The sequence below is a fragment of the Typopeltis vanoorti genome, chromosome 8 (genome assembly GCF_054136105.1).
Source record: "Typopeltis vanoorti isolate ZY-2024b chromosome 8, IOZ_Tvanoo_1.0, whole genome shotgun sequence".
NCBI classification, from domain to species: domain Eukaryota; kingdom Metazoa; phylum Arthropoda; class Arachnida; order Uropygi; family Thelyphonidae; genus Typopeltis; species Typopeltis vanoorti.
The window spans coordinates 47,493,378-47,565,466 of NC_143556.1; positions in this window are offsets into that span (position 1 = coordinate 47,493,378).

Here is a 72,089-nt window from a genome sequence, read left to right on the forward strand (position 1 = left end):
CAGAACGTACAGTTTCCATCGAAATGTTGTGGATATGCATGTAATGCTGTTCTTGATTCTTGAGATCCACTAAGTTGGTTATGTGTCTACCATACACGACGTCTTTGAGATGTCCCCGCAGCCAAAAGTTCTCAAGGGTTGAGATCCGACAAGCGGGTTGTACGAAGATGGTGACTGATGATTCTGTCCTCGGTAAAGGCAACACTTCAACAGCAGCGGTGCCTCGATTCTGTTGAATCCAGGCACCGCTGCTGTTGAAGTGTTGGAATCACCTAATTAGCTAAGAGAGATGCAAAACATTAACAATGCAGGTAACGGACCGTCCGGATGGAATTTAGCTTTGTCAATCTAGAAAATGTTCGATTTCCACTCTTTGTCAAGTTCAGTCCGAGCAAACTGCAGGGCAAATGCTTCACATGCATCCCGATCAAGATTAAGCAATTGTTGAACGGGAGAAATCTTGTAAGGATAACTATCCGCAGAATTTGTCTTATGACTTAATGAACCGTGCTTACGGGTTTATATAAAGACCGTAGAATACGCAGTGCGCTGCTTCCTACGACCTTTGCCATTTTTCCTTCCTTCCTCTAACGCTGTGACTTCTTCCTCGAATCCCTGCCGTTCGATGGGCTTACCAGGAGTATCATAAGTAATTTACATGTATTACATTGCTATCTATCGCTCTAGCAGCATTCTTTAGAAGTGACGTTCGATTTTGCGCAATATAAAATTCCATTGCCACACATTTCATCAGCATCATCATCATGTTAACATCAACTCTCTCTCTTTCTCTCTCTCTCTCTCTCTCTGAATATTCTCTCTCCTGATATGGTTGTTTCTTTATTACGAAATTTCGGAGTACCTGGTGTGCATTGGTGTTATTTTATTTAAATTAAAATATTTCAGTAGTATTGTGGAACTCTAGCAGTTGAAAAACAGGGTTAAAATAAATCATGGCATCTTAAATCTTCTGTTAACAAGATTAAAATGATGGATGAAATTGAAAAAAAAAAAACAGTTTTCTGTAATAAGGTTTGGTGAAGGATTTAAGATTGTGTAAAGTATATTGTATTTCTACTGTTTTTAATTAATAATTAAAAGAAAATTGCAGCTTGGCATTTTTAACTAAATTTCAGTCTAAAATGTTCCTCTAAAAAAAAGTAAACACACACACTCTCTCTCTCTTTCTCTCTGGACCAGTGGAGGGTCGTACATAAGCACTGGAATACTGCAGCACCACCAAGGAAAAACGGAAAAAATTAATTTTTTTCTGTGTTTATAAATAATAAAATTCTTACAACATTATATAAATGCAAACACATGTAAAAGGTTAGAGCTATTGTTTTGACATTGATTGAATAGTAAATAATTGGAATTGTTCGATTAACGCTTTAGATTACGAAACAAATGCACTGCGATCTAACGCCGATATTCGTTTGCGCTTGTCATTGCACGTTACGTCATTCCCACAATGCTCAAACGGTAGTGTATCTTTAGTATGCTTACGCGAGTTATTTCCGTAAGATATGAAACGTTTATTATTGGTGCGTGTTCGTGGTGAACTATTTTTTGTAAATCTTATTTTATTTTGTTAAAATGACATCTAAGTATTTATTTATTATAGATACAAGGCTGAATTATGAAGAGTGTCACTGTTGAAAATATGATATATTTTTTTCAATTATCATTACACCAAACAAATGTACTGCGATCTAACGCCGATAATCGTTTGCGCTTGTCATTGCTACTGATACGAAACTGTTATTATTGGTGTTTGTTCGTGGTGAGGATGAAATATTTTTAATAAAGTAATTTTTTAATATGTAAATTTATTTATTAATAAATTCGTTACTGATTAAGAAAAAAATCACTAATTCACTAATCCCATTATTAAATAATCTGTACTCTTTCTACAATGTTTCGTATTAAACCAGGTTTACTGTATTTATCAGTAATCGTGCTTGAAATGAACGATTCGAAGCCTCCAACAACACATCCGGAATTACAACATAAAAAATAAAATCTTGATCCAAGCTCAGAAATATGTCGTCCTACTTCTACACTCTTCTGGACTAAAAGTTGCTTCCTGTTGGTAAAACGAATGCCTATGAAAAATAAAGCAAATTGGCTTATGAAATTTTGATAGATATTTATTTATATTTTTTTCAGAGCAAACCATTACATTAGTTTTATTTTCAGCTAAATTAGATGAAAAATACTTCTACATCAATATCAGTTAATGAAGCAGATCTCAGAATCACAGATATGTTCAGTTTTTTAATACTAAAATTAAGATATTTAAATCAATACTTTATGTTTGATTTTAAATACATTATGACATTGAATTTTTCCTTTAGGTTAACTAGTTTGAAATGTCAAGTCGTATTTGTGTATATATAGAGATATAATTAGTATGATTAAATTTTTACTTTTTGCCTACCTTAAAATTATTCGGTTTTTCGAAACTACTATCGACTTATTAATGAGAAAGTTTACTCGGTACAATAAGAAGTATTGATTAATATCTCCGAAATATTACAGAGAATTCTGATTTCAAAAGTTTACTTTTTTGTTGGAATTACTCAGTCTGATTTGTTTCAGACTGGGTAATTCCAACGAAACGCCCAGTCTGAAACAAATCGCCCAGATTTTTTCATTGTGTGTGTGTGTGTGTGTGTAGAAATGATAAATGAATGAGCACGGGTATCTTCAGCCTCATTTGACTTGGGCAGTCTGAAAATTCCATTTTATTGAACGTCTAGTACGTCATAATGACAATTCTACTACTTCATTAATGAAGAGGGATTTAGTTGTTCCTCGATAGTTTTGTAGCTATCCAGTAAAGAGTTCCTATCAAAGCTTCTCTGATTGCACCCTTCCAGAAAGAATTTCATCTGCTTCTTCCTTTTTTATGTGTTTATGACTCTGGAGTTTCTTTCTGATGGTCAGAAAGCGTAATGCAAGACTTGAATCCACATCACTAATGATATTGTTTTTATTGACTTTCTGTGTTCGGAAGACATCCTCTATTTCTGGCAAACAATATTGCAGAATTTTTTTGTTATGACAATCTAATCTTCTTTTCATAGCTTCAGGTTTTCATATTAGTGTTCATTAAATTAGAGTGAGTCTTAAGTCCAAGTAATGTACACAAGGATGTAAATTCAAAACAGGTTTTTATCGAGGAGTCTTTTCACATCCGAAACATTTCATATTAAGAATGAAATTAACTTCCTTGAAAGAATATATTTCGTTGAATAAAATTATTATATTGCACACTAAGGAAGTATGCATGACTTCAAATGTAATGTAATGTAGAAAAACTATAGGAGTTACAAGAATGCATTTATTATTAATATTTCAAACTGGAATCCGGATTGTAATGATACTTCTTTATGTTAGCTCTGTAATCTTGTCTATTTTTAGTCGACAAGGCTAGTTAATATACCGACAGATTCCTTCACTCTTGCCATATTTATAAGGTATTCTCAAATGGATATAGTTGGTCTTCTACAAAGGTGTTGTTGGAAACATTTAGCCTCCTGAATCCTAGGACTTTCAATAGTAAAGAAAAAAAATTGAGAATACGTGCAACTATTAGACATAGACACACTGGATTCCTGGATTTCTCCACTACATCAGCCAACTCGGACCATCTCTATTCTCTATAAAAAGATACAAATCGACGGCAGCTTGATTTACTCACAGGCATAGACTATAGAAAACTTTATACAATAAAGTATTCTATAGTGAATATGTGAAATAGCATATACTATTAGAATATTTTATATGTGAATTAGCATATATAAAATATATGCTAATTCACATAATGATGTGTATAATTTTGTTCCAGACAAACTTAGATATTTGTATTTAATACTAAATAAATTTTGATGGTTTTTATTTGGCTGTTGATAAGAATTTCTTAAAATAATGAGAAAAAATTCCTTTATCTAATTGTCTACTTTAAATTGTCTATTAATTACATGCATAGAAAATATTATTTTCTATGCATATATTTAAAACAGCTTTCCATATTAATTACTAAAATAAAGAGCCAAATGGCTTCAGTTCGGCGATGCAAAATTACATAAGCAAAGTGATATTAGATCCAGCATTATTTCAAAACCGAATGTAGAAACTATGAAAGTTTTGTAAAGTAAGTTGATCGAAGACTTTACGGGAATACTCCCCGGAATTCACTAGTTCTTTTAGCGGGGACTGCTTTAAAGACATAGGTGCAGCCTAAGCGTCTATACGTTCGCCTTTTATTAATCCATTTTGATAAGGCTTCACTAGCCTGACAGCTGTTTCGAACTGTTTAGATCTCTTCAGAGACCAGGCACTGTACGAGTAAAGGCCTCTTTAAAAATTAGGCGACCCCCCCCCCCCACATACACACACACACCACTCTAAATGAGTGACGAAAGGATCGTCCAACTCAGCAGGGAGTTCTACTCAGTAACAGACTTACCCCCACCACTGAGTAGAGTCGCTTATATTTCAGGGGAAAGCATTGACCGACATGGTCCCGATAGAGGTCATGCGGGACCCCCGGAGAACTCAAATTACCCCTTAAAGCAGAAGTATTAAGAGAACAGAAACTCTCGTGCAGTGTAAGGAAGTTGAAATGTCAGAGAAATGTATAATTGTGAAAATTAGAAATGTTTCGATAAATGGCTTTAATAAGCCATAAATATGCTATAAACAGTGACAAACTGCAGAAGCGTCCCCGGGGTTAGCCTAGTGGCCTTGCGCTTCGCAACCTAATGCCTGGAGAAGGAGTGTCCTAGCTTCGATTCCCGTCGACAACGCGAGGAGCTTAAGAATCTTTCTCAGCCATAGCCAAGTTAGTTGGTCTTGGGCGTGGACAGCAGGGTTTTTCCGCCAGTTTATCTGAGGTTTTTCATTCCGCAAGCAGGCAAACCGGTCTCGTGAACACACACACGGAATACAGCCAGGAATACAGACTCAGCCATAGGCCTGATTCGTCAGCCTGTGCCGGTTCCGGTGGCCGGATAAAATTTGGGGGGAATAGTTGGTGCCGTACCCCTCCCCCGTAAAAAGGGGACTCACGGCTACTGTACCATCATAAGCTAAGGACTGCACAGCTGTATTACAAGAGTTGAAAACTCATTTGCTGCAGCAAGAACACGAAAATAATTTTTCTTGTTCCTAAAAGTATATTTCGTGTTCTCAGAACACGAAATATACTACCTTTTATCAATAATCATTTCATTAAAACAGTGTTAGAAACTTAACATTGATTTGATACCAGAATGCCGCCATTAAAATATCTATGCATCTCTTCATGAAATGTTCCTAAGAATACTCAAACCATTTAAATGTAATTATGTTGGTAGGATCACAACCAGTTTTAGAAAATATTTCTTACTCTTTGCAGATCGCTATTCGTCTTTATTTTTTTCTGTTAGCGCATGGGCTTAACATATTACTATTATTATTAATATGTTACATCTCAAGGGAGTCCAAAGACTCATCGAGGGAGAGTGCCAACAGAATCGAGCGAACGAATGAACCCCTTCCAACTAATAACAGCGCTCAAACTTGCTTAACGTTTTGCCTGATCCGTTAGTAGCAGAGGATCCCAACCTTTGCTGGCTAAATATGTGACTCGTAATTGGGATATAAGGAGCAAGTAATGTTTAATATATAATACATGTTTGTTCTGTGAAAATGACTATTAGAGAAGTGAATCTGTTATAAATTATAGTTTAAGGCGTCTAATTAATCAAAAATTCTTTGTTTCTTTTCATAATATATTAAGAGCAGTTAATCAAAAACAGCACGTACATTGTCGTATGTGAATTCAAAGAGCAATGACGACCATCGTATTAACTGGATATTTGAATTAATTGCACATATCTACAATAAGAGAACTGTGTTCGCAAGCGCGCGCGCGCGCACGCACACACACACACACACACACACACACACACACAAATAGCTTTCCATTTTCCAAAAATTCGCAATGCCTTACCTTTAGCTGCTACTTTAAATGATATTACAAATACCATTGTGTAATGCGGATTTCCTATGGTATTTTCCCTATTTACTTCCTGAAAGAAGGCAATTAACATAATTATAGTATAACTCTTACTAGTTGGTTTCCGTCTCTGCCCACATCGAAAATCAGTCATTTTCTAGTAAATGGCATACTAATAGGCAACTTCGGTGTATTTCCTCGAAATCTATAAAAACGAGAGTTTCCTTAAAACTAGCTTGCATACACACTACCCTTACAAACACAGATTATTTTGGAACTTTCAGGTGGGCTATGTTCTGTTTTTTTTCCATTCTGAATCCTTTTTTTTTTTTTTGAAAAAAAACAAACAAACAAACCATTTGAGTTTTTTACGCAGTCTATAATTCTTTGCGTTCAGGAGAATGCCAACAAATTCTTGCTGTACAGTTGCCACAAGCAGTACTTCAAGACAAAGCATTATAACATTGTCTTGAATCGATGTGTTCTTTGGTCGCTTTGACTTCCGGAAAGGGGGAAACTCCAGCGTGTCCTTATGCGGCTATTGATGCACCTTATCGATTTCACAATTTCTCATGTATGGGAGTGACATTAAAAGATATGATAATAATAATAATAATAATAATAATAATTTATTTATTTGTTTCACAGTGTGTTTAAGTAATGAAGTCATGCAGGGGATCTTATGTACTTCTTCTCGATACCTTATAAATCTTTGAATGGGGTTGAGTTTAAAACATTTGAGAGGTGTCTTGTGAATCAAACCCGGTGGAGTCGTATGTTTTTTTGTAAGCTGAAGTTCTCTGACTCAGCAATATAAAATTCATTTGGAGAACACACGGCCATCACGGAATATAGCTGGTACATTTTTTTAAACACGATTGGCAATACGTAACATGTTCTTTTCCCTTATCAGCAACCGACCAGTTGATTGTCCTGCAAAGGGTCTATGAGAGGGACATTATTTATAAACGCGCTCGGTTCCTCCTCCAAAGCATGAGTGAACTTATTTGATGAGAGAAAAGTAATGCCTTTTAAATACACCCACAATGCTGCTTGAGCTTATTTTGATATTTTGTTGAGGTTTATTTCTCAGGTTTCATGATTAGCTCCCTTCACTCGCTCTCTGGAAGCTAACATATTGGTCATTAAAGTTAAAAAAAAAAACGTTAGGGCAATCTTGAGGGTTCGAGAAAAGTTTCATACTCTAAAATGTTATTTTCACAATTGATACGCTGAAGTATTTACGAACTTTCTTAGGTAGTAACATTTATCCACAGGAAGAAAAAAACTCATACTGAGGAGTTAATTTTGCAAATGGGTTCCATAATACAGGCATTTTGTTTTAATGTATCAGAAATAAAATATAATTAAAATTGCTCTATTATAGTTTTTATTTATTTTTAATAATCTCGTGCTGCTCAACTCAGTCACAATTAACATTTTTAGAACAAAATAATTCAGATTTCTTTGTGGAATGTTTTATCATGTCCCTGAGAGTGTGATGAGTCGAGAAATGATCTTTTTACGTATCTCAGTGAGATTTAGAGTGATCTTGTAGATGCTCAAGAGGTCTTGGAGAGAATGCTTCTCTCCACAAGAAAAAAGAGAACATAAGCTTCGCCTGCAGTGCGCAGGCAATAAGTGAAAATGGGGTAAAAAGAACTTTATTGATTTTTTGGGCCTCCGCAGAGCAATTGGAAGAACGATGGTACGTTGTGTCCTTCGATTGGTAAAGGCATAATCTTCTCGTCGTGAAAAGAAGATTCTTTATATGTTTTTTTTTTTTTCAATCGAAGGTAAGTCAGCCGATCTCATACGGTGGTAGCAGGATTTCTTTTACCGGAAACTCGGGGTTTTTTCATTCCGCATCCAGACAAATCGTGGTTGATGATGGTTGTGGTGGTGGTGGTTTTGGGCAGTGGATGTCGTTCGTGTTGATAATGGTAATAGCGGACAGCTACTTGGTGGATTTGTATTTGTATTTATTTGGTGGATTAAGTGGTGGAGATGGGAAGTTATAGAATAAGTTCTGTCCCTTGATGAGTCTTTGGACTCCTTGACGGCGTCACGTAATAATAATAATAATAATTTTTTTTTTATTGATCTGTTAAAATATTTACACATATAATAAACATCTTCAGTGACATTGCAAGTTATAGTTTTAGAGAATTCAGCATAAAGTGCTACATTTTCTACATTGGATTTCAATTAAAATTTTTAAAAATACGTTTTGCCTCTGTATTATGTATTTACAACACGTGTTCTTCTAATATTTACAATAAAGATTATACAGAATTTTTGAATATAGAATATACATAATAATAATAATAATAATAATAATAATAATAATAATAATAATAATAATAATAATAATAATAATAATAATAATAATAATAATAATAATAATAATAATAATAATAATAATTTATTTATTTATTTTATTTATTTATTCATTTATTTTTATGTGTCAGATAACTTGCATACATAGATGCTGTAATAATTATATATATATATATATATATATATATATATATATATATATATATATATATATATATATATATAACACATTACAATTGTGAATAACAGATACTTGCAACTTAATAATTTTCTTCCTCGAAGCTTACCAGATCTTATCTGAGGAAGATAATAGATGATAGATGGTGGTGGTTTCATGGTTATGTTCCTATACTGGTCACAAGCCAGGTGTTGATTTTACTGTTTGTTGGTGTGTGCTTGGAAGACTCAAACTGCTATTACAGTTTAACTTTTTTTTTGTGCAGATCAGGTTGGATTTAGACATAGCATATTGGTTTCTTTGTGTTCTTGTACTGATGGTTTTTTGAGAGGGGCTTTGTCATAGGTTTGTGTGTGTGCGTGTGTGTGGGGGGGGGAGAGAAACAGGAATTGCTCTAATTTTCATTCTCGCTATAATATTTATATAGCGCCTGTTTCAACTCTCTGTATGTTCCTAGGTTTCTGTTGTCGAATGGCAATTTGTTTATCATGTCAGGTACGTAGAAGTTTCGGGTAGCTTTGCTGTAGTGATTGTTGTATTTATATGTTATGTAGTTTGTTGATTGTGGTCTTGTTATTTGATATGTTGTTCTGGTTACTCTATATGTTGGGTTGTAGTAATGTATTAACGTGACTGTGTAGTGGCATAAGTGTTTCACCTTAAATAGTTTGTGTTTTGTCCGTGCTTCCTGCATAAGAGTGGGTTGTTCCCAGAATATCAGTTTTACCATTTTATCTTGCAACCATTGTAGCCTGTTAAGTCTATAGTCTGCGCAAAATGCGTATGATGTGATTGCATATCTTAAATTGTTTTCACATAATGCTTTATAGATTAGTATTTTTATGTGGGTTGGGGCAATGTCTTTTAATCTGTATAGTTTGCTTGCTATTATCCTAAGCTTGGCATGTAGGTAATTTGTATGGCTATTCCAACTTTGATCAGCATCGAAGTGAAGTCCGAGATAGCGTGTTGTTTTCACCTGTGTGATGGTTGTGATTTTAGGTTCTGCGCTTTGTGTATAGGAGGATGAATGTCGGATAGTGAGATATTTAGTGTCTATGGGTAGGCTTTGGGGTTTTTGAATACCATTAGCTTTGTTTTTCCAGGGTTTATATATATGCCGTTTTCAGTTAACCAGTTAGTGATTTGATTGATGTCGTGTTGCATATTTGTGTAAGCGATATTTGCATTGTTGTGAATGGATACTATGCCGTGTCGTCTGCGTACTGGAAGATTTTACTTTTTATGGGGCGTTGGCTTATGTCGTGTGTGTATATGTTAAATAGAATGGGGGATACGACCGCTCCTTGCGGTACTCCACAGGTTACATGTACCTCTTTGCTGTATACAGATCCTATACATGTGATATGCTTTCTGTTTTTCTTGTATGCTTTAAACCACTGGAGTAGACGACCTCCAATTCCGATATGGGATAGTTTCGTTAACAAGTTTTTGTGTGTTAGTGTGTCAAATGCTTTTGTTAGGTCAATGAATACGACTAGTGTTATTCTGTTTTTATCCAATGCAGCGTTTATTAGTTCTGTGAAATCTTCCAGGAGTGTTGCTGTTCCTTTATTTTTTTGAAAGCTATACTGTGTTTTGGGTATGATTTGAAATTTTTCACCGTATGTGGAGAGTTTCTGATGCACGATGCGCTCCATGATTTGGTTGATTACAGACGGCGTGGCGATGGGTCTGTTATTACTTATAATGTTTCTTTTTCCCTGTTTGTGTATGGGTGTAATAATTAATGCAGTCTTCAGTGTTTCAGGTATGTGTCCCGTTTCGAAGATTTTATTTAACTGTTTTTGTATAACTGGAAGTAGGTTGGTTGAGTGTTTCTTGATGTCTTTTGGTCTGATTCCGTCTATCCCCGGTCCTTTGTTAGGGTTAATTTGTTGAATTGCCAGTGTTAGTTTTTCTTTTTGTTACTGTGGGGAACCACATCGACTGGGTTGCTCGTGGTGACCTAGTGGAGAATGTTCGTTTGTGTGAGGAAGGGTTGTTTCTTGTAGCTTTTGGACAGGGTTCACGAAATGCTGATTAAAGTTGTTTGCCAACTGTTTGAGGGATTTGGGGTCGCAGGAAAAGCTGTGTTTTATTGTTTCTGAGGCAGTGGTTATTTGTATATTGCCCAGCATTTCATTAATCAGGTGCCAGGTTTCCTTTATGTCATTCTGAGCTGTTGTTAATTTGTTGCTGTAATAGTTTCTTTTTGCCGTTTTAATCTCTGTTGTTAGGAGATTCCGTTTTCTTTTGTATTCATATTTTAAAGCGATATTGTTCGGCGACTTCTTAAGTTGTTTCCATAGGGCATCTTTTCTTTGTATGTCTGTTAGTATGTTGTCTGTTATCCATGGATTTTGTTTCGTTTGGGGGCGTAGTTTTATTTTTGTTAATGCTTTGTATATATTAATAATAATAATAAATAAAACTTTTTCATGAATGTCTTATTATAGACAATTGGCAATTATTTATCGTTCATTGTTTTCCAAGAGTTTATAACGAAACAAATGAAGCGAAACTATCCCAAAATACGAAAAAGAAGCAGAAAAAAAAGACCTGTCCAGAAGATATATATTTACAGTCGTGTTAGTTTTCTTCACTTTAATGCCATAGTGATCAGAATAAAAAGCGAAAATATAATTATCTAAACTGGTAATTGCGTCTGACTGCTGTTCTATGATCACTGCAAGGATTCAAAGTAAATCCAGAAGGATCGTATGGTCATTAAGAAATCAGCTTCTAAGGCACCGATCTTCAACCTTTCAGACAGTGCGGACAACATTAAAAATTTCAATGAAGCAAGCGAGCCACTAAACTATACTGTGGTATTTAGAATTGTAGGATGCTTATCATGGATGCGGTTATCATGGATTAAGGTTATCATGGATGCGAGGTGCATATTAAAATTGTAATGCCATTGATATTACATTGAAATATATGATGGATACGAAGCGTATGAGGATGTGTATTTGATCCATAATGGCCGGTAAGGTGGTTAAACACTTCCTTATTATTTGGCACAGAATATCCACAGCAGCGATGAGACACTCTTTCATAAACTCGCCGTCCAAGAAGGCTTTAAATTTCAGCAATTTTTTTAGCTTTTACATAACTTACTTTTACACACGCTTCGCTCTTTTTCCTCTGCTTTTAAACGTGTTTTAAAAGGCATTTTAAAATCAATTTGGATTTTAAAATGCAAATTGATTTTAAAATTAATTTCAAAATCAATTTGCGTTTTAAAATTAATTTGGAGACGCTTGCATTTTAATTCAATTTGGAGAGGGTTCACTTTGTCCACATGAAGCTGCCCTTGATCGAAATTGGATATGCTTTGTCTCAGAGTGTCGATTTATATTGTATTCTTTTGATATTGACACTGCCTCATGAAAAATTAAACACACTGGCTTATCGTCGATCGGCACAAAAAGTACAAATTGGTCCACTCTTAATCAAAAAAAAAAACCGACATGAATCACTTGATTTACACGTTTAACTCGTAGACGCCATAGTGATGGAAGCTGAACCCAAAAAATGATCCAAAATGGCCTTGTAACGGTTATTATCCAATGAATATGTCTCACACTAATGAAAAAAGTCTGGCAATATAAAACCACAATAGGCTATGATGAACCTGCGTGCGCTTATACACGAATATCACACTGTACTAATCTGCGACGTTAGTACTAGTACTTAAGTACCGCTTGGCGCTGGTAGATGGCTAAAGAAGCATGTCTATTTAATATTTACTTTTATAAGATTTTATGTAAAGTATCAAATGCACAGCGTTCCTTGTGAATCTGGAAAGCATCTTACAATTTTGAATGCCACAGTATAGCTTAGTGGCCCGCCGGCTTCATTCAAATTATTTTTTATTCAATCGCATTTTTAATGTTAAGTAATTATGTTTTCAAAATGGCTGGCGGGCCATGACAAAGAGCTGCTCAGGCCATGCGTTGAAGACTCCTATTCTAAGGTAAAGGAAAATATATACTGTACAGAGGGTTTCAAAAAGAATGTCCCGATTTGAAAATTGAATATCTCTGCAACCACGAAACACAAATGAATGCGACGTGTACCATGTAAACGGCATTGGCCCAGAGTTTTATATGACTAACGCTAAATGCCACTATTAGCACCCAAATGGTTGCTACGCTTGTGAAACTTTAGGCCTTACTTCATACTTGGTAATTTATTTTGTAACTGTACCACATTTTCATTATTAAATATAATTATTTGAAATTGGGTCATTCTATATACAGGGTGTTCGGGATAAATTTGACAGTTTCGTAAGGAAAAAGAAAATCTTCTTTGTATCTATTAAATTTAATGAATTGACAAAAAACATTACAGGCAGAGTTAATTACAATACTATCAACAAGATTTACTCAAAATAACCACCATTAGCATCGATCACAGCTTCAATTCTGCTTCGGAACATCGAACAAGCTGATGCTACAGTCTCCCTGGGAAGGGCCGCAAAAACTGTTTTAATTTTATCCATTAACTGGGCTTTTGTATTACTGGAAGTGCGATTGGTGTCTTTTTCAACTGCGCCCCATACAAAATAATCCATGGGGTTAAGGTCTGGGGAGTTTGGAGGCCAAACATTTGGACTGGTGAAGTCGTAGAAATTTTCAGACAACCATTTTTGACTTTTCCCAGAGGTGTGGCAAGGGGCCGAATCCTGCTGCCATACATACGGCCTACCATTGGCTACCCTTGTTATCCAGGGCTTGACTACAGTTAGCAACTCCACGAACAAAGCCCGAATTCCAATGCCAGGGTTCTTCAACACCTGTTCCTGCAGATTTGCGAGGAATTCTGCTGTACGAACGCAATCAGATCGTCTGCTAGGGATATTTCTTCTTGCTACATCCTCGTAGTCACCATTGCAATTCTCTAGTTCATGCCTGATTGTTTTTACTGTATTCAGGGAGCTTTGGGCAGCAGTCGTAATATCCTTATTTTGATGGCGGGCACGAATCATCATGATACAAGTTATTCTCTTCCATGATTCAGGTGGGTTCCAGCTATCCATCATTTCTGACATCTTGTATATGAATGAAGAAGGGTCCAAACTTTTAAATGAAGAGAAGTGTGTGTTAATACATGTAACTTACGGAAAAATATAATTAATTATAAATATGTCAAATTTATCCCGAACACCCTGTATATATAGAATTTATATTTATAAATATTATATATATATATATGTGTGTGTGTGTGTGTGTGTGTGTGTGTGTGTGTGTGTGTGTGTGTGTGTGTGTGTGTGTGTGTGTGTGTGTGTGTGTGTGTGTGTGTGTGTGTGTGTGTGTGTGTGTGTGTGTGCGTGTGTGTGTGTGTGTGTGTCACCTTAAGATGCATGAAAAAGCTGCCCAGATTAATAAAAAAGAAAAGAAAAGTGGGGGAAAAAAGCGATAAATGTTTACTTCGATCACGTCAATATTTCATGGAGAGAAACCGAATGCAAACAAAGGAATAATAACACGTTTTCTTTATCCGGTAGGAAGGCGGTTTCAGTATGCTTACTAAAAATAAAGTAATCCTTTCTTCCATGTGAAAGCACATCGCAAGATTTTATGGTATAGAGAATGTTGATGATCAATCCTAAGTGCCCTCAATGGAAGCAGAAATCAGCAGCAAGCATTTTGGAAAGCTTCAACACAAGACGCTTTGAAGCCCTACAAGGCGTTATCTAAGTTCACAATATGGTTTATATTACCCATAGAAGTGTGTCTACATTTTTTTTTCTAGTCAAGTGCAGAGGATGATATTTTTGATAATTTCTCAGGTTTTATGTAATTAAAATTAAAATTGATTAATGATTCAGAAAATGAGTTATAATAAAATTTTTCAGTCCGGTGTAAATGCAGCTGTAATTCTTCAAAATTTATAGGAAAACATGTGAATGTGACATGCATTAAATACAAATTCGATGTGTACATTACATGCATAAACAAAATTATATTAATATTTTTGGATACTATTTTCATAAAGACATACATAGTAAGGTTTATAGGAATGAGGTGATTGATTTCCCAAAGATGGTCGCTGAAAACAAAATATTCTCATCAAAGAGCAGAAAAGAAACTCATACGCTGATTCCCGAAAGGGCCTACTTCAAATATCCATCGAGACCGAGATTATGTCTACCTCTTATTCTCGTCTCCAACTATATCTTTTATTGCTTGTTATAATAAACCTCCCGTTATAAACGCTGAGCCAAATATTTTGCCTTCTCTTTTTATGAGTAAGACTGAGCCATGAACTCACCATCTTTTACTCTTATTAGTCTTTTGCTTGTCATACTTTTTTTGTGTGTCAAGGGTCGAAGTTCATTTCCAGTATTTCCAAATACTTGACCAGTCTCAAACAAAGGCAGCTGATTTGTCCTACTAGGAAACTCGGCTATTTTTTAAGTCAAAACAATCAATCTGGCCAAGTAATTTACATATATAATCACTGGCCTTGCAATTTTAGTTGCTTCAGCCGTAAGTACTTATCTGGTATTTTCGACTAAAGGTGATTAAGGTTTCATGATGTGAATGGTATTAACTTAAACCGCGGCTTAGAACACACGCCTCTACAATCAGAAATACTTAGTGCAAGAAAGGCAGCGGGAACCACCTTGTTTCATAATCATCCCCTGGTAAACATAAGGTTGATATATATAGATAGATGGTATACTATTTTAGTAATTGTTTCTATTGTATTTTATCTTTTATTTGTAAATGACATTCAATTATTTGTTCTCTAGATGAGAAAATCATATTATTACCACTCACCATGAGTAGCTAGAAAGCATTTTAATCTTAATTAGTTTTGCAAGTTGGAATTCATACAAAATCTATCCTTCTTTCAAAATCTTTCGAGCCTAGAGCAGCGTTTTCTCCTTAAGTGTAAAAATATTTCTGAGTTTTGATTGTGCAGTTCTGAAAATCTCACAAGCAGTAACGTCTGTTCTATTTATCTCCTTATAAGTCTTATGCTATTCATTTCTGTGTAGAACCGCTGACACTGTAATTTTACTTTGAAGAATTTTAGTTATTCCGGAGAGAAAAAAAGAATTAAATACAGCTAATTAAGTAGAACATCAAATAAGTTACGCGTGGATAGAAAGTGTTTGCAGAGTAATTCCTTGTCAAATGCAAGTAATTAATATCACAAATTTAAATAACAAGTGTGCAGTGAGAAATTATTCACTAGTCTTTAAATTGAAAGAAATAATAAATGTTGCAATAAGATACATTTTCTTATTTCTAAGGTAACAGAAACGTTAAAATATAAGAAGTCTGCATCTACAAAAATTCCAGATGAAGCTTTCTCCGGCCATTTTACACAACTTTTTCATAGTACCTAACGTAATTAAATAAACATGGTTCTCGTACCCAACTCTGTGACTATGAAAGCACGTGATTTTTCAAATTTGAGACGCAACAGTTTAATGATCTTAATCATTCCTCAATAATTTCAAACATTAGGTTCCAATATCAACTTAATCGGTAAAATATTAATCATTCTGATTGCCACAGGCAGAAGTTGTATCAACATTTAGTGACTGCAATAGGCAAACTATAAAACGTCATTCCATAAGAATTCTTTTGAACCAGAAAAGAGAAAACATGATAAAATAGCGTTCCGAAAAACTCGTATTTCGGAGCGCTATCCCATCCTATCCATGGGTGAGACGAATAAATGTCATCATCATCATCATACGTATCAAGGATTTAGGCCTAGCATGGCCTGTTCCGGCCTTAGAAGTCATCGTTGAATCGTTTAAGAGGACGTCCTGGTTTTCTTTTTCCTAATGGCTTGTACTTCAAGGCTTGTTTTGGTAATCTTTCTGTTTTCATTCTTTGAACGTGTTCCATCCATTTATGTTTATATTTTTTAATTTTTTCAATTACTGGTTCTTGGTTTAATTCTTTCATAATTTCTTCGTTTCTTTTGTGATCAAATAGGGTATACTTTGCAGTTTTTCTCATAAACTTCATTTCTGCTGTTGTTAATCTTTGTTTGTCTTTTTGTTTTATTGTCCAGATTTCGCTTCCATACATTAAGACCGGTAGGGCTAATGTATTGTATACTTTTAGCCTGGTTTGTTTTTGAACTAGGTTTGGTTTAAATATAGAGTTAATTACTCCTGTTATTTTTAAATATTTTGCAATTTTTATGTTTATATCTTTTTCATTTTCATAAGTGATCATACATCCTAGGTAGTTAAATGAATTCACCTGTTCTAAGATCTTGTTATCTAATACTATTTTAGTTCTTGCTGGATCTTGTCCTTTAAAGGCCATAGTTTTTGATTTTCCCGTTGATATTATCATACCATAATCCTTGGATATCTCATTTAGATTTAAAATAGCTTTTTGTAAGTTATCTTCAGAATTTGTAATTATTATTTGGTCGTCTGCAAAGAGGAGAGTGTTAAGTTAACTGTAGGTGAAAGTTTAATTCCTTGATGTAAATTTTTACTCCATTTTATTATTATTTCATTTAAGTAGATATTAAAAAGAGTTGCTGAGAGGGAACATCCCTGTCGGACCCCTTGGTTTATCTGTCTCCTATATGATAGCTCGTGATTTAATCTTATTTGTATTTGATTATTTTCATATATACTTGTGACAGCTGTTAGGATATTATTTGGTATTTGTCTTTCTTTTAATATGTTAAATAATATGTTTCTTTTAACTTTGTCAAATGCTTTTTCAAAGTCAATAAATGGAATATGTGTTTCTAAATTATATTCTCTTCTTTTCTCTATTATTAATTTTAGGCAGAAGGCTGGGTCTATACATGATCGTCCTTTTCTAAATCCATTTTGTACCTCTAGAATAAAGTTTTAGGAATATTTCATTAGTTTGTTATTTAAGATTCTTCTATATATTTTGTAACATGAATTTAGTATACTGATACCTCTATAGTTTTTAGGTTCATCTCTATTACCTTTCTTAAAGATAGGAATCACAATGCTTTTTTCCATTCTATTGGGGGGATACCAGTTGAGTAAATTTTATTTAAAAATAATAGGAGTCTTCCTTTGAATCTTGTTCCTGCGTATTTATATAGTTCTGAACCTAGCTTATCTTCTCCAGGTGATTTTCCGTTTCTTCGAATAAATGTATAGTTAAAAATATGAGAACCGTTTAAGAAACGCAGCTCAGAGTTGGTCTTTTTCATGCCACCTAAGATAAGCAAACATTAATCACGATAAATATTATTTAATTTTAGTTTTAGTTCAAACGTATTAGATTCAATTAAGTTCAGATTAAATGAAATTAATATCATCTTTTATAATTTCTGAATAATCTTAAGTCTAGTGTTTAATAAATTCTGTTTATTAAAGGAATAGAATGGTTATACATTTTCAGTATTGAATTACTAACTCTTTCATTGTAGTTCTGAGAGCAAGAATTAATAAGCATAGCAAAATACCTCATATAAATTATTATACAACACTTCAGTTTCATTTGTTATGCTCATTTTTTCGCACATCTTTGATGCTGAACTAATGTAGTTGATATATTCATTTACAATAAAAACAAAAAGAATCTAAAGATTAAGATAACGAAAACAAATGTTACGATCTAAAACAGTAATTAATATTCCAGTTGGAAATATGCAAATAACATTAATTTCCTTCCATTCATAAATCTCCTCAAATAATTTGATAATCGTCCCAAATTGGATGGTAGAAAGTCCAAATGAACAGCTGATTCTTTTTTATGTGGACCTTTTAAGATTCGCTTCTGCCTGTCCACTTATAGCAAACCATCCTTCGCATTTGTATAGTCAGACGAGATATTCCTGTATTTACTTTCAAGTTTAATTTGTTCTGTTCAAAATACAGAGCTTATGCCGAATTAATTAGCAATGTAGATAAAGGTTTGAAGTGGCAGTTGAAGAGAAATAATTTTAATTTTAGTTTCACTCGGGTAATATTACTCTTATCTTCCGTAGAACTTTCTATGTTTGAAAAAAATTGAAGCATCTTGGTGACAGTGATCTTCACAAGAAGTGCCATTGAGAGAAGTCAATCCGTTTTAACAACAAAAAAAATGAACCCGAGATAAACCAACTTATCTCTCCGATAGGAACCTAACCAACTGTAACAAACTCTATCAATATTGGATTTGCCCCGTTGCTCATTAACACATTAGCACAGTGCAAAGGAGTAAAAAACGTAATCTCACTTTTTTCATGTATTTTGTTTTTACGTTATTACACACCACTAAAAGTTCTTCAACAACAAAAATCGTCTTATGGGAATCTAAAAGGCCATGTAATGTAAAACATCTGAACAGAAACTAAGTTTCTGAATAAAGTTAAACATAAAAAAGATCTGAATGTAATCCAGTGAAGTTATCCCAGTGAAGATCGAATTACGAAACTACCCTGCGTTTAATGATTTAAACCTAACGAGAAAGTGTTTTTTTTTTTTCCACCGAACTGCGATCTATATATACGAAATGTGGCTATTTAATAACGAGACTGGTTCCAAAAATGTGGCTTATTATTACAATTGTACAACTTAATCGTTATCGCCTTCAACATACTCCATCCTCTATCTATACACCGTTGCATACGAATTTTCCATTGTTGGAAGCAGTGCTGCAAGTCATCGGTGTTATCTACTTCAGTAGTGCTGCCGTTTTCTCCTTTACCTCATCCACTGACTGAAACTGGGTGCCCTTCAATGCGGATTGATAGGACCAACAGTCCTATCCTGGGGTATAGAGTAACTTATTGTCCTATTAAAAAATTATGAAAAACCATTTATGAATTTAGTCAACAAATTTGATTTAACTGCACAGAAGAAATTAAACGAGTTCGTATACATTTCCAGAATGCCTAAACAAAAATCTGAAACAATTTGTATCTTCTATTCAAGGATTGAAACGTAGTAGAAACAATTCAACTAGTTTAGAGGGTTTAGGCATTAAATGCAGTTGGTTTTCCACTGCCTGGAATCGCAGTGGGAAACATTATATTTTCGTTTTCTTATAGTTTACAATAAATTACATTCTTGTTTTAGAGCTATCTTGGTACCTTTACCCAAGCGTTACAAACACTCACGTGAAATATCTTCAGGACTAGTGTATGTAGAGGCTGTTGACGCACATTAACTGCCTCAGTATCATATAATGCGGAAACATTACAGCAGTAGTGTTCAACCTTTTTCACTACGCTAGCTACTTTCTATAAAAAGTTATTCGGCGATCTGCTCATATATATATATATATATATATATATATAAGTTATTCAGCGATCTATTCTCTTATATAGATCACGTTCCCCCAACCTGATATCTGATTACGCACAAATAAAGAAATAAAAATAAACAAATAAAACAAAATACACAACTACAAACTTTATTTATGTATTTAAAAATTTATTTATCACTTTTAATTATTTCAATACAACAAATATTTTAATATAACAAAAACAAACAAACAAACAAATATATTGGAATAAAATATTTATTTCTCTGTTTTGGAAAACCAAAGTTAGAAAAAACAACAGATTGATTACAAACTCACAAGTTACAGGAAATGCTGGTTGATTAAAAAAAAAGTTAATGTGAAATTTGGTATTGTTTGGACCTCGCCATATTTTCATAGTCAAGTTGATATGAAGAAGTGGCCAATCGCAGACAATCATACAAATGATCATTTGTAATTTGGTTTCTTAATTGATTTTTTATGACGGTCATATTTGCAAAAGCGGATTCTGACAAGTATGTCGATCCGAAACACGACAGAATTTTTCGCGCCATATCAGTTAATACTGGGAATTTTTCATGTGCATACTTCCAAATGACTTCATTGTTTATTGATTTTAAATATAAACTATTCTGAATGTTTATTCTCTCAAGTTCTATTTCAGCTTGGTTTATATCAAACAGCCCACTAATTTTATTTGAAATTTCTGTGATGTTCAAATTTTCTTGAAATGGATTATTGAAAAAAGATACAATCATTTCAATTTTATTAAAATGTTTAAATCTTGAATTTATTTCTTCCTCAACTAATTCTATTTCAGAATAAATTCTTTTAAATCATAGAAAAGCATTTCTTGATTTTGTTCAAAAAATTTTAATAAATATGGGAGATGTCTACATTCACGGTCATTTATATCTTTCTATAATAAAAGTAAGTATTGTTGGAAATTTTTATTGAATTTCACATATCAATTGAATGTTTATCTCTAGCTTGTAACTCTAAGTTTAAATTGCTTAATTTCGTACAGAAATCTACTAAAAATGATAAGTGTAACAACCATCGTTTATCACTCAATTGTGGATAAATATCTCCTTTTTCATGAAGAAAATTTTTATATCGTTAATTAATACAAGAAATCTTTCTAAAAATTGACTTCTGCTGAGCCAGCGAACATTATTGTACAACAGAAGTTCCCTGTCATCATCTGCCTGTAATTTAAATAACCGCCGTTGCAGGGCTTTTCCTTGAACAGAATTTATAATTTTAAATGTAATATCCAAAACAACTTTTGTGTTTAATCTTTTACTATACAGTACTTGTTGGTGAATAATACAGTTGTACGTTAAAAAAATCTGGATATTTGTCATCGTTTTTACATAATGAAATGAAGCCTGATTTATTACCTATCATTGCAGGAGCATCATCAGTTAGTAATAGACACAAGTTTAAAAAGCTGAAGTTTGTGTTGTTTCACAAATTCATCAATTGCCGAAAAAATGTATTCTCCACTAGACCTTCCCAATAATGGTATAATTTTCGAAAGTTCTTCTTTACTTGAGCAATCTTGAAATACAATGCGAATAAATACCATTAACTGAGCAATATCAGTGAAATCGTTTGATTCATCAAATTGTAATGAAAACGCAACACAGTGGTGAATGTCTGACATTAACCTGGCCTGGAAACCTTTCTCCGGCAATTGGAACTCTTCCTTTCGGCAATTTGAAACCTTGTCTGCGGCCTAGAAGTAGTCTCTCTAGCGACGTCTCGAACCGAGAAGCTCCTTTCTGGAAGCGGGAAACTCCTCTCTCAAGCAACGTGGATCCGGGCAGACTCTCTGACGGCGACTCTGGACCTGGTGGCCTCCTTTCTGATTGCAATTCTGGAACCGGCACCCCTTCAGTCCCTTTTTATTAGGCCTCCTCTGAGACCTCACATGAAGTTTAGCAACCCCCAAAGAATCGGTATGAGTCTTTCATCTTAAGTTTCAAGTTCGTCACGCCTTTTGTTCTCCTCCGTTTTCTTTTGATTGTAAGTTGCCGGCCATCTTAAAGTTGTTTGAACTCTTTCTGACTGACTTCGGAGATGTTTACACTTAGAGCCAGCAAGCCTTTCTCATACATACAGGTTTTAATAACAAAACTTATTAAAGCAGTATATACAGCTAACTTCAAAAGAGTTATTTACAAAAACATCTAATACAAACTATACCGAGACAAACAAAGTTTATTATTTTTTTACAATATGCACATGGGACTTAACCTAAGTAAAAAATCGATGTAATGTGCTTTGGAATATTTAATATTTAAGCTACAATCGAGTTTTTACACTTTGCTTATAATCGTATTCACTCGGCTCTCTGTTTGACTTCCACTGATCCAAATTAATTCATTTACCCGGACTTCTAAGAAAATTACTGATTTGACAATTTTAACGAAAAATAAATAAACAATAGCAATACACTTAAAGCGAATTAGAAATAATAAAAAATAATGATAAATAAAATATTATGTTTTCAATTTTAATTAAATTTATAAGTAAGGAGGAATATACAAGAGATCGACCAAAAATCGCTCCGCGATCGACCGGTCGATCGGGATCGACGGGTTGAACACCCCTGCATTACAGCAATGACATTGCACAATTACTTGTCAAGTATAATATACTTTGTATCCATCTTTAAATTTATTATTTTTATTTTTAAGTTCCAAAACATTTTTACGTTCCAAAGAATATTAAAAAAAATCGTAAAATGAAGTCTTTATGAACAAACCGATAAGTATTTGTTAATATATTTTATAAAATATTTGAACTGTTTCTGCAAAGTATTCTCCCACTATGAGGATGCTATGCAGAACTCTTTTACATAACCTGGTTTTACATCTACAACGTAATCAGAATGTGCTTCCATACAGTATTTTTTTAAAAAAGTCAGGAAATGTTATCCTTTTATATTATTATTATTATTATTTCAGCGGAGAGTAATATTGTTTAGGAGGGGGTGATATTGTGTCAGACGAGTAAAATTCATCACTTTTATATGTTCGAATACAATTATTTCCAGTCTACAAGTTAGTTATAATATGCTGACTTCGTCAGAGAGAGAGAGAGAGAGAGAGAGAGAGATTTAATTACTATATTATAAAGAAAATGAACAAGTATTATTTGAAAGGAATAATACAAACACAAGATAATGTTCATCAAAACAATGATTTAAGATATATTCATATCATAATTTTAATTTTAAAAAAGGGTGACGAACATAATAGACAATTAGGAATGACTAATGGTTGTTGTTTTGAACTTCGACCGAAACAACTAAGTAAGAATACGGTCAAAATAAGGTCAAAATATTATGTCTGTTCATTCAGGTATTTTTTCTGGTCGGTTGGCCTATTTTATAGGAAGAAAACATTAGTCCGAATTTCAGGGAGGATAACCCATCCACGACTGTATAAGATCAGAAAGCCATCTTCAGTTGAATATAATAATAAAAGTTCTCGCTTTTCGAAGGTCGAACCCAGTATCATTCTATTTATCGTCCATAAGGTAACTAAGGTTCTCTTACTGATGATTACGTACGATCTGCTCAATAGGTTTCAAATCCCTTAAGAAGATGCTAAATTGCAAGTTTTCCTTATAAAGCTCACTCAAAATTCTAGGATTCTATTATTGTTGAACGGCTGTTTTGTTGTAAACAGCCAAACCCATGGACAGTGGCATTGTCGTCCTTGAAGCAACCCTCACCTGCTGGATAAAAAAGTCAGCACTGCAGGATGGAGTTGATAGGCAACAATGTTCAGATATTTCTTGGAGGACACCTGACATCCCAGCGATATCATGGAAACCGTTCCTTACCAACGGATCATGACACTCCTCCAGAATCTTGCACTGTGTTTATAAGGCAAGCGAGGCTCATTGCTTCATGGGGATCGCCCAACTCTCAGCCTACTGTCGTTACAACACAATATGTAGCGCAAGTCGTCTGACACATGCAGACAATCCTTCCAGTTCTTCGAAGAAATTAGTAGTTTTATAGGCATGGGACTACGAATACTGATCCTCTTCAGATCGCTGTAAATATTTCGGTGAGATATGGCTCAGAAACAGCCTTCATTAAATGCTTCGGTCAATTCGTACATGCCTTCCCAGACAACGGCGATCATGCCCCTGACGGACTTTGTGGTGTTATTTTAATTTTATTGTATCGTAATTGTGGACCACAATTATGACAATGGTTACCCTTTAGACATGCAAGAAGATTATTTTTTTATACCAGGAATATCTGATCTTTTGAGAAACCAGTCAGCTCATATGTGTTAAATAGTCTTAGGAGTCTTTGGAGTGTTAAATACATGTAGTGACACACGTGACCATACGCTGCTTAAGTCACGTTTACATAGATCTAATTCAGTGGCCTGTATGTATAATATTAATATAAGGAATACTTAAAGCAATATCTTGTAATTTGATATCTTTTAAACTCGTGACGTATTGGAGCTCGGAAGCACTGTCTTTCTACAGTAGCTTAACGTATTGTTTTGAAATAAAGCGTAATCAAATTTGATGCATGTTGTCGCATCAATTTTCATTATTCTTTGGTTCACGAAAATTATTCTCTTATGATAAATAAATATCTCTTGAAATTTAATACTGCTTTCATACTAAATTACATCTAATTCAATTTTATTTAAAAAACTTTCTTTAAGGAATGCATTTTTGAAATTGTGAGTTACAATATAGCGATCATTAGATCATTGAATAACCTGCATGAACTGTATACAGTACTAGAAGAAATAGGAAAGAACGAGAACTAGATTCATGTGCAAATCATTTGTATACTTTAGACTTGATTTCAACTTACAGTCTTTGTAAGTTGCAAAGAAGAAGCTGCACCTTCTTCTTTGAAGAGTGCCTTGACAGCAAAGTAAACTCCATGATTCTTTCTTTACTGGCTAAAGCACTTATTATTTATTTATTATATTATTTTTTTATTATATAAAGCACTTATTACTTATTTCGTTTTTCAGAGAAAAGTGGCTCAATATCCTCCTGCGTAGTAAGCTTTTTTTTAACGATATCGTTCTCATCTTGCACTACTAAATCGATGCTACCTATTTCCTTTCAGTTTTTTGGAAAGGCATGTTGTAGACATCAATTGTCAAGACACAGTTCGAAACCACATTACTATATTTTTCATGTTGAAATTTACTAATATTACTTTTACATTGTCTTGATCTTTTAGGATATAACCTACATTTGTCAATTCATGAATGCTGTTTTATTTTACAATATTCACACCTGCTGGTTTCACTGTATACCTTAGAATTAGGATTCCTTTTACTTTGCTCTCAAGTTTCGCATTCAGTGCTTGGCATCCATAAGCATGATTATGTAAAATACCTAATCAAACTAAATAATTTATTTGCCGAATTGGCTAACTCGTAATTAAGTAAATTAAGCTGATAAAACTTTCTTTGACTCATTTTATTAATCTATGATTAATTCGTAATTAACGTCTCACATATAAAATCCAAACAGTTATTGCATAACAACAGCAACAATTGTAATTGTTACAAATTAAAATTAAAAATACTTAAAGTTTGTTTAATTTACAAAATATGTTCATTGACAAGACACTTTAAAATGTGTTTACCAGTGGGAGTTTAGAAATGCATGTTATCTGAAAACCTCAATACTAAAAACGGTGTAGGATAGGATAATAAATGGTGATGCAAGTGATCAATACACACCAGCAACAAGCGAAAATTTCTAAAGAATCTCCAGATGTTTCTGTAATGGTAAACAATAACGAATGAGCAATTTTAACTTGTCAACAACCTCTCTTAAAATTATACTCGAATGAAGTTATGCATTGAATTATAATTTAAAGAATGTCAGTGAAAAGAAGAAATACATAATAACCATTTTCCATAAAAGACTAAATAATATATCAGTTCATCTTAATAACAAACGTTGAGGATATATTTTAGCATATAATATACAAATATCAGTAACTCTTATTTGTAGCAATTATATAAATTACCCTTATTTCTAATGTCAAGTGAGTCCCAAAATATCACACAAAGCAATGGGTAGTAATTTAGCAATTTAATTAAACTTAGGATACTGATGCCAATTAAGATATTCCGTAGTATGAATTTATAAAGAGAGTCTCAGGAAAAATCTATGTACTTCGGGGTTAATTTTTAAGTTGTTAAAAAATTTATACATTTTCACTGACACTCTCTTTATTAATTCATTTCTTTGTCAGATTATGTATGTATCGTCGTCTAGTTATGTAATCTAATTTTTGAATGCTCTTCCACTGTGTTTATATAAAGATAAAATATTTCAGTAGTGCTCCTGTAATATCTTTATTTTAACATGCTTCTTGCACTGATACTATCTGGCTAATCCCATTATTTCCCCAGCAACTTGCATATCTATTGGCTGAACTTTGTCAAGTTGTATTAAAACTTTACGATTTCAATTTTATAAATTAGAGCACTTTTAACTTTGTATTTCAGATATATAATGAGCTCTTTGGATAGAAAGACTAATAAATCCCATCTAAACGAAGCGAAGTACTTTTACTCTGATTTTTTAAGTAAACTTCAGTTTCACAGTCGACAGTTTGTTGTTTCTCGAAACACAGCTTGGTATCCTGCCCTTCAGGTGAACATTCCGCTACACTTAGCAAATAATACACTGGCTTCACGCCTTAACTGCTTCGGACGTACTTCCAAACAGCTCACAACAACCAAACTGTACATCATATCCTTAGAGTTAACTTTTACGCTTGCCTTATTTTGAAGCGAGCATGATTATTTATTTATTTTTTTCATCCTTCTCAATATTGATAGAAATTGAAAATCTCATTTGAGTATTACATCATGTAATATCTGAAAAAGAAACACCGTTTTATTTTTATGTTACTGCCGCTCCTAAAAAAGCTTCTAATAAACCTATGGTGTATTTGTACCTTGGGTGGGTAAAGGATTTTTTCCTGTTTTCATAGATTTTTTGTACCTTAATTTATGTATACCGTGTACTAATATACTGCTCTAGAGACCAAACATGGAACATTTTCAAGCCACTTCAGACCTTAAATAACGGGGTTGTGCTCTCACACCAGGCGATGAAATCCATCTCCCACCTAAAGACCTTTACAAATATCCAGCAGAGCCTGTTGGTTGAAGTGCAAAAATGTGCTAACCGCTCTGCTGGTATATACGATAAGTTCGATGCAATTCAGCGATTAGCGAAAGTCTCTCTCTCTCTCTCTCTCTCTCTCTCTCTCTCTCTCTCTCTCTCTCTCTCTCTCTCTCTCCATAGAAATTGGTCTTAGAGCAGATATGAACACAAACAAATAAAAACTGCTTAGAATTATCCAAGTGCCACTTATCTGGCAAGCTGAAGATATTCATTCAACCGTAGCGATGGTAAGACCCGTAAACCAGCTGCCTACCGTTTTCAGAACTATTTATAGCTATTAGAGGATTACTAATAAGTTCGGAAAATTAAAAGCGTTCCATGATTTATTGTTTCTTTTGTTTTTATCGAAGCGAAATTATCCAGTTAATAACAAGTACTTTTATTTTCCTTGTTATATTAAAGCAAATCCTCTATCCTCCCCTCTCCCTTGTAAATGACACGATTGTCGTTCTCGCCCAGGCATTCTTCTAATGCATTTTTGACTTTCGCCTCTAATCAAGAATTTTATGAGTTTCTCAGCCGCTGTAGAGCTATTCGTAAAGGAAATCGTCAGTGGAGTATGCAGAAGAAAGGTGGGATTCCACTTCACCAGAACAAATAAATATCATTTTCAACTTTCAACTTTAGTTAATTAATGTCATGCAGTGCTATTTTCTGGTGTGAGTGCGATTCGAATCAAGCAATATTCCAGATGCAGTCTTAATACGAATTTAAAGCTAACTAGGTGACTGGAGTATAAAATGCTAAAGTGAGAGCTATACCGTTATGTGGAAAAGTACAAGACTTTTCTTAAATGTACACAAGTAATGGCATTGAGCCTTTTCTACAGAAACAGTTTCATTTGTTCGCATACTGCTATAAATCTTAACCAATTTCTATATGAAAGTCAAGCATTGTGCTTGGCTTTCATATAGAAATTATTGTGAATTCCGGTATTTCCATATTTCATAAAGCATAAGCAGAGCTCCACTTGACTGTTTCTCCTTTCATACAGAAATAACGATTTTTCCTTCAGTCAGTATATCTTTCTGCAAACAGACAAACCATCTGCAGAACCCAGGTAGGTAATTTTTATAAACTGTTGGCCTTATAGCCTTTGTTGCTGCCGCTGCTGCAATCACTCACAAACCTAACGTACTTACAACTTCGATATTTATATATATATATATATATATATATATATTTTTTTTTTTTTTTATTGTGAACATAACAATCTTATCTGCAGTTTCAACTTCGATAGTACTTACAACTTCGATAGTTATATATATATATATATTTTTTTTTTTTTAAAATTTTTTTTTATTATTTTTATTTATTTATTTATTCAACTTGTTAAAATATACATTAGACGATAGGTAACAAGGACTATTTACATATTATAAGTATTTAAGTATATATATTACAGAGAAAGAAACATTTTCCTTTCGGGTTTACAATAGAGAATGCAATAAATGAATTCAAAATTTACAGTTCAGTTTAGTCTGAGTTATCTTTCAGATGAAGCGTATTGTCGTCGTCAATCCAGAAGAGGGTACCAGTTGGATTCCACTCCTCTATGAATTTCGCGACAGTTCTTGTTTCTTTGAAGTATTCAAGTTCCAATAAAAAAAAGCCTGCTTTTTAGTTTCCGGTGGAGGATATACATGAGGGTTTGTGCAGTTTCAGTGATGGATGGGTGCTGGTTATTTCTTGTCTGTTTTAGGTAGAAGCTGTAGATAGAATACATGATTGCAAATGTTATGTGTTCTTGTTCAAGTCTTATCCTCTACAGACACCCTTTGCTTTATTAAAACGATTTTAATATAATTCTTAACATCGACGCTTCCGCTACTTTCTCATTCAGCTAGCTGTTGGTATAGTACCACTATACCAACAGTTAGACATGAAGCTGATCTTCTCGCATCACTTTTCTCATCTATCTCTTGTATAGATGATCAAATCACCTCTTTGCCAGAAACATGTCTCATGTGGACTGACATGACCTCGACCTTCTCGAAGTCATGTCAGTTATCGTGTTTCTCTCTGTTTGTGTCATTTAAAAAGTCATCCAGGTGGGCAGATTTGAACGAAAAGTGATGTTTATGATCTTTTGTTGATGGGAGGGAATCTAATTTATATCGGCCGTAAATCAGAGATTTATATTTACCAAAGCGAAAATAAGTGATGTCACTAAATAAAGAATGAAAGTAGAAATCTCAGTTCAATAGAAACACTGAACCTTATCTTATTGTCGTCTATAGAAGATACATTGAGAAGGGTAAAAGTGTGAACAGGGATTAGCGCTTTGCATCCATGACAACATCGAGTGTGTACACGTCTACGCCAATCGGGTAGTCAACCCTTATCTTCTGGCTAGGGAAAAGTGGAATATTAATAGCAAAATATTTGCTAGCAGGAGACATTTAGCTGGCATCCACGATTATTCTTTGTTCTTTCCAATTTGTTCTTTCGAAAGGAAAGGAGCTATTTCCATTCTGAAACAAAAAAACATAAAAAATATACAAATTGGAGCATCTAACTTATTCGGATCTAGTCTGCTATTCAATTTTTTATTTAAGCATACTCGTACAACGAAAACTGAATTAGTTCTGAATTTCTTTTCAGGATGTGCCACGAGGAAATAAGAAATCCGATTAGATATCAAAATAATTATAGTCGTTCTCTATGTTTACTAAGTTCGAGTGCTTTGAGAAATTGGTATAAGCTGCTGTTTTTAAAGGCTGACATTATTTTTTCTAAAATTTATGAAGTATAAAAACAATATTCATTCTGCCATTCACAAGATTAATGTTGTCATTAGTTTCTTTATTATGCTCTTTTTTATTGAATTATTAAACTGTCAATTACAGAGTTCTGCATGCATTCCTTTCTAAAGTGGAAAAACATACACTTAGCATAAAAAAGAAAAACTAATTGAATTCTACGTTTTAACGAATCTGATGTTTTATTCAGATGATTACTCCTGTACATCTTTGAAATTATCACCATAATTTTGCATTACACACGTTTTCCTTTTAAGAGAAAGTGACATTTTCTGACTATATTAAAAATTACAAAGATAAAGAAAGTTTGTTAAGCGTTAAGTCTGCGGATATCTGATAACTTGACACAGTTTATTAATATTTTATTTAAAAAGAATCGTTATGTAAATACACAAAACAAAATAATAGTAGTATATATTAATAATATAAATGCATTATATGAATTTACTCCGTGATGGTTAATTAATTATTTAGTATAGTATGTAATATTAATCAAGTTTTTATTACAAAAACTACCTACAAAGGGACGAGAAGCTATAGCGAACAAGTTATTAATTGCTGTGATTAAGAATAAGTATTACGTGTATGAAATACATTGCATTTCTTTCGTTGTGTTTTATTTTATTCTACTTTTTATCGATGTGTACTGTTACTATTATTCACCCAAAACTAAATCTGTCGTGACACATTCGCTTACACTGGACACTCTCTTGCTCATAGGTGTGGTCATTATTTACCTGATATATCTGATCCATTATTTATAGATGTGGATTGTTTTATTATTTTTTTATTTAATTTTTTGGTAAGAGGTGATTTGGCAGTAAGTAACAAACGTTGCCATGCAGTACGCAATCGAAATTCGTATTCACTTGTGATCAGGTTTTTGAAAGAAGGCAAAAATGCAAACTAAAAATTTGAATGCTGATTTGAATGTTCTCGTGCTGATTTTGAATTAAAAAACGAAAGGATAACAAAATATGATTTTCTTATTAAGTTCCATAAATCAAAATTACTGTGATTCTATATTCGCAGAAAAATTTTCGAATGTAAATAGCATCTAACAACTAGGGATAATCTTCATGTTCATCTCATTCCAATAGTATATCAACACATGCATATAAAGGTAAATTTATCTCTTGGGAAATAAATCCTTAATAACGTAATCAAGCAAGAGAACTTATCAGGTAAAGTAGTCGCTTTATCGTTTTAGTTCTTCAGTTGTAGATCATTATTTCGTAAGCCTTTGTAATGCAGAAACTTTTAATCTCAGGAGATATCTATATCAAAGTAATTTTAAAGAATGACTTATTTATCATTGAGTATTTTCTTACAGAATAGTCTCGATGTAAAATAATATAAACCAAAGAATCTTCCTTATTCAAAGTAGTCCAGCCTGAAATTCAATATCTTGGAATTTAACTCCTTTCTTCAGTTAGTTCTAGCATAAAATAATTAATTAATACTAATGATCCTGGGATTTTTAATCTTGAAACTCAGCGATATCGACCTTCAAAAACTCGGCTACAACAAATAATACCTAACGATTACAGGTCGTGCTTATCTGACACGGTGCGGGAAAGAACTCAAATTCGGCGATGATGTGAGATTAAGACGAATTGCCTGCCAATTTCAAAAAGAGTTAAGAAACTAAAAGAGTGAATATTTGTAATTCTCTTGTAAAGATTATCTAATTCTTTGTGAAAATCTAGGAATATTAATTGGAAAATTGCAATCATGGTTAAGTCAGCAGCTCAAATCTGAAAGTGACGTGAATTGTCATTGTGTCACAAAGTACAAAAAACCATGAGAACCCACGCAATCAACAGAATAACATACTAACCATGTTAGTTTTGTACCTGCCACTAGTTCCAGTCCGATCTTAATCCGAAAGCTATCCGGTGATTTCTATAACACACTCTTACATTACTGAGTTTTTTTGCAACTCAGGAACAAGTTTATATAAGTAATGCTTTTCAAACTTCTTACTGCAGTTCAGAGACACATTTCCCTGGGAGGCATAAGATCCAGTTCGTTGATCATAATTTTCATTTAACATGAATTCATATTTCGCTTTAATATATTTAATTGTATGGAAGCGAAATCTGGACAATAAAACAAATAAACAAACAAAGATTAATAACAGCAGAAATGAAGTTTATGAGAAAAACTGCAAAGTATATCCTATTTGATCACAAAAGAAACGAAGAAATTATGAAAGAATTAAACCAAGCCATTAGGAAAAAGAAAACTAGGACGTCTTCTTAAACGATTCAACGATGACTTCTAAGACCGGAACAGGCCATGCTAGGCCGACTTCCTTGATACGCATGATGATGATGATGATATTTAATTCGTATAACTGAGAGCGAACCAATAGAGGGTGAAAGTTACTTTTATTGTTAATTAACTACACAGAAGGCATTCTGCAACACTTTTAAAGAACTTTGTTTTCTACATTCTCTTAACAGAAACTCGGACCAAATCGAAAGTTATTGATAAACATTTCTCATCGAATATCAGAAAGTGTTGTTTAAATTCCTTTTAGTATTCAAATGGAAAAGAATTATAATAGCAGACAATATTTGATGTACAATTAAAGTGATCTGCGACAAAAAATGAATGTCAAAACCATCGAAAAATGAAAAACCTTTAAATTTACTGAAAATATGTAAAAATCTGAAACTTGACATCTAGATGTTTAAAATGTCTTTTATTATAAGAAAGAGTTCGTTTTTAAACTTGCAAGTTTTTAACAACAGAAAACGATAATCAATGAAATCAGACTCTTGAAACGAAATTTGTAAACAAGAAAATCATAGCTAGTCTGTAATATTATCAGAAACATTTAGTTTCCTAACAGACATAAAAACGGCGATTTAACTTTCTTTTTTAGCACACAACAAAAGTATATATTCATGAGGCGCCAAAGGAAACGGATTGGCATGTTGCTGATGGCATATTTTTCTACCACTTTCCATCATTTTCGTATCCTAAAGACGCCCATTAATTAATCCAGCATCTTATTATACTGGATTTTCCTATTTAAATATATTTAATTCCAGTTAATTGTCTTCATATAAACCTCTTAAAACAGCCCAATGCATATGTGTCATTCGGTATTTGTAAATAAGTTAAATTGTAAATAAACCCTCCGGTTTATGTGCATTTTAATTAAAGTATTCTCTATTCAATAAAGGAATAATGGAAACAATATAGAATACTTCAACTTTCGATTCCCTTTTGATTTGTGAATGCAATAATTCCATTATGTAGTTTAACTATGAGCCTTCAAGTGTATTAACATTTTCCAAGTTGAGTAACTGAGTCGATTTATTTAGAAAACGGATGCATGAATAATACAAAAATTAAATCCCACTAGGAATTTAAAGCCCGTCAAGTATAATTATATCCCAGCTAACAGATTGCAGTAGGGATAGTGAAAGTTTGCTTACCAATAGTTTGAACTTAATTGGCAAGCACACGAAACTAATAAAAAATTCTATTACCAAACAGAATTCATCTCTGATGCAAAACAAGTCCAAATAAACAGCTCATTAGCAAGTCAATCAGCTAAAATGGAAACGAAAATTCCTATGAAGTTGCTTTCCGTTTGAGAAGGATATTAAACATAGCCTTGAGAAGGTTGTTAAGCATATTAAAGGGCTTAAGTTTGTGCATAAATAACTACTAAACAAAAAATATCGGACTGTACATTAGTCTTTGTCATGAATTCTTGCCTGTGCATTCTTTAATAAATCAGTTGATAATGAAATTCTCTGCTGATGTATTTGGCAGTGGGTTTAATTTAATGAAAATAAGTATAGTTAATGTCATTTCTATTCAATGATATCCAAAAGAAGGCTAATGCCTAGTGACTCTGTTATTCAACGGTCAACATTCCTCGTCTCTTCATCCAGTTCAACAACCGGACAACACACCGTTCTAGGTTTTAAGCACACTTTACAATTTCTCTTTTATACAGGTTGTTTAATATTTATAGATTTTTAATTTTTTTTCTCGGTTACTTCCGTACTATCTGATATATACAGTGTGAACCATTAGTTTAGCTAACGGCAAAAAGAGAATTAAGAAGAGATTACATCTTTTACTTTCAGTATAGTCCCGAGTTAGGTTTTTCCCTTAATTAAAACATAATATTTTTTTTTCTTCTTTTGATTTATATTAGCTCAAATATTGCATAGTTTTTGCACCTTAATTATACCAGTACAGGATTCCAGCTAATGAAGTTAACTAGGGATTTCCTATATACAAAGCATGCCAACAATACTGTTCCATGTTGAAACCATGGGTTTAATGCACGAATTCACTTGACCAAATGCTGCGCAGAGATTAGGAAGCGTGGCGAGCGAAGTGTGGATGATTTTATTGGTAGAGGCTAGAATCGTTTGCTGAAGTGGAAGGATAAATGCCAATGAAAAGCAACACGTCTGAATAAAGTAATGTTTCCTATATTGCATTATTCATTTTATTTCATGGCGTTTCCTATGGCACTTTTACAATATAGACCACGTCCCTTACAACGTGATAATGCATTATGCCATAATGAAAAGTGCTGTATTGGCAAAGTAGGAGATAACGAAAGAAAAAAAAATTGACAGCTATACAGATTCCTAAGTGACAGAATTTGACCCTAACGGAAAACTTTTTGTAACACACCAGGACGTGTTTTCGGTTAGTTTACAAAAGTGTTTGCTACCGAACAGCGCGTCTAGCAATGGAAAATGGACTGGTAGGTAGTCTTGCAGAGAGAGAGAGAGAGAGAGAGAAGAGAAATAAAATGAAATGATTGACACGTCTGATTGCAATTTGGTTTACAGTATTCTCATGGAAATTATGAATTACAGTGGTTCTGAAATGCAGTGAAATTAAACTGACGAGGCATTTTACTTTTTCTTTTTTTTAAGTTGTAGTATCAACAGAGGATTTCCTTAATTTCGCACACAAACTGAAGCCTACTAAATAAAATATTATGTGTGGTTAATCACATAAAAATTCTGAATAAGAAAGTCGTGAATCTAATTTCTCTCTCTCTCTATCTCAAACAACAAAAACAAAATCCTTAACTTAATCCAAAAACCATGCTATAATTGCATGATATATCCTATCAATTGTATTAATAAATAAATAACTATATATAATAAAAATAAATATAAAATTAATAAAGTAACGTCTCCATAACTACAGTCTAATAATTTAATAACAGGGCAAAGTTTCAGTGTGCTAGTTTTTTAATCAAGATTAGAACATCAAATGTTCCATTCAATATCTTCTTTCTATTTCTATACTTTGATACATTACCTCTCGTTTTGTAAACGTCTTGCATATCAATGGATATGCCCACTGCTTTTAAATTACACGTGTTTAAATGGCATTACATGTAAATTTATGATAAGAGGTTTTTTTTTTGTTGAGGTCCAGAAGCACAGAAAACCTCATCTTCATATGCGTAACTGATACATCATAACTTGTGACGCAAACCACACAATTAAAAATAATTGCACGTGTGAAAATATTGCTGAGGGATGTCATAATTTAATATACGATGATTCCAAAATTTAGCGGAGAGTTCCGACGGTGGTTCTAAATATTTAATTTTAAGCTTTTAATTTTAATGCAAACAGTTCGAACCCTGCGGTTGGAATCCGATCGTACCATCAACCAGATGCATCCCTAACACAAGAGTCCTTCGATACATGATAAGAAACACATTTGCTTTAAAAATTCCTTCATATTTTTAGTTATCGAAAAATTAATTATAAAATAACTTGCACTTATCTGCGATAGAAATAAAAAAGCAAAGATAAATAAATAAATGAAAAGTTATCGAAATGGAAAGAAAAAGTGCTTCTTACTCCTAAGGGGAAGGCGTAACACACTTTTGGAAACACTGATCTAGAGTATATTATAAATAATCTCTTTTGAATTAGTATTTCACATAAAAAAATGACATCTCGTTTGCATTACTCTGCAAAACTAAATTATAGCGAAGTATTTTCTTAGCGCCGGATCTATTTTCTAGACAGTTTATGTAGTATTTATTCTCCCAATTTACTCATACAAATCCAAACAAAGAACTCAAAAATGGAGCCAAAAAGGCAAAATCTGTATTCACAATAAAGAATTGCATTAAAATGCGGTTAGAAAGGGCGATTTGGAATGTGTTTCGATTTTTGGATGAATTTCTTATAACTTTCTGCCGCTAAAATCATTTGAATGTCAGTATTTTCCCTGCTAATTATAAAGAAAACACTGTTCAAAAGAGCCAGCAAAGGTTGGTCGATTGGTAGAGCCTCCGCTTAACTTTTTGCGTGAGCAAAAAGTTAAGCAAGTCTGAGCGCGGTTATTAGTCGGAATAAGACCAATCTTTCGATTCTGTTGGCACTCTACTAACTGGTCATTCTCACAGGGTTAACTTCGGCCTGTAAACCGGCGTATGTCAGACCTCTGTACCCTCAGGGTACGTGGGACTGCGACTGTTCAAAAGAATATTCAAAACCGATACCGTGTTAAACAAGCCATTACATTAATTTATCGAAATACATTTAGTTCTCTCAGTGAAAGAGACAATTACTTTATTTAAGTTCATAGCATGTAAATAGGTATCTAGCACCCAAAAAAATATTTCACAACTGTAACTTGCACCCACTCAAAGCAGTAGAAAATGGCTGTTCTCATTCATTATAACTAAGTCTCAAGACTTCACTTCCTTTCGACAGCTCTTAAGAAGCTACTTGTTCTGAGTTAACGTAAAGCGACGTCAGGAACTCAGCACTTCTTAGCAGGAATTGGTTCAACACGTTTGTTTTCTTTATTTCTCTACGAAAGTTTCTCGAACTAGAAGACTTCCTGAGATGTTCGAAGTGAGTAGTTGAGTCTGTTAAAGGTAACGACAGGTGGTAACAAGGACAGCACCCTACAAGTCATTTCAAATTAGTTCAGAAAGGAGAAAGCTTTTAGTTTGCGCATGCGCTACTCTTAAATATCCTTTGGAGGAGAAAACTGAGTGGAAATTGTAAACTTCAACAGTAGGGGGTGTTGTATGAGCGTGTTTGTGTCATGCTTTAAGTAAATGCTCGTGTCAACATTGCTTTTCTTTCACTCTATACCTAAGGAGAAGAAACATTTTCTAAAATTATATGTGCATTTGAGTGTCGATGGCAGAGTAGACCGAAGGCAAAATATACTCACTTTCCAACACATTACGACGTTACAGATCGTTACTCGACACCAGTCGGCACATTTGACTGGAAATAGGCCTGAAATGACGAAATTCTGGTAAGGGATTGTCCTTATAGACATCACTGGGACCTCGCATCTCTTGTATATAGTTTGATTGCTAAAATATTTCTTGACATGGTGAGAATGTGTCCCGATGGGTCTGGACTTCTTGTACGACTACGTCCAGCATGGGTAAGCTCTCACTGTTCAAGCATAATTCCCTGCTGTATAATTATCCTGATTTGAATGCAATCGTATTTAGCATTTCCTGAATCAAGTGGAACGTAGCATTCATAGTAGACGCCAGTGCCTGTCGCTGAACTGCGGGATGTTATTCTCTGTAGTTGGTATGTAGTTGATGTCCTTGACAAAGAAGATATAACAGGTTGCTAGGTAGGTAGTCATATAGTTTTAGCTCGAGTGTATATTTTTTAGTAAATCGGCCTTGCACGTATTGCAAATCTTTCTGCCCTTTCAAGCTCATGAATACCTCAAGTGATTAATGAATCATACAGTGTGACTTGACTCATTAATCACTAGAGTTTAACTTGTCGACCCGTTTCGACAATGATACGGACATTCTTCTTCTTGTCACCAACTTCAAATCCGTAATCAAAGGAGTTCTATTGACCAAATTGACTTCATAGGCATTTAGGATAACCTCTTTTCGCTGGTGATATTATTTCGTGCTCAATAAGTTCGTTAGTTAACTGCAGATTGCATGATCGTAAGAAATATGCACTTATTTCTACCTGAAGGTTGTATGAATACTAGCAAGCCAATCGGAGTGTGCTTTTAAAAAAATAACGATTCAAATTTGTTTGCTTCATGTTACTTATCTTATAAAACACAATAATTTTATCATTTATCATTATATAATTTTATCATATCATTTTAGCCTTTATCACGTGACATCTAATTGAGCATAAATCATCCCCGGAATTAATCAGACTGTCACATAGACGTCGTATATACACATAAATACCTGTTGTTATTATTGTTGTACAGTTATTCACTATAATTGTTCACGCAAGGTGTGAGAAGTCATTTAAAAATGATGAATTCAATTCATTTGATGATAAAAAGAAAAAAAAAAGATTATTTTGTTAACGTTAGGTGTATTGTATATTCTTGAATAGATTACATTTAGATTGTATCATTAAAATTCTTTTATATGTGTTTCTTTTTCAAAATGTAATTGCAATAAATAATCAAAAGAATACTAAATGAATTTAATTGACTCAATGTACCTAAATATCACAATATTCAAATGCGAATTAAAAGTTCTCAATATTAGTGCAGAAATGGAATGTTCTGTTCAGCTCCTTATCATAAGAATAAGTCTGAAATGAAAAAAAAAAAAGGATCATCATCAAAGACTCAGCGCAACTACTAGATAAATCCGAATTCTGGGATTCCGTTTAGATCCTCTTTATGCGTGCTAATATTCTGCAATATTATTATTATTATGTAAACAAGGTTTTAGACAAAATTTGATTATGTTGATTTATAATAAATAAAAACACCGTTAAATAATGAAAAAAAAAACTAGTTTTCTAAAAAGTTAAAAGCTAATGTTCTCTAGTGTCATACGTTTAAAATCTTCCGTGCAATATTGTGAATCGAGATAAGCAGTTAAAGTAAAAGAAATTCGCGTCATTTTATTATTATTTTTATTTTGTAAATGAAGTGAGCATCGTACTTTGAATGGACTTTTTACCGATAACCATTTTCCATAATTCGATTGGTAGGTCTGAATCAATTTTATTTAGATATGATTGATTTATTAAGTCTTCAATTTTAATGGTATATGCCCCTAATAATAAACTACGAATTGGCAAAAACGGATTAATTCTTATGAATAAATATGCTCACGAATTTGCTCACGATAAGTCAGGGACACGTGAGCAAGGAATGCGTAGTGCACCAGGAAGAAATGTCTTTCATAGAAGTAAAAATAAAGGCGGACGACAGAAGGAAAAATAACACTAGACATAAACAACTTTTTCAAAAATGCTTCATATAAAGATTTAAGGCAACACATTATATAAATGCCTGTTAGCTTATTTAAGTTAATATAATGATAGAAAGTAATCAATTTTCATTGCCGAAACTATTTACTTAAATTTCATTGTCACTCCGTATCTGTAAATTAGAATAGTTTCCTGACTTCGCTTGTTATTGTTCCTTGTCCAGTGGAACGTAATTCTTAGACTCAGCATTTCTTAACAGGTTAAATAGTTTCATCCTCGATGATAGAAATGCTTAGCGTCTAGGTAGTTCATTTATTACCGAATCCACTCAATGTCTAATTAACACATTCTCAGGTTCTTTTAATACTTTTAATAGTGATTTTTTTCCAAGTATTGAACGCTCACTTCGAGCAATTAGTCTCAATGAAGGAAAGCTTTCATTCAGAACTTCGTTTGGCCAATAGCAACTTTCTTTTTATTCTGAATATAAGAAAGGAGACAGGGGTGGCTAAAATATATAACCTTAATTTTATAAAAATGACATTATTATTTCATTGCATGCAATGAAATGTTATTTTACTTTACAATCGATCAATAAAATAAATTCTTATAAAGATTTTAGCTTTGCAAGATATTAGCCTTTGAACTAAATAACAGATATACTTAAAAATGTGATGTTTTACATTAAAAATTGGCCATATAAAAATCCAAATTACTTAATTCAGTCCTTATTTCTATTAATATTTCTTCTAACGTTTTTTTTTTTTTTTTTTTCCCTACCGGAAAATTCTTCATATTCTATTTGCAGCATTTTCGTTGCCTGTTTGGAAACTGCTTTATTTTAGATGTGTTTAACAATATTCATATTCTAGACTTTCTTTATTCTTTTATTTATTTTTCGTAGTAAAATGAAGAAATCTATTTATTTGATAACGCTGATCGTTCCTAAATTTTTATCAGTTCAGCTTTCAGTCGAACCGTTTTTACTAAATGAAACCTCAAATGGAATCACAAAATGGAACCACAAAAAGAAAAATTATATTACAAATCGCAATAGGTAAGTTTGCTTAAGTGTTGTTTTCATAGTTGTATTGGATCCTTTACATATGTGTTTTGTTTTTTTTTATCGAAAGTGCAATGCCATTTCATTACTGTAGGTTTAGATGTGGAATTCTAAAAAAATTGCTTTTATTATTACAGTACTAGAAGAAAGGAACAAAACATAAAGAAATATAAAGAAGAAATCGAGACAAACAGAAAAAAAAATCGAAAGCCTGTAAGAGAAAGTGATGAGAGCGCATTTCTGAGATAGGGAATGTTAATTAATCAGATCTATTTCTGCTGACAAGTAAACTTCGAGAGGTTTGTGGTACATTTTCCCAAATGTGCGATCACCATTCCGTGGTTGGACGGATTTATGATTCATACTGATTTGGAAGTTGTAGGCGAGAAGGAGTGTCTTGAACAAAAAAGTGCACTAAATGTATTGAAAGACGAAGCTGTTGCTGAGATATATTTGTGCTAAGTAAGGATGAAGACGAAATGTTTGGAGATGTGGGTGTTATCAAAAGTAAGGAGAAGTGAAGTGAAATCATACAGCGCTGCTTTCCCGTAGCATTGTATTTGACAAGGTTGTCCTCACTCCACCGAAGACTAGCAAAGAGATCGGAGTTTAGTTATTGTTTATTTATTAGTCACTGCAAGATTTGCCAGTAAACAATGAATGGAGTATTGTAGATCAATACAATGTCACAATGTAAGTTGATAAAATCTGTTTGGGCGAAACAACAGGAAAGTTGCGTTTAATTCTACACTATGTTATTATCAGTATTGTTCCCTTAAGTGTTTTGAGTATTAAAATTCATTTCGCATTAGTGAACACTGAAGGTCAACTAACAATCGTGCATCCACGCTGTGTAGTATGCTGCACATATTCTAACATAACCATTGTTATGTTACAATATGATAGGCGATTAAGGAATTGATTAATTATAATTAGAAGATAGTAGTTCAGTAATTCTATAAATGCCGCATCAGTTATTGATGAGGGTATTGTGTGCGGTCATTATCGAGTGTCTGTGAAGTATGATCGATGACTTCGCGTTTCCACAATACCATTGCTGCACTAATGTATTGCACTCTATTTGATAGAGGGCACTTTTAATATGTTGCCAACGGTTGTTAAAATGGAGCATACTATTCATTCGCACACATTGTGATACACTAACTTCGTCGCATTTATCATTACAGCTTATATTAAGCGGCATTCCAAGTAATAGCACACAGTTTGCTGAGGGCAAATTCGTTGTACGTGCATGTTTCGTAATGGAATTTGGTATTTTAGCATAAGTTAGGGAAGTGACTCAGAAATAGATGTTTGGGTTACTAATACTCGATAGATTGAAATGTGTGACGAAACAGTATGACTTCATAGGTATTCGAATAATATGTGTTCTTTGCCAGCAAAGAACACATATTGTAACACAAATACACTCAAGAGTGTATTTGAATAATTGAAATAAAAAGCCTAAAATTGAGAAAGTCAACTAGAGTAGATGATATTCGATTTCAAATGATGGGATACGTGACGACAGATGAAATTTACAGTGGCTACGTTACACATAATTCAGGAGAGCTGGTCAGGTGATGGAATTTCAGGCGAATGAAGTGGAGTCCTCATATTTCTTATCTCATAATGGAGTATTGCTCTCATAGTTCTCATCTGCCTGTAAAAAAGGGAAATGCAACTGAATATTCGTATTACAGACGCTTTGACGTATTGAATATCACAGGCAAGATTCACATTTATAATTTTGAAGAATATAAGAAAATTCTGAGTTCATGCTAAGTCGATATTTTCAGAATCAGATTTCGCTTTAATACAAATAGTTAAGGGGTCTTCGGAATATAACAAGGTGTGTAAGTTTCATATGTCTGTAGAAAGCAAATTACATAGTGTTGAGATAAAAGACCTTTGAAACTCTACATTTATACAACTTCGAACTCTACATTGTAAATGAACATTTAGAATTGAATAAATACAAGAGTGCTGTTTGATAATAAATCAGATGTAAGATTTATTATCAGGACTGCGCACTATGTCAGCTTTTATTATTATCTGTATGGATCACATGATGAAAGAGAATGGCATTAAACTTGATATTAGAATCAAAGCCATCAAACATAGCTCCTTGCTTTATGCAGATGAGGCTGTTACTCCTAAATGTATTCAGAAAAATTCTTCAGAATTATTTAACTGATTTATTTAAATTAAGGGGTCTAGCTACTCACTGATGAGATCTCAATAAAGATCGAAACCGGTCTGGGTAGTGACCTCCCACCATAATGTATAATATCATACATCTCATAGGAGATGGGTTTTACATTATGGAAAATACTGGAATAGCGATCAGAACTTTCTCCACCTTTGCAAGAGTTGCCCTATTTTGTACTACGTACTTGAACTACGTGATTTAGCTTACGCTAGTAGTCGCCAATACGTTTATAGTTACTATATTCAGCATGAAACGCTTTGATTCCGAACCTTGAATTGCTTATTCGGTTTTAAAACAATGTGGGATTTAATATCCCCTTAATTTAAATAATGTTTTACATCGCCGAAATGAAGCCTATTGGCTCTTTATTTTAAATAAAAATTATTTAACTGAATTAAATAAGAGTTTGAAATATAAAAAAAAACGCGAAAAAACAGTGTTGAAAACAATTTTAATTATGCATCTGAGAGTTATCTGGGTTATCCTGCACATCCGTTGAGGAAAAACATATCAGGAAATTGATGATGATGATGATGATGATGATGATTATAAAAATATACATGAATATTTAAAAATTTAATTATATGTGATAATCAATTTCATACATTTGGGATGCTCTCACCAGATTCATAAATTACCTAAGAATTCTAATTACAGAATAGTTAATATTGATTTAGATTTGCATATTGCTTTAAGTTGTTAAGGAAAAATAAGTCATTCATCTTTTTTCCTTATATTCAAATTGGAAACAGCATTTTGAAAAAAAAAAAAAAAAACATACTTCACTTGAGTTAAATTCATAATCTTTAAAAGTGTCATGCGATGGAGGATGTATCCCAGTAGAATGATGTAAGCGCTCGTAAAATGTGTGCAAGATTACTGTAATTAAGTAGGTATACGTTGTTCCTCCAAAATAATAGCTAAAGAATAGATTATTTTTAAACCGAGTAGTCGACTTTCTCTGTCGGTTAACCAATATGTCACATCATGTTGAAAGCCTTGTATGCAGGAATGATAAACTCAAACGATAAACCATAATTTGCATTCCATAAAAAGGTAATGTGTTGCAGCAGGGCTCACTTGCTCGGTGGACTTGTCAAAAGACAATGATGATTTATCCACATTTCATTGTTTAAGAGATGTTGTCATGCGTAAAATAAAATAAAAGAAAAAACCGTTCATATGAACTCTGATCATGTTTTTCCTGCTTTTTATTTTCTTATATGGATTCAACAGTTATGAAAATTCATAAAAGACCGAAGTTGGTCACTGCGAACTGCTTGTTTGTAAAAGCTATTTTTGGAGATTTTCCATTATTTAAAATGAAAAACTTGCGCTATTTGCATGCATTCTTTCTTAAAGACAAGCATTGAAGGATGAGCGGAAACAGGTCGGTGGTAACAAAATTCTGGTATAAGTACGATTAATCCTTGTATCATACTCTTCAAAATTCTTGCTTTGTCGGCGAGAATTATTTTACTTATACTAATAGAATATACTAACGAGAATTATGGTTTGATTTAAGATGGTTTCCAGGTATCAACTAGGTCTAAATGAGGGAGGAAGACTTTTACTATGCCTTGTTTCTTCAGTGCTGTAAAATTATCAAAACTGCTAAAATAAAATCTTATTATTTTAAAAATATTCTTATTTCGAAATGCACCAATAATGCTTAGCTAGTTACATGAATCCTCAAAATATCACAAACGGGAATTTTTAACTGTGCAGTTTCTTTATATTGCGTTTAATATTTTAATAAGGAACAGTTCATTAATATCAGTATGAAGAAATAAATGATTTCATTTATACTTTGTTTCTCATCCGCTAATCGTGCGCACTAATAATTTACAAATTATGAATGAATCTAGTAATTCCTCTGTTTCTGTTTACTCTATTTGGAGTAAACCAAATTGAATTTTATCGTATTTTTTGCAATATTTATATTTTACCGCGATATAAATATGCATCTTGTATTTTACAATGGGTGATTTGAAACTGTCCTTAAAATAAATAAATAATATTAAGGCTTAGCAATTAAAGAACTGTATACATTTACGATATATAAAATCCCAATAAAACCTCCATAGCTTAGTTGATTTCAACAACGCCCTTTAGTTGGAAACATTTGGTCCTCATCCGTGTAAGAGGAAAAGAACTTTTATTGGTGCTTTACAACTGAACGTGTGTTAGCAGATCACATACCGATTTCCTAGGGTTTTCGTGTTGGATCCAGTCAAATTTGCTAAGAGAACACACGCAGTTTATATTTAAGTTTAGATATTAGCCTAAGAACTTTATCCTAAAATTAATATTGCGAATGTCTTGGCAGATAGTGGGCCTTCAAGGCCTGTTGATATATATTTATATTATTGTTATTAATTCAAAGGGTAATGAATACAAAAGAAATTTTTCTACCATAGATCTTCATCTTATTCAGTCTTGAACTAAAACCTTTTTGGTAATAAAAAAGTATAATACACTCCCCACCTCCGTATGAAATGGTTTAAATCGTCTTTAACAATGTAGATCATTACATTACATATATTCAAGTGAGTAACGAAACTTCAATATGTGAATTTCTTCACTGAAGTTTATATAAAGATCGTGGTGATAGTAAATAATAAACATGCATGCTATGCATTGCAATAATTTCTGACCATCTGTTAAGTCACCCTTCATTATCCGATATGATAATAAATACTCGAATAATAAATATATACCAAAAAAGGGACAACACGACCGATAGGTATTTTCCAGTATCATAAACAGACTATTATTTAGCACTTCTATTTATTTTTTTATGACTTCGGTGCAAATTGTATCAATATATCTTTGAGGAAATGCATGTTCGTGAGTCATTAATACATGATTATTCATTTTATATCTATTCACGTGGATGAGTGAAATTTTAAGGAGTTCTGGGATTTTGGCATATGTACGCAGAGCGCAGAGGTTACGGCTAAGGAAAACCGTAACCTCTGCGCTCAATAAATAACTAATATTTTCCCATTCATTCCTTTTGCAGCTATAAATACTTAATCGCATCTCTCCCAAGGATAACAGTTATGCATTATGTGGAAAGAATTATATTTATCTTCTTGGAATTGCATGATATTATTTTGTAAATATTGAACTTTAGAAAAATGAGTTAGTAAATTTGAATCACTGGTTTAGACACGGCAGTATTTCATATTTCAAACGTTTTTCATCTCTGTAAACCTTAGGTAAACCTTGCCCTATGAGAAGAGGATCATGCATACACCATATTTAAGAAAGGAATATAGTCTTTCTGAAACCAAATAAAATTTTAATGATACATAAAGGTTTGAATATAGCTTTCAAATCATTTGTAAGTAATGAGCTGTTCCTCTGTAGGTACTGAAGTCTGTCGATGTTATACGTTTAAAGAAAAATAACAACTCATCTTTTAAGACCTTTTTGAGATAATTTTGAAGGAAATGGACTAAAAATAAGTTTAATTTGTGCCTTAATGAATATTGTGATATTTTAATATGCAAGCAATATCTTTTTTAATTTTGTCGTAATTCTAAACTTTTGCGGATGAAGAATTGCGTTTCAGTGATCGCGCCTACAGTACAAGTTAATTTCTATAGATGTCCAGGAATAATCCATCCACTGCATTTTCACTGTTTAAAACATCCAGTGGTAGGAGTTTGTTTTAAGTTTTTATTTCGATAATGAACAAATGTTTGGATATTATTTATTTGGGAAACAGAATTTTAAATCGTTAAACTCTTCTAAAGTACTCTTCCAAATAATGAATATATTGTTCATGTACAGCCGAAGGTATGCATGGTTTCGAAGCGGCTTCCAATAAAATATTAATTTACTTCAAAATTTCAATACAAACGTTTGCAAATGAAGACGATTGTCCTACACCTAACCTATAATTTTAGGTATAGGACTGAAGTAGGACTGAAGGCAATGCTAATAAGTTATATAATACTGGCAGAAATACTTCTTAAATTTACAAAAACATATTTTCATCTGGCATGTTTCTGTAAAGATGAAACAAACAATCAAGCTAGAATATTAAATGGATTATATTGATTCCTTTTTGGCCCTTTCAGAAGCTATGTAACTCTTGATGTAGGGCCTTCATGCAAATAAATAGCATGAACTCATCACTAAAGAGACGAGTTCATGCTATTTATCATCAGACAGAGAAGATTGCCAGTTCTGTGAATATTTGTAAAACAAGGCTTAATCATGCCATTAAATATCAATATAGATGGAAATCGAGTTAAGCTGGTTGTTTAATTTTCTCTAAACCAAATCAATTTTCAACGCGATCATTAGAGCAGTCTGTTAGCCCAGGTAAGATTAATATCCTTTTCTACATACGTCCAAGAGAAACCTTAGCGTACTGCCACTGAACTTAGATATAAAAGGTGCTAATGCCGTACCATACAGCGGAAGAACAGCCAGACGTATAGCTCATTTGTTTTAAAAAGGTTGAAATGAGAACCGCTTACCAGAGCGGTCCTTGAAAATCAATATTCACTTCAAAATACTTTGGTATACAAAACAAGAACCTTTTCTCATGCAGATGTTTTCCTGCATATTAGTCAGGAAGAAATATAGAAATACGAAAAAGTAAATTCGTTAACGTTATCGAGAACAAACAAAAAATATTAATCCAATCTTATCCCCATATCTTCACAGGACATCATGATACAGATTAATTATCCGAATTGATGCCTTATCATGTAAGATGAAGCCCTTCATTTTACATGATAACTTGATAACTTGAAGTGTATTCTCTCTCTCTCTCTCTCTCTCTTATATGGCTTTTGCCACGATAGAAATCATCAAAAACTATGCATCACAATGAACTGCTATAATGGCTAATTTGATACGTCCCAGCTCTACAACAAAATTGAGCTATAATTCTTTCCAGAAGAAAACTAAAGGGCCTAATATGATATGCATTCTTTAAATAGCTGTTCATAATCTTCTGTTTTGCAATGACATTTCTGTGTAGTTTCTAAATGATGTTGTCGTTGTTGTTGTTTTCTGCATGTGGTAACCAACTGAAATGAATCCGTGATTATACCTCTTTCTTCGCTTCGTGTGCTTCTGTAAATTGTTTGGACTTTTGAATTTATCGGAACCGTTGCCTTTCGAAAAAGTATATTATTTTTGTAAAACAGCAGAATCTCTTTGACGCTACCTACATGAATAGCAGTGATATAATAGAATCTCTCTCACTTCTACATCCCAATGTATACTACGCATGCGTATCATACACGTGAAACATCAAAAAATACAATTTTATTTTGTTAAATTTGCTCTGCAAGAACTCTTTCGCGATAAATGAGTGGAATGCTATGTCGTTACAATTTTCTTATTTTATATTAAAATTACGTATACATAGTATGCTCTTTTCTTAGAGGTACTATGAAATAAAAAGGTAAAAAAAAAGTACCGCTGCACTTTTGAAATGTTGCGGCTTGCTTCTAGTAAATCAACTTTCAATCAAATCAGAATTACTGTAGCGTTGTTTATGCCATCGAATGACATCGTTAAGTATTTATAACGGAAATTAAGTAAGACCCAACCTCTTGTTCTTCATTTTGTTGTTGCACACTGTACACTTTGATATTCGACATCGTACAGTGTCAGGCATTTTTTACTTCTCGAAAACATTCGGATTTTCAACAAATTGCCTGGAGAACGTACGTCATTAGACGTCTCAAACTTCATCATAGCCTTAGTTATACAATATATCGCGGCTGTTCATGTAAGTAGCATCAAGGAGCTTCTGCTGTTTTACAAAAATAATATATTGTTATGAAAGGCAACGGTTCCGATAAATTCAAAAATTCCAAAAAATTTACAGAAGCACACGCAGCGAAGAAAATGAATCCGGATTCATTTCAGTTGGTTACCACACGCAGAAAACAACAACGACACCATCATTTAGAAAGTACACAAAAATGTCATTTCAAACCAGGAGATTATGAACAGCAATTTAGAGAATGCATATCATATTAGTCCCTTTAGTTTTCTTCTGGAAAGAATTATAGCACAATTTTGTTGTAGAACTGTGAAGTATCATTATAGCACTTCAGTGTGATGCATAGATTTAATGGTTTACTGTACATAAACAATGCTACAGAATTACTGTAGCACTGGTGGGGATTAAGACAGTCTTACCGTGTCCCCCCCCCCGCCAGTAGTGTTGCCTTGTGGTACATTCTTGGTGCTTCAGACAAAAGAAGTCCCAGAGAGATGAATCACAGGCAACACGAAGCTAATGTCTCAAACAAATCGTCCAAAAGTTTCCAAGCCTCCTGGTTTACTTACAATTATGATGAATACAAAATATAAAAAGTTCCATGCCAGCTCGATCGTCTCCCGTAAAAACAAGGATCGCGTTGCTTGTTTAGGTGGAGGGAAAGCTTCGAAAAATATGTCACAGTCCCCCAATCAACACTCGAGATATGTTCCCTAAACATAGAAGGGATATCTAAATCCAAAGCCGAGGTCATCAGCAAAATAGTCAAAGATAAAACAATTGATGTTTTGACTCTCCAGGAAACCCATGTGCCTGACACCGCCCTCAGTAGACTAAAGATCCCAGGACTCATTCTCGTGTCTTATAACTGCCACTGCAAGCATGGCCAAGCAACCTATATCCGGCCTGGTCTCAAGCATATAACCCAAAGTGTTCCTGATACAGAATACTCCATAGGTATTAAAGATCAAAATATCACCATGTATAATGTCTACAAATCTCCATCGCAATCCTGGCCTGATCAGATGGACCGACCTCCTCCTCTTCCTACTATCTATGTTGGTGACTTCAATTCCCATCACACCATGTGGGGCTATTCCTCTAACAACTGGGGTGGTAATGAATTATGATGCCAAGCAGGACGGCATTCTTTACTCAGCCAGATGGAACAGACCCTACACCCCAGATCTGTGCATAGTCATTAAAGACGCCGAAGACCACCCTTTTCCATCAACCAGGACCATCCTTAACAGATTCCCTAATAGTCAACATCGTCCTACATTAATAGAGATAGGAACATCAATATCAATCATTAGCGGAACACCAATCGTTAGATGGAATCTCCGGAGGTCCAACTGGTCTGCATTTCAGAAACAAATCGAGCAAACCATCCCAGCAATTCCATCCACTCCTAATTGCTATCCTCCTAGGTTTGTTGAAATACTCAAATCTGCAGCAAAAGTCTCTATCCCTAGAGGCTACAGAAAACGATATATTCCATGTTGGAGTAGAGAAAGTGAGAAGCTCCTAGCCAAATATAAGGAAACTGAAGATCCAGCTATTGCTGAGGAGCTCATATCAACCCTGGATAAAAACAGAAAGGAGAGATGGATCTCAACCATCAGTGAACTCGATTTCGTCATATCTAGTCGGAGATGCTGGTCACATTTGAGAAAATTAGGTGGAGCAGAGCCAACGACACACAAAACAACAGAGATAATTCCTGATCAAATGGCTAACGATTTATTGAAAACCTCCACGATTCATCCCAGCTCTACCAGGAAAATTGCTGTACAAGCTTCCATCAGACAAATCCTGAAGATGGAACCCGAGCTTCCTGAACTCGTACAACCAATATCTCTCTAAGAGGTACAAATAGCCTTAAAACTTACCAAGAATAACAAAGCTGCAGGAGTGGATGGGATACTCCCTGAATTCCTAAAAACATCTTGGTCAACATGGCCAAAAATGGCTGGCTGCCATTTTCTCAGAAATCATCATGTATGGTAAATTACCAAAGCTATCGCGGGAAGCTAAAATAATTGCCGTGCCCAAATCAGGAAAATATACAAATGATGTGAAAAACCTACGACCTATCTCCTTGCTTTGCACCACCTTTAAGCTCTTTTAAAAAATTCTCCTTAAAAGAATTTCACCACTCATCGAAAGAGCACTCCCTATTGAACAAGCTGGCTTCAGGCCAGGAAGAAGTTACTGTGACCAGGACCTGGCCCTGACAACTCAAATTTAAGTAGGCTTCCAGAAGAAACTTAAATCTGGAGCCACTTTCATTGACCTAACATCTGCTTATGACACTGTCTCGATCAGGGGCCTCCTCCTAAAACCAGGAAATATTATAGTACAAAAAACTTTACAACTTTTTGAATCTATTCTCTCCAACAGAAATATCCGGGTCGATATGGGCGGAAAAAAGAGCAGGCGCAGATTCCTTCACAACGGTCTTCCTCGGGGCTCTGTGTTATCCCCTATACTTTTAAACATCTATGTGTATGATCTACCTCATACCAGATCAAGCAAGTATATGTACACCAATGACCTAGCGATCTTACATCAATCCACCTCTTTTACCAACCTAGAATCAACCTTGAATACAGACCTTTACACCCTGGAAGTGTACTTCAAGCATTGGTACTTGAAACCAAATCCAATGAAAGCAGTGTCCTCAGTATTTCACCTGTACAATGCAGAGGCGAATCCAGAACTCAACCTTTCCTTCTGTGGAAAAATGGTAGAACATGAACCTCACCCAAAATACCTTGGAGTGAGCCCACAACCTTAGGTTGGGGTGCAGAAGTCCTAAGGTCTTCTTCACTAGCCCTCACAATCTCTGCAGCATAAAATTGTGTCCCTTTCTGGGAAAGAAGTACACACACCAACATTATTGACACCCAGCTGAACTCTACCATGCGCACAATTAGTGGGACAGTGAGAACCACCCCTCTCCTGGCTGCCTGTTCTATCTGACATTGCTCTAACACATACGGAGAAGACAAGCCTCGATTAAGGAATTTAATAAAGCAATGAGCAACTGGCTCCTACAACTACACCAGAGTCTCATAAACCCACCTATTATCACGGCGCCAATTTCACGGTGGTGGCCTACAGGATATCCACAAGGTGACAGATGAGGCCTTGAATTGGCTTTCCAGGCCTGGACTTTGACCTGTAGTTATGATGGTGGCGGTGGTTATGGAAGAAACAGAAGATCACGGTCCCGTCTCACCACGAAGACGCTATTGTCGTAGTTACTCTCATAATCCTCGTCATGGTATCAGCAGAACTCCTCTTCATGTTAGAAGATGATGATACAGTGTGAAATGGATCGCCTCTAATGGATCATGTTTTCTCACACAAGACACAACTGTTCTCTACTTGAACCTCGGATACATCTACTTTTTTGTGGTGAAGTGTTGTGAGACCATGCAGCCTTGTCATTTTTGGTGCAACAGGACGATAATTGTCCCTGGCTTAATTATGACAAGTTACTTTTGCTTTATATTTTTTTTTTTAAAAACGGAAAGACTTAGAAAGCAGGTTGTGCCTTTTATGTAATGAACTTTTATATGTTAAGATTTTCATCATTTGTTTCTGGAAATTGTGATGTACTTTACAGTTACCAGTTTTCATGCAGCCATAAGCAGAAATAAATAGACTGTAGCAATGTTCATGCCACCGAATGACATTGTTAAGTATTTATAACGGAAATTAAGTAATTAGTAATCTCTTGTTCCTCATTTTGATGTCGAGGACTGTACACTTTGATAGTTGGCATCATACAGTGTCAGGTATTTTTTTCTTCTCGGAAAAACAATTGGATTTTCAACAAAATTGCCTGGAGAATGTACGTCAATAGACGTCTCAAACTGCATCATAGCCTTAGTTGCCTTCACCTTGTTTCATATTTATTCATTAAACAGCGTCAAGAAGAATATTTATATCATTTACTCTAAATCATTGTATTGATAATTATTATTATGGCATATACATTTTTATTATTATTCTCTGTGTATTGAGATAACTGATCCAATAAAAAAGGCATTTGTAATTGCATGGGTTTTATTTCTAAAAACACACATCATTACCTGCATAATTAATTGGTATTTGGGGTTATTTATCTCTTTCACTACCGAGATTAGTAATTCCTAATTAATAACTGATGGATTCTTTGAAATTTGAGATTTGAAAGAAATTTACGAAACGTCAGTCCAAAGTGGAAATATTGGGCTTCTGTGTAACGGGAGTAGAAACTATCGGAATTTCCCCCCATAATTCCAACGCTGTATATTTTAATAAAAATAAGTTTCAATAAAAAACAAGATAATGGAAAATAGATGTCTAAATGACGGTTTATATTTATTGTTTAATAAAAAATGAAATGTTGGACGATCTAAGACTCAAAATCCACGAGGAATATATCTGAAAAAGACGTTACTCTAGTTATTAAAAGTTACTTATAGAAAGAGAAAGTCAACAAGATCTTTAGAGGTTCTCACTCTCATTTGCATATATCTCCTCAACTTCAATTCAACAGTCTCGTCTCTTGCAAAGTCATTACGATCGGTAAATTGACCATAATTCTTTTAAAACATTATTATAGTGTTCTCCATGTGTTTCGCTGCTGAACGGAACTGGTGTGTTTTATGTATTTGTGCTTTAGCAAACATAGATTCAAAGCAGATTAATTTATTATCCGTTTACTGACAGTTATTTTTCTAATAGAAGTGTAGTTATTTACTGGAAAGCATTAACTAGAGAATGTCGATCAAACCATGGCTCTGAATTTTCCAAAATAAATTAACTTAAATTCCCTACCACAAAACCTTCAGGCAGATAAAAAAAAATAGTCGATATGCCTGTTTCTCTCTTTCTCCTTTCATTTAAATTCTTTGAAACACCAATTTTTTAATTGAACTTTTATCTGCTATGACTGGAATATTTCTTCAGAATTTTTAATTGAGAATAAAAACAAACAAACACTGAGTTTATTTCTATATTAAATTGCTAATTCAACAAATTCTGAAGTTTCTATCAATTAAAAAAATCTCCTTCGATACGTACGAATTTTTTTTTCGGCCACTGAAAAATACATTGAACAATAGTTTTCAACTTGTCACAATTTGTTTTTATCTTACTCCCCACTTTTCTGCTTACAACTGCTTATAACTGAAATTCATTTTAAATCACGCTCCTGAGAACGGAGTTTATTTAACTAAAATCCACTAATAATTTAGTTATTAATTACAAGTTTCGTTCTTTTATTTAATTATTTTTTGAATATTTAATAAATATATCTTTTTTGCTGCATAGCTCTATAATCTTCCTGAGTGTTGAGATAGAAATCACATATAACAGGAACTAAAATCTCAACTATAAATTAATTCGCCAAAGTTCTCCCGGTTCATGCTTCCGCAGATATTTGCAATCCTCAAATCTTGGCAATCCTCTCATTAGGGTGAAAGCGAAATCTTGCTAATTATCTTCCTTTATCTGGACCATGCAGTACACCGCCAGTTATATCAACTCCACACATGTTTACAGTCACAAATGAATAATGAACCTCCGGAAGCATATCTCCTAAACAAAGGCGATCTGCTGTTCGTTACACGAACTCCTTAGTGCTGTCATCAATTTGCATACCTGGTTGGATATAAGCGTTTTGTTGCAAGGTGGTTTACAATAAAGAGCATGCGCCCTGATTATCAAATGACTTACTATGCTACACTATGTTCCGCTAAACCCGAAGGAACTTTATTAAGCTAGAGAAAATAAACGAAGCATTCTCACTGAAGCATTGTTCGCTCTGATTTACATGATTATCTAAATAAGAGAGAACAATTGATGCACGTTTTGATGTGTAGCTGAAGAGTGAAAAGGAACGTAATTTATCCACCTGAATTACTCCAGGAAGCTGAGGAAAAAGTCCATTGAACAAAAAAAAAAAAAAAAAAGAGAGAGAGAAAATAAAAGAAAAAAGAAAAAAAAAAGAAAGAAAGAAAGATAAAGATATAATTTATATCTTATAAAAATAAAGATATAATTTATTAGCGTTTAAGAACAATCAATTCCGAAATTTCATAATTATTCATTATTAAAAGTCTAAATTATTCTAGACTAGCTTATGCTAGTCTGGAGACTCACGTAGTGAAAACTAAATACTATACAAATACATTAGCTAAATACATCTTTCTTTAGAATGATAGTGTATGTCTTATGACGTATACGAAACTTGTCGGGTTTTAATTGCTTATTTTTTTAGTAAACTCTTTATTTATATAATGTAGTCTCTATAATGAAAACATCCGGAACAAATACAACTTTAATAGATATAAGAAGGTATAGAATACAATTATGAAGAAACCTAACAAGGGCTTACGTGTTTGTATATTTTAATGTTTTCCAATTACTTCACTAATTGGAAAACTTATAATAACTTTAATGGAGGCGGTAACTATCAGGTTTTCACACGGTAGAAAAATTGCCACTGATCTTTCCAGGAGTTTTTACTTATTCTCAAAGATGTGTTGTAGGTCATCTAGCCTATAAATGGTATACAAACCAAGCGCGTCATATACTGTTTTGCGCAGTGAACTGCAGCTTCTATTTCAGCACTTACGGAACTAGATGGGAAGAAATAATTACTGTTTTCTGTCGATTGTTCAAATACGCTTATCTAAAATATGCAGAAGGACTACATTCGCACGTTAATAACTTCTTAGGCCAATAGTCAGTTGTCACATGATCAGCAATATATATTTATATATGCACACACTCTACTTCGAAAGAAGTCAACGGACACCATAGTGTAAGAAACAAACAAATATGGCGCCCACCTTAACAAGTTGCAGGACCAACTATCGATGGGATAACTTTCGATGGCAGCGATCTTACGAGGCACAAGCTTACGATAGCGATCAACGGGAATTATGGACCATTCTTCCTGTAGGCATGCAATTAGATCGTGGACTGTTGTGGGGCGCACGACCCACAATATTACAATATTTTTATATTGTTACGTGAGTTGTCCTATGGAAATTATGTTACGTTTACATCCAGAGAGCTAGGTCGTCTAAAGAAAGACTTCAGATTTCGATTCGTACGTCATAACATAGCGCTAGCAATGCACGATTATTAGTCAATGAAAGAAGTATGAGAGCTTTTTTTTTCTCTTAATTTCCTAAATTTTTCTTCTGAAAAATTGTGCAGTTTTATCTTCGTACGTTTATATTTCTGAATGAGAATGGTGAAAACAAAAGTAACGACTGTTTATATTATTAAACAGTTGTTACGTTTCAAACCTTCCAACAATGAGATTGTTATATAATGCCTTCCTTTTTGACATATATTGACATATTTGCTATTCCTTTATTATCGAAAAAAATATTTTGTAATAGTAGATATGGATAGATAATACATCATAGCATGACTCATACTACTATAATAGGAAAAACACTCTCTTACAAACTTCATGTACAAACATTAACAGTAAACTGTCTGTATAGGCGAGCTCAACTTTAGACGTGGCACTGTCGTAGGATGCTACAGTTGCCCTGATCAACTGTAAGTGATGTTATTGTGAAGTGCAAACGCCGAACCCAGTCACCACCAGGTAGGCCACATAAAATTACAGAAGGCAACGTCCAGTGCTGAAGCGTATGGCTCGAAAAAATCGCCTATCTTCTGTTGAAACATTCATTTCAAATTTTCGACGTGTCTCAGCTAGCAAACGCCACCACCACAGCTGTGTAAGAAGCTGAAGAATATTGGTTTCTATGACAAATACTCGGCTGCACAAAGGCTTAACATCGGCATAGGCTATGCAAAAGTGTCAGGCAGGATAGTGTAAAGCTCCATGCAATGGATTATGGAGCAGCGGAAACGAACTCTCTGGAGTGATCAATAATATTCCAGAACAACCTTACATGCCCGAATGGGTTGTGCCAAATGTAAAATGTAAAAATTACTGGAGGAGGCATCATGGTTTGGGGCGATTTTTAATGATTCATTCTGACCACCCCCTCCTTAGTTACAAGACAATCATTTGCTTCCAACTTTATGCAACACTCTGGTAGAGGCCACTTCCCGTTCCAGCTGGACAATGTTTTCGTCCAAAAGCGAGGTCTGTGAAGGAATTGATGAGAGTGTTGAAGAACTTTACTGGCCTGCACAGAAGAGCACTGAAATGATTTGAATCGCCAACTGTGAGAAAGACAGAATCGCTCGAAGTCAGTGACGGAGAAGAATAATGCTCTTCTTAAAGAATGGATAGCGTACCGAAATCTAGTGGAAAGATTTCTCGTGAGATTGATGACTCTTATAGCAGCAAAAGGGTGGACAAACGCCTTATTAATTCCTTTCATGTTAGAGCGAAAGCTGGGATGTGCAGGCGTCTGATATATTTGATCAGATAGTATGGCACTTCGATATCTTCTTCAATATCAGAATTCTGTGTTGTTTTGGTCACTACTACTTTTATTATGAAAACCCATTTACTCTTCGTAAAAATCCAAAAAAAAAAAGAAGAAGAAAGAAAGAAAAGAAAAAGAAAGAAAAAAAGAAAAGTAAAGTGACAGTTTCACTGTAATTATCATACCGAAACAAAATAATACACTTTCACCATAACGAGAATAGCATGGACACTGCGATACTGTTATATTCAACTTTCTTAAAATCCCTGATTATGTTCAAAACAGACGAATCAAGGGTACATAATTATGGTTCACACTTCTTCCTACTGTACTCTACTCTACTCTCTCTCTCTCTCTCTCTCTCTCTCTCTGTCTCTATGTCAATCTCTTTATCATTACTTTTCCTTTTTGCATTTCACTGATATATATTTACGTGGATCTTTTATTTATTAATTTCTATGTCATTTGATTTATTATTTTTTATGTCAGTTGCTGCACGAAAGGTTGTAATCCTATCGTACATTAATAGCATGGTCTAGAGCAGAATCGTTTTCCAAATTTCGGCCGAATTTTCCTTTTACACCTTTAGTAGCACTGTACCATCACTTTTCATGCAAAGGTAATTCGGGAAAGTTATATTTCAGTTAATTACGAATAATTATAAGCAATCTATTTTTTAACATTTGCATTATCACAAATTAAAAATACGATACATTTTTTTAAATTATTAAATCTATTTTAGTTATATGAATCCAAACAATAGATACGGTGCAAATAAAAATTATGAAATTTAATATTTCAATAATATAAATTTTAATAAAACTAATTTATCTGTTTAAACGAAGTCAGATTCTTGAAATTCAACTCTAGGTTTGTTATTTTTAGCTGTAGGTGGGGCTCTACATCACGAAGAAAACCTGCAACACAAAGAGGTTTAAACATAGATGCATCCACTGGTAGTGAGGACAATTATTGAGATCAGTTACAATTTAAGATTTGAATAATTGCGATTTTAACGTAGTGGTTCGAACTATTTGAATTAAAACTTTTAATGCACACAGTCATGGCATTTAAAGGCCGAGACCACTCATACAAGCAAAATTTTGATCAACGATGATATTATAGAACAGATTAATACATTCAAATATCTAGGCTAACACTTATCTTATGAAAGAGATACAGCATAAAATAACCAGTTGTATAGGAATAACAAAAATTATCAATTATATTCAATCCAAATTTAATAAACAAGAAAACAGGAATAAGAATCCATAATTGAATAGCAAGACCTCTCCTAGCATAGTTCAGAAGCCTGGACCATAACTAGAAAGGAAGAAGAAGATGCACGCTATTCGAAATACACAGTTCGAACACACTATTGCTCTCAACTAGACAGGCCCTAACGCAGATCAATCGATACGTTTTCAGAGACATTTTTTGTTTAAAAGTCCCCTCAGATTTTTTGGTTATTAAAAATTTAATTATAGAATAGATCTGCACTTACCTGCGACAATACGGAAAAACATATAAAAGTACTCAAACGGCCTTTATTCCTAGTACCGCAATAAAGGCTTAACCATTGGGGTATGCGTACCACAATTTGGGAAACACTGCTCTAAAGGAATGGAAAAAGAACATTTTCAACCACTTCAGGCCAACAGTAACGACAGGTCTCATAGTAGAGATGACCATACTAGAGCTGAACAAACCTAGAGCTCAATTTCAAGAAACTGGCTTCTTTTCGACGTACAATGAAGCGATTAAAATCACTTCATTGTACGTCGGAAAGCGGGAACGCTCTTCGTTTGACGAACTTTTCTTCAAGCAATTCAACTAGGTTACAGTTTTATACAAGTGCTCGCATTGTCCATATTTTATTTCTTTTCCACACTCGTTTAGATCAGCATTTCTCAAAATTTTCCTATGACGGAACACTTCACAAATCCAAATATTTTAACGGAATACCTTGGTTAAAGTCGAGCATCATCGGTCTCGTATTAAATGTAAAGCTAAGCGCACACTATCGCCGCAGCAGGCTGTATCACATCGCAAAAATGCGACAGAGCGCACACTACAGACATGCGGGGCCGCATCGCATCGCAGTGACCTTGTTTGTTACCGCACGTTTCCTAGAATAGATACCTCCTTACTTCAATTGCGCTCGGAGGTATCGACAACCGCAGGCTGCTGTCAGTCAGCCGCTGAGTCAATGCCAGCACGCGCTGGACTTGATAGCACAACCCACATGCAAAATGAGGAGCGCCTGATTTTCAAACATGTTTGAACTTGTCGTAGTATTTAAAACCAATCCAGGCTCACATTAATTTTGATAATTTTTCACGGGTCACTTATTCGCTTTCTGCGGAACACTAGTGTTCTGCAGAACATAGTTTGGGAAAAGCTGGTTTAGATAATTTACTGAATCAGAATTATTTTTCATTTGGCATTTTGACGAGATATATTCAGTATACTTTTCCAGTGATTTTTTTTATTATTATTTTGATCAATCTTAACAATAATTATTGTTGATTATCAGATTTGCCTCGATTCTAAGTAAACGATGTCTCTCTATCTCTCACTGATTAAAATGATCTCTCTTTGTTCTCTTCTATTAAATTGTTCTATGGCTCGCATCCCTGTGCTCACTTTCCAAGAGAACCTACAAATAATCACCTTCTCGATCTCGGTTAAAATCACACTAATTATTATTTGGCATGTCTATTGAATTGTATTATTCTAATTCACTACTAGTGCACTACACTTCATTTATACAATATTGATTCATCTTGTAATTTAGCAATGCGCATACTCCTGTTGTTACGTAAAAGCAAAGGTTGCCACTGTTACACGAGCGAAGGAAGTAGGAGAGGAAAGCAATCAGATTTTCTCTAATTTAATTTAAATTACATTCATTACTTACAGTAAATCCTCTCTTGACCGGATGCAGCTAATCCAATCGTTGACGAATATGGATCAATCGACAATAGACATTATGGCTAGCTTACTACACAGATCGAGAAATGTGTAACTCTATAACCTCCGATAAAATGACTGCACATTCTTTATCGTAATACTGTAGGCAAATTGATAGAATACTAGCAGTTAGTACACATTTGCGATCTCTTATTTAAGTTAGAAATTTTTAATTTAATCGAGGATCTTAACCATTCGAAAAGCAGAATTAAAAGGAAACATCTTACTGTAATTGTCACTAATAACATGAAAGTTATGAAACAACCAAAAAACAAAGAAAAAGAAAAGAAGATAAAACAGCATTTACAAAGAAAATTTGCTGAAGAATTTGACAATGTATGTAATTGAATTGTGTTTTAGCAAATACTTACATTAAAAATGTATTGACATATTTATGTAAAGACTCAAACAGCAGTTTCTGACTAAAAACGTCTTACTGTTGGTATAACAATGCGCATAAAAATGCGCATATGAATTTTTAGTAGACTTTTTATTATGTTTATGTTTTCATGGTACTTTTAGGTTCTCAAGCCATACATTCATGAGTTTAGTGCTCTGTGTCCAGAATTGATACATGTGCATGTGTAAACTGCTTCTGAATTAGAATCAGTTAAAGATAAAGTTTAAGAAGGATAGAAATGTTCAGTTTCAATTTGTTGTTTGTCAATCACGCTACACCAAAGATGATATATATTTAAAAAGATGATTTAAATAGGATACCAAATAGGTTGTTAAAGTCCATTTTTCTTGGAATCAGAAGCTAGCCTGCACAGTCATATTCGTCGCAAATCCACAGATTTCATCAGTTTTAATACATTTTTACATTTTCCAAACTTAAAATTTTTCGGTCGCTGAAACCACTGTCGACTCAATCAAAGGAAGATCAATCTGTTCATAAAAAACTATTGATTAATATCATTGAAATGTGACAGATAATCCTATGATTTCCAGGTTTATTTCTGAAAACGTTAGGCCATTTGTTTCCATCTAATTATAATTTCTTATAATGCAATAATACGGAAAAGAAGTAAAAACAAGCTAGTGACTATAACAAGTACGACAAGTGTTTCCCCATGCGTGTGTGTGGCGACGATAAATTGAATGACCTGGATATTTGCAGCTCATTGGCCTTAGACTTGGGCTGTCTGTAAACTTTTTTATTGACTGTCTGGTACTCAATGATGGCAATTCTTCCACTTCATTAATGATGGGGGATTTAGTTTTCCTAAGTACACAGATACGTTTATAGAAGAGGCTAATAAACAGTTCTATTCAATGCTTCCCACAACACTGCTTGTTTAGTTGCAAAAAAAAAAAAGATTCTTCTACGAATTTTCCCCTTCGTTATCATTTATATGATTCTGAGTAGGCTTATGTTTAATGGTCAGTAACTGTAATGATGCACTTGGACGCCATCACTAATGGTTATGTTTTTCTTGAATTGTGGGCTAACATAGCATCCTTTAATCCTTACTAAAAACAAAATCCCAATGATTTCTTTTGTAGTAATCCGATCTTCTTTAACACCTCTACTTTTCCATATTAGTTTCTATAACTTCTGGTAAGTATTTGTTCCAAGAAATCTACAGACGAGTGTTTTATAAACCGGTTTCTATAGAGTAATGATGATTATTTTACCATCTGAAGTAATTTATATTAAGAATAAAATCTACAATCGTAACAGACTAGGTTTCATTTTGATTAATAAAATTGCCTTTATTAATTGCATTATAGCGGACGCATAAATGATTTTTAAATCATAAAATAGTTGAACTAGATGGTTCATATTTTGTCACTAATTTACACAAATGAATTTAGAATATTGTAGTGGAATAGGTAGTATATAGCTAATAGTGTTTGGGATATTTCTGTGAACATTACGTTTTTTTTTTTTTTAAGATCTCTTCCGGGAAAGCGTCCAAATTTTTTAAATTATATTCTAAGAAGTATAAATAAATAAATCATAAGCGTATATATACTAAACGTTACGGAGTATGGTTGTATTTTGAAAAATTTGTTAAATTAAAAAGCAACGTTGCTGTTTGCAATTAAACCCATTTTCTATGAAGTTTTCATTGTTTTAAGAAATTTTGAATGATCTATGTATGTATCAGGACATCGCAGAATTTGTTACAGAATATGTACCTAACTTAAAATTTCTAGTTTGTTTATACGAGAGATTTTTTTAAAAAAATATTCTCCTTAGACGAAGCGTTCTTTTAATTAATTACAAACTTCGTAGTGTGAAAAATGCCTGTCTGTGGTTTTACATAACTTTGTCATATTAAGATTCAGAACATAATTATTTTAATATGCTTTCTGATGACCTTTGCTTTTCAAATTAGAGAGCCATGCTGTGCTCTCTAATTTGAAAAGTATTTTGCACAGCAGTTATATTCTGCGACATATTTAGTATACTCTCGCTTAGCGAAATGCGCAAACGCAAGACGTTGCTGACTATAAAGGTGAAGCAAAATGCTTTTATAATCCCTGCTATCTGATAAGGTTGCTGTGTGAGGAAAGGTTTATGAGCTAAGTGCTCTGCCTGAGTGGGTGCGATTTAAAGATCTTCATTTGGAAGTAGGATGGCCTTGAGTCTCCTATACTTGGAGAAGTCTGTTTCATCATAATTTGCTGCTTGTTGTACTAATTCATTTGCATGTGAAGAGGATACCGAGAAGAACTTTACTGCTAAAGACTGCAGGAAAGAGTAAATGTAGGGGATATTTGTGTGGAGTTAGACATTTCTGATGTACAATGGTGTGTTTAAGATCATGCGGATGCATTTGTTTTGCACTCTCTGTAGTTTAACGCATAAAGTTGCTGCTAATTGTAGTTATGGTGAATGAAAATATTTGAGGTGTCTATTACATTGATTACAAAATCAAAAACAATTTGAAAAACTTTGAAAAAAGCGTAAATTTATAATTTACCTTAAGAATTTATTGCAGTTAACTATGACAAAAATTCTTCAATAATAATTAACCTTCTTATCCAATAGTCACAAACTGTTTGGCCATATAACAAACTTTGGTAAAATGAATGCCTATATACTTTCGACTCACAGCGAATTCGTTTCTCTATGAAATTCCTTACTATGAAATTCTTTACTTCCTTAATATGAAATATCTTATCTTTTGTTGATTTACATCATTTATTGATTTCAAATTCAAATATTTATGAATAATATGCGAGCTAAAACAATTTGGGAACTTGACAATAATCTGAGACAATAAACTGTGTGTAATTAAAATTTCCACGTATCTATTTCTGAGATGTTTGTAAAAATATTCAAATGATTTAAATGTAATTATCTCGTTAAGGTCATGGAAATAATGTCATTTGCGTAATCAAGTTTCCAGAGTAATTTCAAAATGGGGTGACAAGTCAATGATTAATTACAGATTTTATTCATTTTAAGGAGTTTGAGCAATTAGTGCTATTTATGAAATATTCCATCCACTTCAGATATCCATTCGTCCTTAAATGTTGCTGTTTAAACACCGGTTTAAATATGTAAATAAATAACCAATATATGCGGAGAAGGAATCTTTCATACCTCCAGGTATCAGTAGATGTCTGTTCAATTCAAATGGCGATTAGGAATGCAAACCGCGTTTGTGAAAGCGAATTCATTTTAAATTATACTTGAAAGGGTCTAATTAATCAAAACTTTATGATTCTTTAAGTAAATGATAAACAGTTTATCTTCTTTTAAGAGAAATACATTAAAAACAGAAATTATGAAATCAAAAAGCAATACCGGCTGTTGTATAAAACTGAATTAACTTGACGAGTGGGATACCGAAAATTATTAATAGATAATAATAATAATAATAATAATAATAATAATAATAATAATGTACTAAATATCGAGATCTGGCAATCGAAGTTGGCAGAATATGGCTTAAACACACCAAAGTCATCCCAATAGTTATCGGTGCACTTGTTACAATTTCAAAGAAGTTATCCAACTCTTTACAGCTATTAAACATCAACGTAGTGACTCCCATATGCTCTACAAAAAACACCATTACTTGGAGCAGTCCATATATTACGACGCTACCTGACAGACTATTCTTAGATTCTTGGGTAGAATCTGAATTATTCTGTATCACCAGTCAAATTGTTGTTTAAATCCTGTTTTGACTGTGTATCAAGTATGCGAATAATGTACTATCTTGATAATTTATTATTCTATTGTGAGACTGTTTAATACTCTAAGATATTATTTTTACAATTAATAATTTCAGTATTTCCGAATTTTTAGAGAGTAACATTTATACAAAAAAATAGAAAAAAAAGTCAGAAAGAGAGAAAATATAAGTGCGTTTAGAGACTATCGTTATTAATGTGCTTATTTATGTTATATATGTGTTTTATTCTGTTCAGTTATAAACCTCTGCCATTCGAGTATTTTTATTTATATATCTTTATAATTAATCACAAGTTCTTCGTAAGTGTCTCCTTATATATAATTGCTAAGTATCCTTATCCGTAAGTGCTTCGAAGGACTCAAATAGAAAAAATGAAACGAAATTATACCAATATGAGAAAAAGAAGTAGAAAATAGAGATTTAGAGTTGCCTATAAAAGTCCATGGTTCTATTTTTCACTTTTAATGAGGCGATAGTGCAGACGAAATATTGACAAAAAACTGCTCTCCAGTGCTTAAAGACGCTTAACTACTTTTCTGAGATCGCTGGGAGGTGTCGAAATGAAACCAACAGATCGTATAGCCATTAAAAATAAATATCAGGTGCTATGGAAAGTTTGTTCAGATTACCTTTTTCAATTTCTTTGAAAATATTAAGAGGATATCTACGAGAAATATATTTAACGTTTAATGTAGACAAAAGCAAAATTAATTGAAAGATAAAGAAAGCGAACAAATATTTGCTGCTCAACGAACGGCATTTCTTAAGGAGTAATGAGCAGTTTTTTTTTAGTAAGCATAGTGAAGAAGATGGCATTTTTACCGAACTGTGGTAAAAATGCCATCTTCTTCACTATGCTTACTAAAAATAAACCGATTCTTTCCCTAAAAAAGCACATCGAAAAGTGTTATTGTGCAGAGGATGTGGCTGAATAATCCCACGTGCCCCTGAAGGGTATAAACAGAAATCAATGGCTAATATTTTGGAAAGGCTGTTCACAAGATCTATCAAACCTTGAGGCGAAGTTCCACCTGCATTCGTAAAAAAATAGTTATAATAAAAATTCTAAAGCAGATCTAAACGTATCGGTATTGAACCTTTTTTATTTAATTTTATGAAAAATGGAGAACATGATATGCAGGAATTATATAGCATATGCATACGGTGTACGTATACATGTGCATAAAATAAACCAATATTTTAGCATAAGCTTTTCAGAAAAACTCGAATTCTTGTGTGTGTGTGTGTGTGTGTGTGTGTGTGTGTGTGTGTAATGTTTATATATGCTTATATATCTACAGTATAGGCAAACACAAAGTCATTATATACTCCAACATTGATCTAAACTAAAAAATTCACAACTATAAAAGCTAATTAGCCTATATACCTGGCCGTGTCGTCATGTAATGACGACACGGCGTCCAAGATGACGATGACGAGATAAGGACGGCACAATCAATCAAGCCGCTCATTTTAGGGGAGTCGCCTTTTTTAGAAATATATAATATATTAATTCTTCAAATCTGATTTCATAGTGCAGACAGATTACTCCCATGAAAGGCTGTATGCTACATAAATAGTTTTAGTATTTCTGGACGGTCTATGGGTTAAATACTCTGGAAACTCTGTTGTCGAGACCAAATATGGAGCCTTTTTTAAATCACTTCAAGTCACAATAAGCAGGATGTTGCTCCCACACTATGCAATGAGATTTATAAAAGCACCTAAACTTCATCATCAACAACCATGGGTCCAATGCCCGTAGGTGTTTGCTGCCATCTTGATATGATTCATCCATTGCATTCTGTTTTGTGCAAGATGACTCAATTTGTGTATAGAGTTTCCGCATCATTTGACGATGTCATCACCCCATTCTCTGTTTGCTTTTCCTCTTGTTCTTTCCTCCAATCATTCCAAACAGCAATGTTTTTAATTTTCTCTCATCATATATGGCCAAATAGACGTAGTTTCCTTTTGATTATTTTCTGGATCAGGTTTTCTTTTGGTTGTATTCGTCTATAGATTTCCTCATTGTTCACTTTCTGTATCCAGCTTATTCTCAAGATCTTTCTATAGCACTTCCTCTCAAATGTCAATATCCTCCATTCAGATTCTCTCAGGAGTAACCAGGCCACATATCCATATAGCATGCTGCTAAAGATACAGGTTTCTGAAATGCGCAGTTTACTTTGCATCTTTATAGCTCGACTCTTCCATATTTTGTCCAGGGCTTTTAAAATTGTTGTTGCTGTGGCGATTCTAATTTTTATCTCTTTTTTAGGGTCCAAGTCATGCGTCATGTGGCATCCAAGATATGTGAAGTGTTCCACATTTTCCAGTTGAAATCTGCCCGTTGTCCGAATATCATTGTTTTAGTTTTTTCAAAGTTGACATTTAGTCCATAGCTTTTTCCTTCTGTGTATAGTGTTTCCAATGTCTATTCCAGCCTTGCTGCGTCTTCTTCAATCACGACGATGTCATCTGCAAAGCAGAGCTAGTTTATCCTCATGCCATTTATTGAAATGACTCCACCTTCTTCTTTAATCTTATCTAGTGTTCTTCCCAGATGTGTGATGAAGATGTTTGGTGATATTGGGTCCCCTTGTCTTGTGCCTTGACTAATGGCAAACCAATCTCCAATTCAGGTGTATGCTTCTGCTTGGCTGTTTATATCTTTCAGCAGGGGATCAATTTGTTGTCCACACCAAAGGATTCCAAGACAGCCCATGTTATATTTTGGTCAATATTATCAAATGCTATTTGGAAGTCCACGAAACAGCAATATATTGTTTTGTTATTTCTTCAAGCTTTCTCTGCTATTAGTCTTAGTGCGAGTATTTGTTGCACTGTACTTCGGTCTTGTCGAAATCTGGATTGCTCATCAGGAAGATGTGCCTCCATATTACCCTTCAGGCATTCTGTTAGTATGTTCATCAGCACTTTACCAAGATGACACATTAATGCAATAGTTCTGTAATTGGTGCATTCTAAAGCACTGCCTTTCTTATGAAGAACAACCAAGATCGATTTTTTCCAATCTTCGTGGGAATACCCTGATCTCCATATTTCATTACATAGCTTATGTATTTCGTTTTCAACAGATTCTTCCCCATAGTTTAGTATCTTGCCTATTATGTTGTCATTTCCAGGACTCTTGTTATTCTTGAGATGTTTTATAGCCTTATTCACCTCCTATTCCAAGATGTCATTTTCAAAGATATCTGCTGATGGAGAGATTGCTTTTAGTTCTTTAATTACTTCTGTTACAGTATCATTTAGTTGATTTTTATATAGTTCGCTGCAATATCTTGTCCATCTGTGTATGATTTCTGTATTGTCCATCAATACTTTACCATTTTCATCCTTGACTGCTACTGATGTTGTTTGCCACTTCATTTCTTATAAGTTTGTAGACCTCTCTAGTTTTGTGTTCTCCATGGTACTGTTCAATGTCTTTGCATTGGTCCTCCAACCATTTGGCTTTATCAGATCTTGCTGCTTCCCGTACTTCATTGCATTTTTGACAGTATAACTCATCTGCTGCCTCTGAATTATCTCTTTTAAGTTTCAGTTCTCTTTTCTCTTGTACCAATTTTAGGGTTTCCTGAGTTATCCATTTCTTGTTGATCTTTTCTCTTTCAGGAATTACTTTCTCTACTGCTTTTTAGCACTGTAGTCAGTCGTTCTGCTCTTGTATTTATATTTTGTTTTTCAAATAAATTTAAATTAAACCTACACCTATAAGTTTGTAAAATTACGTTTTATCCGCCATGGGATTTCGTAAAATTGAAATAAGCCTTGGACTTTGACATTGTGACTTTGCTTTCCGAAATATTATGAGTTGGAGGCATTAATATCATGTTGTAATCTTCTCTCACTGGTCACTATTGTAATTTCTCTTCTATGGATTACATAAAATCAAGGAACAAACCTGATGATGTATTCCATAAGCGCTTTATCAAGCCAACATGACCAAAGTGATAGCTAAAAATATAAAAACCATGACTATTTTCATGCATAAAAATACCTAATACGAACAAATTCTCCTTCAGTGGACAGGCAATATTTCACTGATGTGTATCAATAAAAAAGTAAAAAAAAAAAAAAAAATGGTAACTTGACTAATAGGTTTTCGGGGGGGGGGGGAACCTCCTTACACATGTTTTCCGTTGTGTGATATCTAGTGCTGTCTGTACATATTAATCTTGAACTAGACATTACTTCATTTTGAAATTATCATATTATTATGTGAAATAAATATTATTATTTTGTGAAAAACCAGCCAGAGTACACATGCACTGAAACACAATAGCAGACTCAGTAGGTACGATTAGTCACATTATTACATCGATAATTATACTTATTTGAAACTAAGTTCCTCTCTTCAGCTGATAGCTAAAGGGTGACTTCCCCACATAAAGAGGAAGAGTAATGATCGATCAAGTTCTTTTAACTTAGAACAATTTTCCTGTCATGTGATTAAATATCGCGTGGATTATTTTCGCGTTATTCACAATGTTGCCTTTGAAGCTATTTAACATGATGAAGTGAAAACATTGGCTAGGTGACTCTTCTATTTTATAAACAGAGAAGTTGAAATTTTGAGATTTAGTTCAGTCCATTTGTTGAAAATTGTGTAATCTTTCTTTCCGGCGCAATTTAGAAATTTTCAAAATGTTTTTTGATAGTAGTGAAACAATGAGATAGTTCCATACGTGGAATGCAATCTTGCGCTATTCCGCTCTTTCTTCATCTGATGTATACGGTTATCTAAGTTCATTTATGAATAATAAGCTTCTTTGCAGCCTTTTCATGACTACGAATAGAATAATTCAGTACCGCTTATGTAAACAAAAGCAGAATGCCAACGAAATACTAACTAATCAAGAACCTTCCACACAATAATAAGAATAACAATTTGTCAAAATAAAATTATTTGTCTAACCGCGTTACAAGAGAACCATTCTTCATGTGGAAATAATTAACGAAGTGAATTTTCCATATATTTATAATAAAAGAAATTTCTTGGCCCACTGATATACCTCGGCTTCAAATCTAACCATTAGAAAAACATTGAGCCTCTTACCGTGCAAAAGATTTAAGGAAATTTGATGTTAACATCAAATGGAAATACTTGAACATCCAGAGCTATAGCAAGATATGGGATATCAAAAGGGAAGTTTTCTTGCTTTTAAAATATATGGGAAAGTAACAGTCTATCAGTCTGAAATCCTATTGGTGCATGCATCCATTAGTGTTACTTTATTTTTATAGTAGTGTTATATATGAATGGTTTCGATAGTTAAAAATGAAAGTCTGCACTATTGAACTGTTGCAGAAACTTTGACCATTTTATAAACAAAACAAAAACTTAAAAAAAGTACTTGTAAAATTCATGTACGTAGTTACAGTACAAGTTACTGACAATGCTTTAAAAGTACATCCCCTATGCTTTTAAAGTAAGCTGATGTTGGTAAAAGCAACCATCAGCAAGAAAGAACACGATCCATTTTATTCAAAGGACGGTAATGCATTCAAGATGTGATTTTTTTGCAGTGATATGGCTTTTATTTGAAGCAAAAAAGTATAATCCTGATTTATTTATGTAGCATTCTCTTTGATATACCCGGTGAAATCATCAACATGTTGACGTAAAGTACAGCAAACTTTGTATGCTTTACAGATTGTAAACATATTTTTTTCTTTGGCGTTTTATCTCTGTATTTTTCATTTGTATAAGGATAGTAAAAATTCCATCTTACCCATCTTAATCCCTTTGAAATGGTTGTGCTAACGCCAAGATTAAAGCAGAAATACAAATGATTAGAACAAACTAGTAAAATCCATCAAGTATCTGTGATACTTGAACTTAACAGAACTTTCTGCAAATCTTGCAAGGTTCAGAGAGTTAGATTCCTGAAACGATATACAAATAACATTTTGAGATCATTGCTTTCGATGTGTAAGACATGAAAAGCAAATTTTATTTCAAAATATTAGATAGATTCTGAATACTAAGAAAGAATATTTTAATTTTGAAAAATTATTTCTCGTTTCTTCTTTTTTATATGTTTAACCCCATATAGATCACAAGGTCTCAACACCTCTCTTGTTTCACTCTAGCAGTATGCAAAATACTTCCAAATTCCCTAACACTACAAATTCCAAACATTTGTAGTGTTAGGATCCATGAATGTGGGAGGGAATCGAATGCTTTCTTATCCATGCCATGTTTAAGTTAGTTTTTCATCTTCAAGAGAACTGAAGAAATATGTTTAGAAGTGGTAGCATGAAGATGTGAAGAACAACGGACAAATCAGTGGAAGAGGATTTGTATCCCAACAGTGAAATGTGCGGAAGAATCTTCAGAGGAGCAGACCTCTATAAACAGCCCTGGCTCAGCTGGCTCCGGCTGTCAGTACCCGGTTAGGGACCCTACCTAGGGTTACAAGGAAAAATAAAGGATTCAATCCTCTGGCAAAGCGAAGCAGCTTTGTCAGTACTGACACAAGGTTGAAGTCTCATGATGACGGTAAAGCTTGTGATTAGAAAATTGCAGATGGCAATACAGTTTATTGTGTACGTCTGTAATATTGCAGAGCAGAAAGCAAATGGAGAAACTACTGCTCTATTCTCTCTCCAGACTAACCACCATGGCGAGCAAATCTACACAAATGGCCCCGAGTTACCGGCGTCCCTTAAATGGGACAGGGGTGTGAAGAATCCCCGGGCTGAACATGGTGCGCTCAGTAAAACTAGGAACCTGGAATGTCAGAACCTTGTAAGAAGCAGGTAAGCTAAGAAATGCTATCCAAGAAATGAAAAGACTTGAAATTGGAATTTTAGGAATGATTGAAGTTAGGTGGCCAGGATCAGGCAAAACTCAAATCAATGACATGACAATGTATCACTCTGGAAGTTGTGAAAACAACCATCAAAACGGAGTTGGAATAATAATAAACAAAGAGATCAATAGTCACTGTTGAGCTTCATTCCCTTACTCAGATAGGATGATGTTATTAAAACTGAAAGGACAACCAACAGATGTTAATCTTATACAAGTCTATGCCCCTACTGCTGACAAGAGTGATACCGAGATTGAAGAATTTTATGATCAATTAAAAGAACTAATGAAAAATACAAAAAAAATGATATTAACATAGTCATGGGTGATTTCAATGCTAAAGTTGGGAAAGGTAGAAGTGGAGATGTAGTTGGCGAACATGGACTGGGCACAAGAAATGAGAGAGGTGACCGTCCTTTTCAATTCTGCCAGGAAGAGCAGCTAATAATCACAAACACATGGTTTAAGCTACCACCTCGAAGATTGTATACTTGGCGATCACTATAGGATAATAATGGGAATATAGTCAGAAACCAAATTGATTACTTACTAATTAATCAACGATTTCGAAGTTCTATAAAGAGTACAAAAATCTATCCTAGTGCAGATATTGCTTCTGATCATGACCTACTGGTGGCAGAGTTACAACTTAGACTGAAAACTATGCTTAAGAAACATCAACAAAAAAGGTTTGATTTGGGAAAATTAAAAAACACAGAGATAAGAAGCAAATTGAGTCAAGATCTGAATCAAGAGCTAGCACATATCAAGAATGGTGACATCATGAGGGTTGATGAATCCTGGGACAAATTGAAATCTGTCTTCATAGAGAAATGTACCAATACCTTTTGTCCTAATAGAGCAGTAAAAAAGAAAGATTGGATGACTGATGAAATTCTTTCTCTCATGGATCAACGCAGATCATATAAAAATCATAATCCAACAAAATATACAGAGGTTCAGAAAATTATTAAACACAAGATCAAAAAAGCAAAAGAAATCTGGATGAATGAAAAATGTAAAGAAATAGAAATTCTACAGGAAAAACATGACAATTTTAATCTACACAAAAAGATGAAAGAGACCTCAGGTATATATAAGAAAAAACAATTCTGTATCCTTCGAAACAAAAAGGGAGAAATTATATCCAAAAAGGATGACAAAATACAAGAATGGGTGAAATATATAGAAGAACTCTTTGCTGATGACAGACAGAACCTAGAAAATACTTATTAACATATGGAAGGTCCATGCATTCTAAAATCAGAGGTACAATGTGCAGTGAACTCAGCTAAAAATGGTAAAGCCCTAGGACCAGATAGAATACCGGCAGGAATAGTAAAGTTATTAGAAGGTGACAACATTAACATATTAGTAAAGCTATTTAATAAGATCTACGATACAGGCATAATCCCTCAAGACTGGTTACAGTCGACCTTCATCATGCTACCTAAAAAAGTAAATGCGAAAACTTGTAATGACTATAGAATGATCAGCCTAATGAGTCACGTTCTCAAAATGTTTCTGAAAATAATTCATAAAAGAATATACAGAAAACGTGAAGACACCATCAGTGATACCCAATTCGGCTTTAGGAACGGCTTGGTAACAAGAGAGGCCCTTTTCTGTTCTCAGATCTTATTTCAAAAATGTATTGACCAAAACAAGGTAATATTCATTTGCTTCATCGACTTGGAGAAAG